The 72,089-nt window shown below is 46.0% G+C and overlaps 1 protein-coding gene and 1 pseudogene across 1 annotated transcript; one reads left to right on the top strand and one right to left on the bottom strand.

The window, feature by feature from the left end:
• Window positions 1–14,763: 14,763 nt before the first annotated feature.
• Window positions 14,764–16,501, top strand: LOC143162757 (cytochrome P450 1B1 pseudogene; annotated as a pseudogene).
• Window positions 16,502–21,517: 5,016 nt separating this feature from the next.
• On the bottom strand, window positions 21,518–66,801 carry RMDN3 (regulator of microtubule dynamics 3). Its single transcript, XM_076343617.1, has 12 exons — window positions 66,624–66,801; window positions 65,115–65,310; window positions 64,312–64,458; window positions 59,834–60,101; window positions 58,147–58,249; window positions 55,473–55,533; window positions 35,739–35,814; window positions 34,839–34,916; window positions 32,450–32,548; window positions 30,443–30,496; window positions 27,953–28,033; window positions 21,518–26,047 (listed from the first exon to the last, which is right to left on the bottom strand). The coding sequence occupies exons 1-12, from the start codon at window positions 66,799–66,801 to the stop codon at window positions 25,994–25,996; spliced, it is 1,395 nt and encodes a 464-aa protein (XP_076199732.1). The 3' UTR covers window positions 21,518–25,993.
• Window positions 66,802–72,089: the final 5,288 nt, after the last annotated feature.

Raw genomic sequence — 72,089 nt, 5'->3', positions numbered from 1 at the left:
GAAGCGTAGAGACCGCAAGGAGCGAAGCGAGGCTCGCAGTTGGAAGGACACGAGCGTAGTGTCATGTTGAGAAATATTCCCATGTTTTCTTTAGAAGAGGACAGCCACATCTCCTAACTCCATGCATCTTGCTCTGCGGGCAGATAGCTGGCTGACTGCGTAGCATTGTGTGTGGTCAGTGAAGTTTTCCCAACTACCCAGCTTTAGAAGCAAATGCTAAATTTTTCCAGATGCAGCCGTGGTGGTGCAAGTGTAAAGTGCTGCTCGGTGGCTCCAGTTCTCCCTTTTTGTTAGCTCTGAAAATACACAAACCCACTGTGTGACAGCAGCGCTTTCCCCGGGATGTGTTTTTAATTACGGGGAGGAATCTTTGTTAAAGGTCACAACCCGGCCCGAAAACAATCGGATCTCTGCGTATGGTTTATGATGTTATCTCAGTTCAACACACCCGGTGCCTCGGTTTCTCCACCGAGACCTGAGGCTGCAGCGTCAGCCTTACAAGGTGACCTCGTACAACCCGTGTTACTCTAGCCAGGGAGGAGAAAAATAACCAAAGGTAGAAGTTCCCAAAGTCTAAGGTAACACTTAGTTATTTTCACTGCATAACTTGAGTTAATTAAACTACGCAAACTTATACTTGAGTTTATCGTTGTGCTGCTGACCTTGGCCGATTGCGTGTGTTAGTCTTGGCGGTGGCAGTTTTCCTCCTAAGATCAATGTGTGTTTATGCTATTGAAATGCAGCTTTAATGCTCCGTCCTTCCTGGCACAGACCTCGCTGCTGGTGGTGAAAAGAACTGCAAGGACAAATTGTCGGCTCCTGCTGTGACTACAACGACCATGCACAATCTACTGTTTCCCTTTCAGATGCTTTCAGCCTTTATTTTCAGGAGAAACTTTGAAATATAAATTGGTTTCTCTGTGCCTTAGAGTTACATCGTTCTTCACTCCGTCTCGCTCAAGTGGGCCGCGTCCTCTTCCAGGAAAGGCAGAAAATACCTGCATAACGCAGCTATGATCTGGGGCTTTAAAAAAACTTCGGAGCACTCAGTATTTGTTTGTCCAATCATTAAATGCAAGATAGAAAGGAGGTTTTAATAACTGCAACCTTGAGGCTTCAAACAAATGAAGAAGAAAAGTAAAATGGAGGGAACACTGCAGCTTAAAGTTACGTCCAGAATATTTAGAATGTCTCACCAGAAACTAACAGCAAAGCCAAAGGCTTCAGCGCCAGCCTGAAAACAAAGGGAATGTTTTTGTCCTTGTGCAGCAGATGACAGCGAGTTGGTGTTTCGGTACACTGGAAGGAGTTTGAGTGTTGAATGGATTTTGGGGAGAAATCGGAGGTGGCGTATCTTCACACCTTTTCAGAAAATAAACTGCAAGACTTCAAATTTCACTTAAAACCATTCATTTTTATTAGACTAGTTGTATTCTACTGCTGCTTAAATTTATCCTGAGGGTTTTTATTTTTCGTTAGCAGAAGCTGTTTGTAAGATAACTTGACTGTACTTGTTTCTTTGTCCATATTTTGTATAAAATATGATCCTTTAATCACTGATGGTCCATCGCATATTTTAAAAACATCCAAATCTCCTGGAAAAAGAGAAAAGTACAATTGTGTGCAAATCTCCACCACCCCCACTACCCCCAGGGAAAGGCTTTGCTAGAGTAAGAACTCGGAAATGAAAGTGAATCTCTGAGCCTGGCTGGTGCGCGTTAATGAGCTCCAGCACTTCTCTAGCTTAAGACCATCACATCCATCCTGTAGCTGTGGGGTCACATTCTGCGTTATGCCTCAGACAGAAAAGTGGAATTTATATTCTTAATATTCGGTTAAACTGATCTTGGGACAGAAAGCACAATAAAAGTCAACTTTATGTACGCTTTGCTCCATGACTTGCTCAAGCAACAGGTTTGGAGGCTTGAGCGTATGAAATAGAGGGAAAAGCACAGCAACCACCGTACAGCAGAGAGCACGTGAGAGGGTTCGGAAGGTGGTCGTGGTGAGCAGAAAATGGTCGTGGTGAGCAGACGACCTGCCTCGTGGAAAGGGGAAGCTGGGAGCTGCCTGTGCGAGAGCACGCTCCTGCGAGAAAGGCCAACCTTGGGGATGTTTAGGGTGAAGCCTGGGGAGCGCAGGGGCTTCCGAGTGGATGCACTAAGCAAAGCGAGGCGGAGAGCAGTTTGTATTTACAGCTGCAAGAAAAACCTGAGTGCTCAACCACTGCCCGAAATGCACGTGTGTGAACTTCTCAGAGCCTGGGCAAAAGGATTATGGATGCTGTAGGTGCTGAAGGACTCTGTAGGTCCAGGGAGGTTGTGCGTCCAGCAAGACTAATGAGCAAACAAAGCTGCCCCCAGAACAAAGCAGGTTTGGGGCATTTTTATTCTACTTCTGACCCTGGTCCCAGGTTTCCTCTCCTGCCTCACGTCTCCTCCAGCCTCGTGTGCGCTCCCCATCCGTCGGTGGGTGGGAACGGGTTAAAGGCGCCTTTCCCAAGGTGGGAGCTGGCTGGAAGAGAGGAGGAAAGCAGTCACGCAAGGAAAACCATGCTGGCTCGAGAGGGGCTGGCTTCTCACGCATTGCCGTGTAACCCTGTCATCTATCTTGTCACGGGCCAGCCCTCCTGTCAGCATTAATCCGCAGCTTAATCTCTTCTCCCTCCCAGGGGCGAGACAGCGGCAGGGGGGAGCTGGTCCCTCGCCAAGCAGCCTGCGCTGCCCTGCCTTGTGCTTGCCCAGAAACAACAGCCAGTTGACGGAGAGCGGTGATTATTTCCCCATGACACATGCCAGAGGGGACTTTCTCATTTCGGCCCCCTTCTTCTCGCTGGCAGGACACTCTCCCTCTCTCTGCCAGCACGCAACCACCCCTTGAATAGCTTTTAATTACAGGAAAAGAAAGGCTGTCAGCCCGTGCGTGGCATCCCTGGGTGCACTGGCATTGTCTTCCCTGAGCAGGACTTTTGGGACTGGTTTATTAAGTGATAGAGAAGCAAACGAATTCCCTTGGAAGCCTACAGCTGCTGGAGGAGAGGGCTGTTGTACCCAGCCTTGCAGGAGATGTGCAGACCCTTTCAGGGCTATTTCAACACCATTTCCAGAGTCCGAACCCAGCTGGTTTGTAAATGTCTGGATCCAAGGGATGAGCTATCTCCAGCCTTTGCACAGTTGCTCTGTTATCACAGCCCTCTTGGGGTCAGGACTAAGCTTCCAGCTCTTCCTAAGACCTGTTTTTCCTCCCAGACAGAGTCCTTGTTTCACCACAACCCAAAAAAACTTTCCTGCTAGAGATGAGGGCGAGAGTCAAGTGATACAGAGGCTTAACCTTCCCGCCTATAAATCCAGCGGTTGCCATTCATACAGCTCCTGTTATCTCTGCCAGCCTGTAAGATTTGAAAGGTTTCTGCCTTCCCCCATTGAGCACCTGCAGAGCCACGCGTATCCCGACGTCGCTCTTGCATCGTGCCGAAGTTCCAGCTGCATAAACCAGGGTGTTTCAGCTCTCCCTGCGTCGAGCACAGGCAGGTTTGCAGATTTATCCGCCAGAATTCAGCATTCGTGCTACTAATGCAGAGAAAACATCCTCAGAATGAATGGGCTGGAGGGTAAGGGTGGATCCCTGACCTGCAGCTGCTGGTCCATGAGATGTCTTCGGCACTGTGTCCCCCCCACCCCATCTTGGGTTGTTTTGGAGGCTGAACACGTGGCAGCAGAAACCCACAGTAACAATTCCCGGACTCAGAAACACGTCTCCCTTTGCTCCGGTTCTTGAGCAGGGCAGATCCCAAGTGAGCTCCCCCCTGCCAGAAGCTTTTCCAGTGCCTCTGAAATCCAGGTCTCCCCATCCTCCAGCCAGCTGCGCTGCTGGCAAGTTGCTCTTTGAAAATGCCATGTTCTCCACCCCAGTTTTTCGGGAAACCATGTACAGTGGGCTAACCCCACAAACTTAAAGCCCTAGGCAGCTCTAAATGCAGCGCAGGCAATGTCATAGCATCTAGCTGGGCTACAAGCTCACAGCTCTTTAGATTGAGTTTGAATAGATTTGAATAATGAGCTCCACAGTGTAATTATCTGGTGCGTGAAAAACTACTTCCCTTTGCTTAGCCCACACCTGCTGCCTGATGCCTTCACGAGCTCGTCTTCTGCAAGCGTGTGACCGTCACACGCTCTTCCCTCGCTCTCAACAACTCGAAGCCCGCTGCTCTCACCAGCAGCAGCTGACGAAGCCTCCCGAGGACCGAATTCATCGTGCCTTCGAGAAGACCTCAAAGGTGCCCAAAAGACACCTCCGAGAAGCTCTAACCAAACCTGTAGGTCCCCAGCACAATCCTCTGCCAGATTGAGACACTGCTCAGGCTTTACGCAACAGCAGCCGGCACCGTGCAAGAGCTGTAGAAATAAACCTCCAGAAGCAGGAGAAGGAAGAACTGAACCAAAAATGCTCTTAATACCCAAACCGCTTGCAGGGGTGATAGGGCCAGAGCAAAGATGTGGCAGGGGAGTCTCGCTAAGGAAGGCTGGGGCTTAAAATAAGGTGCGGCTGCTGCCCTGGGTTCCTATGCGATGCTCATCTGCCATGTCCACAACTTCTGCACTATATATATATCCACTTTGGATGAAATTTTGGCTGCCTCAGGAATAGTGAAAGGGCCTCCCCTTGCCTTTGGAGGGGAAGAAACATCCCGCATTGCTTCCTTAATGGATGTGTCAGGCCACAGTGGCTTGAGTCCAGCGAGAGGGTTACAGACGGCTTTCATTCCTTGCTGCTCCAACTTTGCATGAACCCAAGCTGCCTGGAAATAGCGTGTTGGCTTCTTAACATCCAAGTGCTCCTTCTGGTAAACCTCAGCCAGCGGCAGCCTCCCGGAGGGATGCGGTGCCTTGGCATCAGCTTCCCTCCCTCCACTGCCGTTCCCACGAGAGCAGGGAGACCGAGTTTATCACCAGCACAGACGGGCTGTGTTTAATAGGATGTTCGTTTAGGCCAGCCTCATCTCAAATCAGGATTATTAATCTACGGCTTTGCAGGTTGCAAAAGCCCGATTTCAAAGGGAGCTAAAGCTTAGCCCGGTCCAAACATCAGGGTCCAACAACCGCGGAGGAACAGGTCCTCGCTGTAACTGTCCTTCCCCTGCGAATGCCCTCAGTGCCTTGCACGAGCTCAAGAAAATGCTTCGGACCGTCCCTGAGCCATCAGTGCTCTGGGCTCCTGAAATGTCGGCTGCGTTTTGTGCTGCTGCTGGAGCAGAAAATCCGTACAAGATGGGGCTGGAGGACCTGGGGAGTATTATCCACCCAATTACACAGTTCAGTTGGGATCCTGGCTGGGTGACAGAGCTGGATGCAGTGGGAGAGGGTGGAGAGAGGAGGGGGAAAAAAAACCAAACCAAAAATCAACACAAGAGACTCCAGGCACCGCAGGAACAGGGCTTGGTCGCCCCTTCTGCTACTGCAGCTCCTTTGGGGCTGTTGGCAAAGCCCATGGGGGCCAACCACCTCCCCTCGACTGGGGCAGGAGTCTCGCATGAGCTTTCGGAGGTTAAATCAACCACGTCGCTTTCAGGCGCTTTCCCCTGGGATGTGCTGGTGAGGAAGCACTGCCAACCCACCGCAGGCAGGGCTGCAATCCACCTCTTCAGGGCAGCATGAAGCCACCTTCACCGCAAAATCATCAGCCGCCTTTCTCAGTGACAGCTCTGAAACTGCGAAAGAGGAGGCAGAAATGTGGGGTCAGCCATCCCGCAGACGGCTCTCAGCCACCCTGCGGCGGCCCGTGTCCTCCGTGAGGCGGGATTCAGACAAGAAACGTACCCAGCCTTTGGCTTCATGGCAATTGAACCGAGGAGGCGATTTAGTTCCAAAACGTCCAAGATTTTAAAGCATTGGCCCTGCAACCCCCAAAGAAATCCCATACCCCAAGGAAAACCAGCTGGGCTGGAGCTTTGAATCCTTCCTATAGCCCTCTGATGCTTCAGCTAATAAAGTGTTGGCAGTAACGAGCTCTTACTGTCTCAACCGGTCGCAGGAGGACGGGCAGACACATTTTGCTGGTGTGTTTTACAGCTGACCCCCCCTCCTTAGTGGTGTATAGCTATCTCCCCTCCTTGGGAGCATGAAATTAAAAACCCCGTGGGCTTAGCAGCCAGTGTGAGCGCAGGGGCCATGGCCATGAGCTCCCCTTGAACCCCCTATTAAACATCTCAGAGTGACGCAGACCACGTTTTCCTCTTTACAACGTTCTTTACATCCACAGAGCCACGAACCTCCGTCCCCTTTGGGCAAATCTCACCCCATTTTCAGCCGAATTACCCGGAGGGAAGCAGTGGCGAGAGCTGCATCTTTGCCACCTTCCCAGGAGAGCCCAAATCGGGGCTTTCTTCCCCCTCCAGTGTCTTCTCCAAGTCACCCTCAAAAGCAGGCGAGGGACACACCACTCATTCAAACCCAAATATTAACAGATTTGGTTATTTAAAGCAAGTAATTTCCCGACACCTCCAGGATGGGTTTGAGAATCCCTTTGCTCGAGGCTTTGCTCCCAGCTTCACCGGCTGCTTTCCCCGCTCCCTTGTGCGTAGGTTTAATTATTTCTTAAGTGATTACTGTCATTAAGATTTACAATAAGGAGAACAACATTTGTACCCTCGTTGGGTTAGTAAATCCAATTCACTGCAGAGATTTACGCTGGGGAAGCAGGACGGTGAACGGAGCCTAAGGCTTGCATTTTTGGGGAGTAAATGATGAGAGGGGGAAAAAAAAAAACCACAAACGCCTTTCTGCACTGTTTTACAGCCAGGCTGAGAAACCCCCTTAGGAAGATGACTACTATCAAGCAATGCGCCATTTATTTAGAAATAAATTTGAAAACCATTGGAGAAAGCACGGACGTGGAGGAGAGGCGTGTATTCCCCAGCTGCTTCAGCGTTTAGCGGGGAGGACCGCAGAAAGGGAAAGCTCTAGCGTCGGTATAACCCAGGGAAGGCAAAAATTAGACCAGCAGGAGTTCGGTGAGGAGGGGAGAGAGGAGACCCTGAAAAAAGTGGTTAAAGCCAATTCCTCTGTTTTTGCTTCCCCCCACCCTGAAAAAAATAATCCCAGTTAAAGGGTACTTGAGGAAGCAGCTGGATGCGGCCAGCGCCCAGCGAGGGGCTGTGCCCCGGGGCCCCCCCGAAAGCCGGCCAGGGATGCTCTGCCATCCCGGACCCCGCGATGACGCCGAGGAGAGGCTCTGCCTGCCAAATCAGGTGTATTTTTCCTATTATTTTACGTTGTGCTCAGACCCTGGCAGGCTCTTTATAACCATGCAGGATGAAAAATCCCCTCCGGAGCAGTTTAAAATCAGACCAGATAACATGTAAGCCAATCAAGGAGAGGAAATGAGATGTTACAACAGATTTATTTTTCCAAATGTGTTTTTAATTCAAAGAAGAAACCCTCTCCTCCCATCTGACGCTGTATTTTTTTAGGCATTTAATTCGTGTGCGTTCACTTTTCTGGTCAGGGTTCGTAGGTGGCCATCAGCCCAAGGGGCTTGGTTCAGTTTGGTGTTTGGGTTTGGTTTTTTTTTTTCTTCTTCTTTGATTGATTTCCTAACTGTCTCCTATATCTGTTTTTCTATTTATCTTGTCCTTGATCCAAAGCTCACTGCTGGCAGCGGGAATCTCCAAAGTCTGACCTCAGCCAGCGTCAACTCCGGCTTTTCATAAATCAGGCAGCGCCTGTTTTCTGTGTTTATGAAAAATATTTTTATGAAAATGATGTTTATGAAAGTACCGGTGCGTTCATTTGCAGGCAGGGCACTGCAGGAAGGACGACCGGGAAGGAGAAAGAGGGACCGGGTTTTGCTGCTGCAAAAGCACCAGGTCCCCTTCAGCATCCCCTTGTCTTGGGGGGGGCGACACCAAAAAGTCCACGATTGAGTTGTTAAATTAACGGGAGAACCGTACAGGTGTGCCTGACGCTGAGGCCAGCGGGGGATTCATCGCACCAGCATCAGGCACTTAAGATGGGGAGGCCTGGTCCAGGCTGAGCAGCTAAATCGCATCTATAGGCAGTGGATGTAAAAGGATGTAAAAGTGGGATTAATCTCTCATTGGCGATGCCGAAAGGGAGAACTTCTTTCTTCTTTCTCCTTAAGGAGAACCCTCAATTAGCAAAAGCCGGGGGGGGGGAGCAGTATAGTCTATAAGTGGCCAACATAGTTGAAGAGCACCGTAAAGAGGAGCTAGCCGAGGTGGAAATTGCCCGGGAGGGAGCACAGCATCCCCAAAACCGCGGTGATACAGCCCGCGGCGATGGGAGACATCCCTTCCTTCCCTGGACAAGAAAACGTCTCAGAGCTTCTTGACCAGAAACCAGCACCGTGGTCCGACACGTGTCCTGGGGGGAGACGTGATGTGCTGGAAATCGCAATGCGTCCCCGCGCCCCGTAACTAAGCAGTGGTACCTTAATTGCAACGGCACCTTTAAGCCCCCAAATGACACCCTGTTGGTGGCAGGGGCTGGCCGTGTTTAAGAGGTTTGTCCTCCGACTCTGAGCTCCGGGAGAGGACACGAGGGCCGGGGCTGGAGCCACGGGTGAGTTTTGCTCCTGATTTCTTCTGGACACCTTCAGGCAGGGAAGGATGCGAAATATTTGGGAGCTGGGTGATGCCTGGGCGCGAGAAGCAGTGTGACTTCTGACCGAAGCCCTTCCCAGGAACTTTTCCAAGGAAATTCAGAGGGGGGGGGAAAAGACCCTCACCTTGGAGAAAAGCCCCCAGGACGCCCTGAGAAACTGGAGCAACATCCCAGCGATTTCAGGTTTAAGCCTGAGCTCCCGGCCAGGTCTGCGCTCTGCGGGTGTCCGCAGCCGCGTCCCAGCGCAGACGTCAGCTGCAATTAACAGCAACGACACATTTTTTCACCAACGGGACCAGATCCAACCACCCCAAACACCAGAAGAGGCATTCAAACCCCAGCCCTGCAGCCAAAGGGCTGCCCTGGTACCCGGTCAGGAGATGGGGCTGAGCCCAGCCCTCTCCATCCCCCAGGAGACATCTCGGACGTGTCCTGGACCACGCCGGAGAGCAGACGGGGCACGACGAAGCGCGCCCGGGGATGGGCAAGGAGGGAAAGAGCCACCTTTCGTACCACCAGCGGAGCCGAGGGCCCTCCAGCCCAATCTCTTATTTTTTTGGGCCGGGGCTGATACCAGCACAGCCCCCCGCCCCCACCCGTCCCCTCACCCGCACCCTCACCCCAGGGTGGGGGGGCTCAACACCACCATATTTAACACCCCCCGGGCTTCAGCCCTTCAGCGTATGCCTAATCCTGGGGGTTTTTTCCCCCCTGAAAATAAGGTTTTCAAGCAGCAGGAGCCCAGATTTCGTCTCCTTAAACCCTCACTTGAAGGACTCTGTATGGACTCCCGGGACTGCACGTTGCCCCGGAGCTTTTAGCAGTACCAGTGACGAGTCCTGCCGAAAAAAGGCCGAGGATTTAATGCTTTGGCTTACATTTTTGGTTTTCTTAAAGAGAATTCCCTGGCTACTCTGGAATAAAAATTTCGAATGTATTTAGAGTGATTTGGGACTCTTGGTTACTTGGGCTGAGTTTGTCACTTGGATCCCTTTGGAAAAAATTCATCATCTCTCGTGACCATTGACGATTTTAACCTAAAAAAAAAAAAAATCAATTTTAAAAAAAAAATCAGTAAATAAAGTAAAATAAAATAAAATAAAAACATTTTAAAAATAAAGATGATTGGAGGTCATTATTATTATTATCTGCATTCTCGTATCAATAATTAATGAAATTATTATCCTTATTCTCTCGCTCGTCACCCCACGGGCCATTCCAAGTGAAAACCACTTTGATGCCGTGTCCCTTTCCTTTTCGGTCCCTGTTTTCCTTCTCAGGGTCAGCTTTGCTGGCGCCCAGAGTTCCCTCCCATTCTCCCTCCAGCTTTCCTACACCCGCTCAGGGTCGGGATTTGCTGAAGGTGATAAAAAAATCCCACATCTGAGATATTTTTTTGTATCATTTCAGAGCAAGAAGTTTTAAGGACTAATTGCAGGGGTTCGCCGCCGCCCTGCCCTCCCCCCACCCCCCCGCCGCTCTTAATTCTGCCAGACCCAAAACTGAGGCTTTCGATGCTGCAACAGCGACTCCGGCTCACCCGGATGGCGACGAAAAGAGAAATATTCCCCAGCAAACGGCACAACAGGTTGGTCGCCCCCCCCCGCCCCCCCCCCGAGCAGCAGCACTCGGCGATATTTCTGCCTCCCCCCCATCAAAATTCCCCCAGCACGCTCAGATTTTAATTTATATTTACATGTTTATATATTATATGTTTATATAGTTATGTATTTTGATATTTATATTTTTGTATATATTTCTGTATTTGTATATTTATACATTTATATATTTGTATAGAACGAATTGTGCAGGTGAGCAGAGACGCCGCGCTCAGAGGGGCCGAGGCAGCCCCGAAAGCTCCCCTGGCTGCCGAGCAGGGAAACGGAGCCGCAGTTCTCAAACCAATCTGCGGTGCTGGGCCAGAGATGAAAATATATATATATATATATATATAGTTGTATAGAGTTACACCATAACCATTTTCAGACTAACCGTTGCTCATCTGCACAATGGTTTATCTACCTATATAAATACATTAAAGATACGTATACAAAAATACAGAAATCTGTAACAAAATAAAAGTTTTTCAAATAAAATGGGAGACACTAAGTTGGGCCAGCCCTACAAGAGCCCCCAAAATCCCTTTTTCCTCCCTGTCCCCCCAGGACAGCACCTGCGTTTAACCCTGGGCAGCCCAACCCGCGTCCCGTCGCTTGCCGGCCCCGGGGGAGGGAGGGCAGGGGGGCGACCGGGAGCTGCTCTCCGGCCCCTAAACCCCAAACAGGGGAAAGAAACCACCGCTGCGGGAGAGGGGGTTTTTTTTTTTCCCTTTTCAAACAGCTTAATTATTAGTTGAAGCTGAATTAATTATTAATAGCTAAATTAATTATTAATAGCTTAATTAATGACCAAGAGCTTAATTTCAATAGCTTAGTTATCTATTTCTGATGGTGCAAAGACTAGACCCTTACCAAAAAAAAAAGTTTTCAACCTCGATTCATTTCTCTGAGATTTTAAACTGTTTTAATCCAGCCTGGGAATCCTGCTGGGAAAAGCTTTCCTGCTGCTGCCTCTGAGCTCCCGGAGCTGGAAATTCCCATCTCCTTCTTCGCCTTCCTCTGCCCACCCAAAAAAAGAGGAATGACCCGAAAAAGGGGACTAAGGCGCCAAAACCACCGCGGTTGCGTTAAGGAGCAATTCCCCGTTTTCCTACAGTGTGGGATTCCCCCCCCCCCCCCCCCCCCCCCTTAATTTTCTTTTCTCCATGCCCAGTGATGCTACATCCCCCCCGGGTCCGGGATGCAGGTCAGGACCCCCGAGACGAGGACGGGACTCGAAGGGCAGATCCCATTTCAGCCCCGGCCGCGGAGGCTGAGCCCCCTCACGTCGGCTTGAACCCCCAGAGACACGAACACCCCGATGCCGTCGCTGCCAGCATCCCGCCGCCTTCCCGGCATCTTCGCCTGGGTGGTACCCGGCTGTGCCGCTCCCCTCCAGACCCCAACACGTGCCCTCTGGCAGCAAAACCTCCGCCGCCGCTCGCACGTGCCCTGGCCAAGCACCAGCGTTTGGACCGTGGGACCAGTTGTTTTTTTTTTTCCTCTCGGGGGCTTTTAGGAAAATAAAGCAAAAAAAGCAAAACTTAAAAAAACCCCAAAACTGCTGAATTGCCCTGAAAAAAGGCTGTTTGGGGAGAGATGGCATGGGCTAAAATGACCATTGGGGTGGCAGAGTTAATCTGAAAATGGTTATGGTATCGCTCAATATAACTAATTATTATTATTATTGCTATTATTATTATTATTACTACTAGTCTCTGGCCCAGCACCGCAGATTGGTCTGAAAACCGCGGCTCCGTTTCCCTGCTCGGCAGCCAGGGGAGCTTTCGGGGCTGCCTCGGCCCCTCCGAGCGCGGCATCGCTGCTCACCCGCACAAGCTGCTTTAGGAACCTGTTGGCTGGAGACGATGCCGAAGAGCCAGGTGGGAGCAACGAACGACCCCAAGGCACTAGTTTTTGGGGTGACCAACGTGGGAAATGGATGAGAACCTTTCCCATTTCACCCTATTCATGCAGAATTAATTTTCCTTCACCCAAGCAAATAGGATTCGCTACTTTGCTGTGACCAATGCACCTTTAAAGCGAAGCCTTTGCAGCGCCAGGACCCCTCGACCTTCCCCAGAGCATCCAGCCAGAGCTGCTAAGAAACACCCCCAAAGCCACCACACATGCGCACAGGCAGATCGCAAAAGTGACTAACTTCAGTGTTTTAAATTAAAGGAAATGCTGACGGGAATTACAGGCTAACCTCATGCAACGCTGTATGCTGGAAAACAAGGTTTCATGTTATAGGAGCCCAAAAATTGCAGCTTAATCTAATCAAGCACTTTGGTTTTGCACGCCTATAACCATGAGGAAATAAATGATGTTTTTTTCCCTGGGAAGGTTTTTCCCTTGCAGTCGGTGCTGGGCTCCCTCAGTCCAGCAGAAACCTTAGGTGATGTGAAGTTTAACTCCTGAAAAACGAGACTTGACAACAGACGCGACAACGGCTGTAACGTTACAACGTGTAAAACCACACGTGAGCCCCACGGCTGAGACGTAAATCTCGAGGCTGTAGAAAAGCTGCCGGAGGGAAGGAGGGGGCACGCTCCTCTCCTCGCTCCATCCCCAGCACCGGCACTCGGGATGCTCCGTACCGCCCCGTCTCGCTGCCGGTACGGCCGCTTGGGATGCGCTGCCGTACACCTCGCCCCTGCACTGATGCACTTTAGCTTGCATGCGCCTGAGATCTGATTTCGCGTCGCCGCTCCCTTGGGATCTGCCAGGAAAACGCCTATTCCCCACCACGGAGCTCTCATGCAACCTACAGAAATCCCAATTTTCACAGGGAAACGCGGCAATCACAAAATCCCTCTTGGAACGACAAATGCACTGCTGCATTCTCCTAACGCCGCAATAAATATCTAAAGGCTCCTATCATGAGAAGACCCAGCCATCACCCGCTGGCTTCGCTCGGCGGGGGCAAACACACTTTTTTTATTCTCCGTCCATCTCTGAACACCACAGGGTTGTGGTTTTCGGCTTCACGGGTCCTCTGGGAACACGAGCAGGTAATAATGAGCTATACCTCCGTGGCCACGCTCCAGCTAAACCACATGTGATCTGCGGTGTTCGCTCGCCGCAGGACCTGCTGCATGGGGACTGCGACGGCGACGGCACCCGCCAGGAATCCCTGTTGGCATCAAACCTAAGAAAGCTCCTCTTCAGCCCCACTTTAATTAAGCCGGGGAGCAGCAAGTCTAACCCACCACCAGCCGACCACGTAAATGCTACAGCCATTTTACCAGACCACATACACTCCGCTCTCACTTTTTTTATTCCCACCAATACCAACATCCCTTTTTTTAGAAGAAGTCTGGTTTTTCTTTCGGGGGCATCGCCAGCACCCGGCTTCGCTCCATCCTACGTGCCCCGAGCGGACGTGATGAGAGGCTGTGCCAGCGACACACAGTTGTCTGCCCACCCGCAGACAACCCAGCCAAAGCCAGAGCAGCTTCTGGAGGTGGGAGGCAGGAGACAGACGCTCAGCAGGAAGGCGACGCATCCCGAGTGTGACAGCAAGCACAGAAATCCCTGCAGCACCGTGTTTATTCCCCTGTTTGGCTTGGCGGGACCTTCTTCTTCAGCGTCCCGGGGGACATCACCGAGCAGCGCACGCAAAGGGGGATGCGTGATAAAAACGCCACCTCTGCTGATAAAAATAACCCTCTTTGTCACTTCTCAGGCACTTCTGTCAAGCTGTTTGACAGCAGCAGCCCGGTGTGACTGCTTCACAGGTGGGTGCCAGCAGGAAAGGGGACCGAGAGATTTCGGCCTGCCCAGTAACACAGCAAACCCGAAACGCGGCCGCGCAGCCCCTCATCCCCTCCCGGCCGGTACCCGCAGCCTCACCTCTGACACCCAGGCCCAGGTGATGCTCAGGATGAGGTGACGTTCAGGACCAAGGGCTGGTCAGGATCAGTTGACATCCAGCGCCAGATTCACAAAAACCTGCCCGGAGCCCAAATTCCACTGAAAAGCTGCAGCGTGGGGCCAGGCTCTCGATAACCGCAAGTGCCGAGGGGCCCTCTGCAGTCCTGAGTGGGGAAATGAAAAAGAGGGGAAAGAGCTTGGTGGGGAGATGGGACACTGAGCAGCCCCCGCTCTATTGCCCCGGGCTGGTTTTGGGAGCGTGGCAGGTCTATTTTTTTTTTGAGGGGAATAGGTCATTCTACAAATCCCTCCCGCCCCCCCCTCCCCCGATAAATTTTGGCTGCCGATTACCGTTCCACATTTCCACAGCGGAGCTCGCGGCCAGGCAGAAAGCCCAGCACGCCCCCCCCTCCTCCACACCCCCCACTCCCCCTTTTCTCGCCCCCGCTCCCCCTTCTCGCTCCGCATCCCCCGCGGCTCTGCCCGGCTGCGTGCGCCCCGTCGGGGACCGCTCTCCCCCCCCCCCGCAGCACCGGGCGGGCTCTGCCCGTCCCCCTCGGAGCTGGGGGCGGCCGGGGCCGCTCCGGGGGAGGGGAGAGGCTCGTCCCCCTCGGAGGCGGCTATAAAGCGGCTCCGAGCAGCGGCCCCCGGGCAGAACGGCCGCGGCCATGAGCGCTGCGGGGAGCCCCGACGGGGCGGCCGCGGGGCCGGCGCCGCTGCTGCTCTGTGCCCTCCTGCTGCTCTGCGCCCTCCTGCTGCTGGCCGGGGCCCGCCGCCGCACCGGGGCCAAGCAGGGGCTTTCGGGCAACCGGAGCCCCCCGGGACCCTTCGCTTGGCCGTTGGTGGGCAACGTGCTGCAGCTGGGCCGCCTGCCCCACTTGGCTTTCGGGCGGATGGCGCGCCGCTACGGCGCCGTCTTCCAGCTGCGGCTGGGTCGCCGGCGGGTGGTGGTGCTTAACGGCGAGGCGGTCATCCGGCGGGCGTTGGTGGGCTTGGGCGCCCGTTTCGCCGGCCGCCCCGATTTCCCATCCTTCGAGCTGGTGTCTGGGGGGCATAGTGTGGCTTTCGGGCCCTGCTCGCCCCAATGGAGGGCTCGCCGGCGCCTGGCCCACGCCGCCCTGCGCGCCCGCTCGACAGCAGCCGAGGTGGAGCGGCACGTGGCGGCCGAGGCGGGGGACCTCGTCCGGCTCTTCCTGCGGCGCAGCCGGGGCGGTGCCTACTTCGAGCCCTCCCCACTCTTGGTGGTGGCCAACGCCAATGTCCTCTGTGCTCTCTGCTTCGGCAGCCGCTACAGCCACACCGACAGCGAGTTCACGGCGCTGCTGGGCCGTAACGACCGCTTCGGGCAGACGGTGGGAGCAGGCAGCATGGTGGATGTGCTGCCCTGGCTCCTGCACTTCCCCAACCCCGTGCGCCGCGTCTTCCGTGACTTCCAAGCCCTCAACCGGGAGCTGCACAGCTTCGTGCGTGCCAAGGTGGTGCAGCACCGCCAGACCTTCGACCCGCGCACCCTCCGCGACATCAGCGACATCATGATCGCTGCTGTGGAGCGCGGCGACAGGCCCCCCGAGGGGCTGGGACCCAAGGACGTGGAGGGCGCCATGACTGACATCTTTGGCGCGGGGCAGGACACCACGTCCACAGCGCTCTCGTGGGTCCTCCTGCTGCTGCTGAAGCACCCGCGGCTCCAGCAGGACCTCCAGGCTGAGCTGGACCGGGTGGTGGGACGCTCCCGGTTGCCCACGGCGGAGGACCGGCCCCACCTGCCCCTCCTGGAGGCCTTCATCTACGAGACGCTGCGCTACAGCAGCTTTGTGCCCATCACCATCCCACATGCTACCACGGACGACGTGGAGTTCGAGGGCTTCCACATCCCCAAGGGCACCGTGGTCTTCATCAACCAGTGGTCGGTCAACCACGACAGCAGCAAGTGGCCTGACCCGCAACGCTTCGACCCCGCGCGCTTCTTGGATGCGCAGCAGCACCTGGACCGCGACCGGGCTGGCAGCGTCATGATCTTCTCAGCCGGCCAGCGGCGCTGCATCGGCGACCAGCTCTCCAAGCTCCAGCTCTTCCTTTTTGCCGCCATCCTCCTCCACCAGTGCTCCTTCCACGCCAACCCGGCGGAGCACCTCACCATGGACTGTGTCCACGGGCTGGCGCTGAAGCCGCAGCCCTTCACCGTCACCGTGCGTCAGAGGCACCCCGCGCTCATCCAGCCCTGAGCGTCTGCCAGGGGTGGGTGGTGTGTCCCATCTGTGCTGCACCCCCTTGGTTTGGAGCTGGCAGTGCCGGGGTGTGGGGGACGGATCCTGCTTTGCCCGCAGGCGCATCTTGCCACGGTGCATCCCTGCCCCTGTTTGTAGGGTGAAGGGCAGCAAGTCCCCGCAGCAATAAATGCCTTTGACACGGGACCTGGCTCCGCTTGTTTTCTCCAGGGGGGTGGTGGTTGGAAGCATCATTTGCGCCCAGGCCCCCATCCTGCATCCCCCTGAGCTCTCCCACCCCAAAACAGGTCAAAACCCACCTCCCCACAGGGACCTCCCTTCAAGAACCAGACCCCCCCTTTGCCCCAGGGCGCAGCAAGGACTAGTTTGCTTCATCTATCGTAGCACAAGGCTGGACGAGGATATTTGCCAGGGGGGATGCACTTCCCAACATCAAGGGAAGCCACGCAGGAGCTAAGGGAGGCGGGGGGGGGGGGGGGGGGCAGTCTTGTTGATGGAGTTTAAGAAGCGTTTAAGGACCAGTTGCCAGGGCGTGGGAGGATGGCCCCATCAGTTTGAAGCCATGAGCAAGTCTCCCTGCTCCAGTTTGGGTGTGGAGGGAGGTTCAGGAAGGTTTGGGGGGGGCTTTCTCACCCCCCCTTTCCCTCAGACCCCACTGGTGGCGCATGGGGTGGGGTGGAGGGACACCTCCCTGGGGATAGAGCAACCCAGGGGAAGGTATTTCTCCTCTACGAGCCTCTGCTTGAAGTGGAAAGAGTAGCCTACCCAAAAGTAGGCTCTGACAGCGTGCATTGAGCCGCTTTGCTGAAATGGGACATGGCCCATCTCCAAAAATAACATTTTCCCCCCAAATTCAGCTCCTGAATGACATCTGGCAGCGTGACCTGCAGCTGTAAGGAAATCCTCTTTTCTTGGGCACAAGTCCCTCATGCATGAAGTAAATCGATCCCTGCCAGGTAGCTGTTACCGCCTTGCACGCCACCAACGCTGTCACATGGCCGTACCGCATCACTGAGCTGCTAAAGCAGATAAACCTTAGCAATTTTTTTAAGGTCCGACCAAAGCTAATAGAGTTGGCTTTATAACAGGGTGTCTTCAGCTTCATATGGTCCCCAAAAGGGAGGACAGAAACAGCCACACAAGCTAAAACCGTGCTTATCTCAGTGCCACCAGCCTGTGGCCACCCCAAGGAGCTTCAGAGGAGGGTACAAATCCCCCCTAATGACAATAACTTACCAGTAGCCAGTTTATCTCCTTCAGAGGCTTTACCCATCGGTAAGGCTGGATTTATGGGGGTTTTTTTGGGGGGGAGGTGGCAGAAACAATTTTCCACCTGCCTGTGCTGGTCTTTGCTCTCATCAGGAAAATGCTGGTCCCAAAAAGCACGTTGGGATTTCCCATAATGCCCAAGAGTCAGTTGTTCTGGTCACAGCTGCCTTTCACCTCTTGACTTTGTTTTCATTTGACCCGTTGAAATACTGCCCCGGTAATGTTCTGCACTACGGCGTATTTTAATACCCACTCGCCAGCTCTTCATGTATTACTAACGGTGCAAATGCACGACATAAATCCTCACCCACCACACGAATAGCACGAGTAGGATTTGAAACTCCTTCCAAGTATAGCACAGAAATTAAGCCCTGGTCGTGCCCTGCTGAGCATCGGGGCTGGTGGGTTCCCAATGCCATCGCAGTGTCCCCTGGGTATGCCCTGCCCATGGCTGCCTCTGTGGGCTATTAAAATCACTGAGCATGAACGAGGCACTGGTCAGCAACAGCTCCATGGTACCAAGGTCTGAAAGCAAGTGCAAGTTTTCTCCTCCTCCTTAGACACGTCTGTAAAAACATCCCTTGAGATGTCGTAAGACAGAAACCAGCGGTTATCTCAGCATCATTTACTGCCCGTTCGGAGGTTTGCCACCGACGGTCATCTCCAGCTTTTATGGTCCAGCTGGAGACCCTCTGCCTGACAGCAGCACCCTCTGGAGATGCCGACACCGCAGGCTCCTGTGCTCCTTGACCAGCGGCCAGCCTTCCCACAGGGGACCGCAGGCTGGTTATTTGTTCAACCTTATTTTATGGGTACACTGAAACAGAGGAATGGATATGGGAACAGCCCTGGGGCCTCAGCCCTCCTCTTTCAGCCATCTCAGAGCACGAGGACGCTTTCAAGTCCATCTCGCACCACAGTGCTGCCGGTGGCACCGGTATGACCATGACACCCATGGTCAACAGAAGCAACATGCCTACCATAACCCCATGGGACCCGGCCCGAAGCGAAGGCAGCAGCAGCCATTTGAGTTGAAGCCTCAAGATGAGATTCACAGCCCTAGGGCTCTGTGTAAACCATCTTCACGTTGTGTTTTGCTCCTCCTTCTTGGCCCCCACCCACCAAAAAATAGGTGAGGTCGCTGCTGCTCAACTTGAATACTGTTGGATGCTGCTGAGTATCGCTTGGTTTTTCCTTGTCCTTATATTATTCTCTACATGCCCACAGCTGACACAGAGCCCGACACAGAAACGCCACGTGCAGGCCATCCTCTGTCATTAAAACTAGACATCCCTGTAATTCTTACACAACGAAGGCCAAGGAGGAGGAAAAGGCGCTGGGCTGAACGAAGAGCACCGTGACTCGCGTCCATGCTTCGCCCCGTGCTACGGCAGAGCTCGTGGTGCCGCCTGCCCGGCGTGCAGCACAGTTCCAACTGCCGCCCCGCTCCCCCAGCCGTGCTTCCCCGGCCAGCTTTGCCTCCGTAGCTCCAGTTCCTACCCTACCCATAAGGCATTTAAAGTTGGGGCTCTTCAAGCCCAAATCGTGAAGATTTAGGTGCACGCGTTTGCTATGGCACCGAAATGCTGCCGCGCAGGAGCTCGCGGCAGTGGCGTGCAAAGCATACGACCGCAGCTCTTCTTTCCATGGCAGGGGGTGGAATCTGCTTCCAGCACTTACTTGAATGGTTTTGCAATACTTTGACCACCTCATTTCTCATGTTTAAGGAGAGACGCTGCCAGGAAATATGATTTTTTTTTTTTTTTTTAATACGGAAGCAGGATGCTGGGAAATGCGTTGTGTATTTACAGTCCCCCGTGTCCAAACTCATTCCCGCTCCCCGTCCGCGACGACAGCCGTCTTTGCACGCAGGCAGGTACTGCGCCGCTCCCACTGCAGCTTCTGAGCCACCAAAATGCTGGAATATGCTCTCTATTATTAAGTAAATGACACGCAAGAGACCTGGCTGCAGAACTAAGCCTTTTACTAAGAAGAAAGGCAATCAGTCCATCATTAATTTTGCCTTCAAAACAATTCACTGCAGGTATGTAAGCAACCCAGCACAGGGAGCCGACACAAATCTCAGATCCTCTTCTGCTTTTCATAAGCAGATCAAACCTGATCCAAAAGGCCTTTAACTTCTACATCGCAGTCAAGCTGACATCAGGCCAGTAAATACGGAGCTGATTTTTGTTATGGGATACATTTATAACGATGGGACTCTCCAGAGACAGAGGACAATCCTGTATATTCTTGTCTGCCTTCAGGGTCTTGAGCCCTTCTCAGATTTTTACTTTGGAGAAAGCAAAAATTAAACACATCTTCTGAAGAGAACTAAATCCCTAGCTACTGAAGTTACCGAGATCATGTTTTCATGCCCGACACTGCCGTGGCTGCCTGTATGTGCAAAACCAGAAGCATGGCAGGTCTATAGCAAGCTGTAATTGTGTTCAACCTTATTCCCCCCTCTCTTTCCTCCCCTATTTTAACCTGAAATGTGAAAACATTTCCCTAAGGTCAGTTTTTTCTCTGATTTTACTATGTGCTTTGCATACAATACTCAAATATTAGCCAAGTCAACTTATGTAAATTAAAACAAGACAGCAAGCCTCTTGCTTGCAACCCTCCCACTTCAGGTTGTCTCTCAAACCAAGCAGGGTCTGTGCAGGTCAGATTTTGCCAGGGAATTTCCAAGGAATTACAAGTGTCATTGAACCAGAGAAATCTGGGCTTAGCAGAAATAAGCCGGGGTGGGAGTCGGAATGACTGTCCTGTTCCTAGGAGGAAGCGATGTTGACATTTCTCTCCCAATACTGAGTCAGAAGTTTCCCAGCACATGGGAGAGGTGCTCACAGCTCTGGTATGCTCTTTTTATTGGAAATCAGCTACATAACTGAATTTGTCTGCTTTCAAATCCCTCTTTCTGAACAGGCTACCCTGTCCCAAGCCATAGGGTCAACGCTGACCTCCTCTCTGAGATGTCCAAGTTGCTTAAAGCCATTTCCCCAACCATGCTCCAAGCCACCACTCCCTCGATTGCTAAGTTAACACTCAAGTATTGCAAAATGTCACTTTTAAAAATCTTTCAGAAGCTTCTGATGGTCCAAGGGTCAGAGATTCACACTAAACGACAGGGGACCTTACACATCCATCCCTGACTGTGTCCTCAGTGTGTCACAACTTCGGCTAAGCCAAAGACCTGCCTGTGCCACAGGTCTCATCCTGCACAGCCCCGTTTTCTGCTTCTGGGGCCCTCTTCTCTCCGAAGCAGGAGGCCTTGGCAGGATGCCCCTTGTATCAGCTCCGGCTCCTTTCCTGAGGCAAATCAAAATTCTCCATAAGGTGATCCAGTGCACTAGAGGATGCTACGATTTCATCTTGAGGAAATAAAAGGAAAGAGATTACAGAGAAGTTGCACACTGAAGACAGCCCTAATTCTGCACCAGGGAAAGACAAAGCTGTCTAAGCGATGCTCGGTGGTGCTCAGGCCACCTTCTGAGAGAGGACTTCTTCCACGCTTGCAACTGCTGGCGACTCCCATGTCCTTCTCCCAGGGATGGGGATATTAGGTCTGCAGTGCGCGAATATGCAAGTAATTTAACACAACCAAAATTACTCCTACCTATTCCGTTAGGTAGCCTAAACCTTGTTTCCCACTTTACTTATTCCTTTGTACGACTACTGTATTTCAACTCCTGAACTAAGCGGATTTTGAGGAACACTAAAGCACAGTCGGTGTTATCATTCGCTCTCTCTGCAAAGTAATTTGAAATAAAATGAGCTAAAAATCAGGCGGTCTAAACCACCCAGAACCAACAGTAAACACAGCCTGCAAGCCCCTTGTTCATGGGTTTTGTCCTGGGAAAGCTGAAGACGGCCTTTAGGATCATGAGGGTGGAGCACAGAATACTTGCACCGGGTCACAACTGATTATCCACCTTTATTTAAAAACAACTTCACCTGGAGTACATCGTTTGCCACAAAGTGTGGCTGTATTACTTTGGTGCATCTTAAGAACATAAGCAGTAGTGGTTGTATTGACATACAAAATCAGCTACAGGTGTAACCCAAATTATTATATATATAAACGGTGATATATAAACAATAATGTTGTACCTTACTTTCCCATAATTTCCTATCGCATTTGGCACAGCCACCATGCGTACAAGTACAACGATGTTATGTAGAGGACCTCCACCTGGCTGTCGGGTTTCTTCACCTATATATGTATTGGCATAAAAAGCAAGAGAGCAACACAGGTAACTTTAAGCAGGATCCCCTTCTCCTTATTTATAAATACTGTATTTCAAACAGAACAGCACGGTGAGGAGAAATTAGTTAAACAGCTTCAGTTATTCTTTAGTATCATAATTTAACCACAGGTAGGTAAGTTTTAAAATTAAGACAAGAGTAGCTTCAGGAAATTATTCTCTCTCTCCCTGGGATAAGTCCAGAAGAACTTATCTGGATGGGAACAGGACAGAGTCTCTCTCTACCAAAATTGTACCAGGCAAATTAATTTCTTGTGGTCCTGGAATGTATACAGTGCAGGCGTCTTCAAGAAATTCACATTGTACTCTGGGATTAGTCTGCAAAGGATGTGCAAATTTTAAAAAGGCTCGATTTCCCTGTTGTCTGAAAGCTACTGAAGTGCATCCTCCCCTCGCAAACAGGAGGAACGGCCTCCCCTTCCCAGCACGCGGCACAGCAAGAGCCGAACAGGAGACTGCACATTTTATTGCCGAAGAAAAAAATAAACCCCAAGCACTGTTGATTGGGAAGTGTTCAGTTACACAGCCTTGCCCTATCTCCACATCAACCTGCAAGCTATGCTATTAGAATTAAATTATGTTAATTAGTCACATTCTTCTTATTCACAACAAGCCAGGGAAAGGGAAAACCAGAACGAAAAAGGTTCTTTTGATCGTTATGTCATAACTTCCTGGAGATCAGACTGAAAACGGCAAAATACAGCTTTTATCTGCACTTGAAAGGATCTGTGAGTTCTGTCATCGCCTTTCATCGTCGTCTTAGAGACACATTAATTAGGTTTCAGCAGATACAGCAGACGAGAAAAAAGAGTAACATGCTAGACACAAACCTCCACCCTAGCTCTCCAGGCAGGAGCTGTGCCGCCGGAGGAAATCTTTCCTCTATGAAAACCAGAATAACAGACCTCTCAACTTCAGATCCCCCAAGAAAGGGACAAGACCACACACACAAAGGATACGTGGGGGCGAAATGCCAGACCCTGCTCTTTTAAGCCAAAACTGAGGTCTATTTTTTTAAAAAAAGCACAGAAGTGAAGCAGGCAATCAAATGCACGGAAAGCTTAAAGCATTCACCGAAGGTCCGAAATAGAACAAATGAACGTTGAAAGGTTGCACCCGTATGAAATCATTTGAGACTGAACACCACATGAGAAGAATTACCGCCTTCTCCTCCAGGGAAGCAGGTTATTTTTACTCAAAGACAGAAAAGGTTCTGGTCACAGCCCAATATGCCCCACGCAACTGCACCAAGTGCCTTCTCCCCCCCAGAAGAAAATGACTTCAGCTTCTATCGGTAAGAAAAACAAGATTTTTGGTATCGGTTTCCGAACAGGCTGTTTAGTCTGTAACCCAAAGCTGTGTTTTTACAGCACTCTTTCGTGAGGACTTTTAACAGAGGCTGCTTGTCTGGAGAGGTGCTGCCAACCGATACGGCACCTTGGCAATTAACAAATTAACAAAACGCTTTCCTCGTGCATCCCCCTCTTGAAGACTTAATGAACATAAATGGGATGAAACACTCAAACCTAACCCAGCGCAGAATCCCAAGCAGCAGATGAAAGGAACAGCAAATCGGCATTTTTTTTTCTCAAGCCTACAACCCCTTGTTTTGAAACAGACACCCCCCAAAAAAAATCAAAGGAGAATTTAAAGCTGTGGAAACACAGAGTGAAAATTATCTCCAGAAAATACATAATCCAAAGACTCCTCTAAACAGTTTGTGTTTTGACAAGTTAAACGACAGGTGAAGGCTTGAAGGAGTCTGCAAGTAAGTAAAGCTACGGACTGTTGGTAAATATTTCCTTTTCACACTCTTCCTATTACATACGCTGAAACCATTTACTTTTGGAAGGCAGCAATGTTTAAGCAGCACACAGAACAGCAAACATTACTGATTAGTATCACGCCGGGACTTGCTGGCAGGGAAAGGCAATGCAAGTACAGTTAACTACACGACTGTTTTGAGAGCTATTACCATTTCTCTCCAGAAAAAAACCCTGCAAATCCTCCATGAAAGAATCAAGTTGCTGATCATCTTCTTTTGGATATCACTGTTGAGGGTTTCCCAGCTTGGCTTAAGCAACCAAAACGAAAATAGCTGAACAACTTGTGCAATTATTTAAAGACTGGATGTTTAGAAGAAGAAAATGGTCATCCACTGGGAAACATTCAAAACAAGACAGATTCACACTAAATAAAAAAGGCAACTTCATCGTTCCACTGACGAACTGAAAGAAGAACACACATTAAGTACAAAAATGTCCCACAATTACAGATCAAGTGCCCACTCATCGCGAGGGGAGCTCTGCACAAAAACACAGGGATCAACTTTAGCCTGTCAGGATTCAGTTCTCCATTTATAAGTATCAATTTTTGTCGTTTTAAGCAAATAAAGCTAATTGCACACTTGCCTGGATCTCATGAGATGAGTTCAGCACCAAAATTTTAGAGTTTAATTTGGGGGGAGGAAGCTAAAAAGTGCCAAATCTATAAAATGGGAACTTTTTAAGCTCAAGTTTGCTGCACATTTCCCCTTCAATGTTATTTTCACGAAGTAAAAACCCCATCAGTTTAATACACATGTGCAAGGGACTAAAAAGGTGATTAAGAAATGTCTTACTCTTGCACTTTTTTACTTTACACTTCACAAACACTATACAACATGGCAAGACGTAACAAACATTAAAAAATAAGCATCCGGTTAGCTGCCAGCTGAGCTTTGAACGGGTATCAAGAAAGCCTTGCGAAGTATTTGGGGAAATTTTTGAACGTAGTTTTTGCTTCACCATTTGTGTCAGCGTACAGCACAGTTTACTTTTTCTGTTTGGTACCCAGAAGCTGTCAGAGAAACGTCAGTTGTCAGCTTCACCTTCTCGGTGTCACCTAGTGAGTCAAGAACTGGTAGAAGAACATTACAGGGAAGCATCAGCTTTGCCACAGAACATTCCTGTTCCTGTAACCAGTGTTTCATTGATAAATAACTAGTTTTCAAAATAAGTTATTACATCTAAACCATAGCAGTGTAGTTCAGAGGGACATGAGAAGTCTTCAATCTCACGTGAGTCAAGGGAGTAACATCACTGGGAGGAAGTCCTAAAGTTTAAAATCTTCTTACTCACTTCTCTGACAAAAGCAATGCACCTCTTAAAAATAAAGTTTGTATCGTGAAGGAAATCTCGTCGGTCCCCTGGTAATAACTCACTGTAGCGAGCAGTGCCGGCTTCCCCCCAGTGGAAAGCCAGTAAGGTAGTTTAGGCATAGTTGGAAAGGACCAAACAAGAGTGTGTTTTGGACACCACCATCCATTTTTTTCACAGCAAGGAAGAAAGGGCTGACAACTCGCTTATTTAAAGTCATCGTCGTCGTCTTTTTTTGTAATTGTCTTTTCTTCAGTCACAGTTTCAGTGCCCGTTTGAATCGGCAGGCTGACGGCAGTGAGAACATCCCGCTGCCTCCAGTGCATCACGCTGGTAAAAATCAGCAGCGCACTGACCACCGAGCACAGTGGCTCGAAATTTTATCTCACCTAAACATCTATGAAAGGCATGTGATCAGTTATTTCAACTGATTCAATTAATACGTATTATTAAGGAAAAGAGAAAACAGTTAATCTGAAAAAAATTTTGGCTGAAGACTTCCTCAGGAATCAGTCGAGAGCACTCACCAGCAAGCAGGCCTGAAGTTCAGGCTGTTTGTTAGGCAGAGTTTGTGATATAAAGTATGTATGTGTATACATAAATATGGATATATTTGTGTATATATTTTTATATCACAAAGTATATATCACATATATCTATGTTTTATATATAAATAATCACAAATAGTTTTATACCACAAATTCTACCTATACACCGCCCCCACCACCACCTGTTTTTAGGATTTGACATTTTTTAGGAATTTTCAAATCAAACATATGCAGTGCTGTAAGAAGGAAAATAATACAAAATTTTATCCTATTAAATCCCACCAAGATCTTTTCCTGGATGTGCTGATGCGACTGCTGCGCATTTTTTCCTGTAAACTCTTGTGGCTTATCCATGAAGTGCAATCAAAGTTGTCAGGATCATGAAACCCCTTTAACTGGAATTTTACTGTCTATGCAGTATCAAGTGGAATGAGCCTTTATATATTTATTCTTCGCAGACTGACTGCATCTCTTCAAGTTCTCTCTCGCTTTCTGCATCCTGGAAATGCAATAAAAGAGCAGATAAATATACAGCCTAATTGAAACAATTAAAAAAGAGAATTTCCCTTTTCTTCTCCAACCCCATACCAGGTTTTAAGTATACCCCCAGGCTTACATTTTTCCTCCTAATGCTTTGTTTTTTTCTCCCCTGTACTTCCCTCTCGACGCTACTGTCTTTGAAGTTTTCCAAGTGTCAAAGAGAGTTTCTCTTATGTTTCCTTTTGAGAGACGAGAACTGACAACCTGAACAGCAGAATTCAAACCTCTGCTCCCTCACTGACTTTCACAGTCTGGATAAATGCCTTTGTTTTTCCTTCTCAACATGACGCAAGTTATTTGATTGATGACGAGAATTTGCAAAGACTTAACAAAGCCACTTAAGCATTGGCTTCCTTACTCGACTCCCACTTCTAATTTCAGAGCAGGAGAGAGAATTAACTGTTCATGACTTTTCTGCCTGTAGCGCTCTCCTGGTCTTTCCTGAAAATCTCAATGCTTTTCTGATTAACCTCTTACGCCTCCAACACATGTATTTCTTGTTCTTTTGGAAAAAAAAATCCTCTTTCTATTTATCAGACATACCATTCTAACTCTGCCTAGAGATATTTACAACCAGCGTACGGTGAGGAAGCTCCTGATCAGGCAGAGCTAGGGTATTTCCTTCTGCAAGAAGGGAATAAATTCTGCTCCATGCCCTGGTTTCCCCAGATTTGGCAGCAGCCAGTGGCCAAGTGGTTTATGCAATACTGGACAGTGCCCTGCAGGTGGTAGCACAGGCAAGTCAGCTCCTTGCCAGATGGTTTGCCAAGATCTCTCACAGGCTTGCGGTTTGAATCTCGGCACAATACTTTTGCTACAACAACCTAAACACTGCTTATGGCCTTAAAAAAGAGTGGCATGAAAATGCTGTGTATTTCTATAATTCTGCCTTACACCCAGAACGTTTATTCCATCAGACTAAGGCTGAAGCTGTAAGAGCTGGAGGACCTTGCTTACATTACTTTGCTTGCATTTTTCGTGACAATGCAAAGATCATCAGATCAATATTAAAAGCTGATGTGTTTTTATTCAGTTTCTAACTGGCAGTAATTTAAGGGCACCTTCTATACAGTTTCTGCTTAACAGGAAAAGTGCAAGGGAAAAGGAAAGCGCAAAAGAGCTCCCAGCTGGGGAACACTGCCAGATGGCAGTTTCTAAAACGCAGTACAGTCTGCTCTCCAAAACCCTGTAAAAGTAATAAAAGAGCTGAAATATCCTAGATATTTAAAAAAAAAAAAAAATGCTGGGCAGCACACACAAACTTCTGAATGGCTCAGCACAACCAGCTCCAGCCTGGGGGAGCTTAGGAGCTAACTTGGCACCAAGAGAGTTAAATGTTGGCTGCTCCTCCAAAGCTACACGGGTAATTAGAAGAGGTAATACAGTGCTCCAGCCCCAGGACAACCACTCAGCTTAAGTGGCCCCATCCGAATTGAGCTGGCCAGGCATGATAGCGCCCAAACGAATAAACCTTCCCCAAAAATGGGGTACTGGGAAGTGTTCTGCAGCTGCTCAGCAGTTCTGCAGATATTCCAGTTTATGAGCTGCAGTGCTGAATCCGTGCAGGGCATTCAAATGTGTCTATAACCTAACCCTAGAAGCAGCACAGTATTTGCACGGTGGTGTGCTGGACTTCTAAGCCCGTGTCAGACATACTCTTAACTTCTTAATATTTTTTGTTATTTTGCTGAATTGCTTTAGGCATTCGGATAACAGGTCCCAAGAGAAGAAAAGAGTCCACGCTAAGGAACAAAATACTTTAAAACCTGGGCTTACAAGCTGGAACGTCTTTTAGAAAACAATTTTATCTCTGTAACCATTTTATCTCTGCTCATCATCAATGTGTGCTTATTGAGACTGCTACCTCTTTTGTATTAACTGGCAGCTCTGAAGCAAGATTCATCCAGAGAACAGCTGCAGAGTTGTTCCCCAGGTCCCTGTAACACTGTGAAGAAAAAATGACAATGTGAGAAGAGTTAAATGGGAAAAAATAGGCAGCAAATGTAACTGAGCAATTATGAACCCTGGCAACTGATAAAAAGAGCTATTTCTACCTCTTAACCATTTGCACTGTATAGTTTCAGGCTTCTGACATTTCCTGCAGTATCCTTCATTCACAAAGCATTATAATCACCATCAGATTATGGAATATTAGATTTCCTTTTTTGTTCTTTTTTGTTCGTGTTTGTTTTTGTCTTTGTTTTGGGCAAGGAGATTGGTTTTTTTGTTTGGAGATTTTAAGGCGTCCCTGTGATTGTCACCATTTTCCAAGCTCTATTTTTATTTCTGCTTAGCCACTATTCCTTACACCGCTTTCATCACAAAACCTCTATACTGAGAGCACATTATCTTACAAAGCTTACATTCCCTAGGCTGTTAAAAATGAGGTTCAACTGCAAGCACTGTAACATCTAACATTTACAAGTCTCACAATAGGCGTGAAATATTCTTCATCATGAACTCTTCTTCAACAGCAGAGAAACAGTCATCCCTCTATGTAACAGGAAGGTTTTCAGTGCCTAGAGAATCATGGAGGCATTTGGGGACTAAGAAATAAGCATGGTAAAAGGAAGTGGTTGCTAAAAAAACACAAACAAAAAACCATCAGCAATGCAGTTAATCATTGTTGCAATTGCCACAAAAAGCCAACATTCAGTTAGGCTAAGGGCAACAGTTAAACTCCTGCAGGGCTATTACTTCAGACTCTGAAATGTCACTGCACGGTATATTGTATGTGTGTATTTTGGTGATTTTCCTGCGTCGTGGGATAGTTCTGAAAGAGGACTATCTGTTCTGCTGTGAGCACTGTCAAATTTCTGCATCTAGTGAATTCAAAACAGACGGAGCCATGGACATCCTCGAAGCCTTTAAAAACCCTGTGTCCCTGTATTTCAGTCAAAAATGTCAGAAGATAACTATAAAACACAGTTGTTCTTTTCTTTGAAGTTTGACCTATCAGAGCACTATCTCCTTCAAAATAATTAGATACCAAATGCACTTGTTAAATTTTGTGATTATGGATGTGATCCAAAGTGACAGAGCCTGGGATTAGGAAAAAAAAACCCAAACCCAAAATCAAACAGATACAAGTAGTCCTATTAACCTCTATGCTAATTCGTGTTTGCAGAGTATTTCTGAAGCTCAGTCACATCTGCCAGACACGTGGTGGACTATTAGCCCAATAAAAACGTATCAGCCCATGTAGATTACACACAATAAAACCCAATTTTTTACATCAACTCTGAAAATCTGTTCAGGTTAAGACTTGCAAGGATTTGCTCCTGCAACTTCACTGGAAATAAGTTCTAAGTCTTCCATTCTTTAGTCTATACAAGACATTTAGGGGCAATTCTGAATTTCCATGAATGCTGGTTATATTTACAAGCAGAGAGAGAAGCAATTAAGAGCACATTTGTCATGGTACGTAAGTAGCCAGAAACAAAAGGCTAGCTGATTTATGAACATGTAGCTGATTTTACCTAAATAAACACACACAGTGAGCTGCAATATATCAAAGACAAAGTCCAGCTGGTGTGAAGGCTACTACACCTCTTGCTGGGTTTTCCTCCTCTGCTATCACCTTCATTTTCCTTTAATGAGATGCGTACTATGAAATAAATTCTGCACCTAGGTTCCAGTAATAATGTACTCCAGACCAAGCAGATCCTACGACTTGCACGCTACCCTGATAAAATTCACATTCTTTGGGACATTGGGAATTCAGCAATTTCACAGAGAAGGACTACAGCTACTCTTTGCTACGCCCACTCTGGCTAATACTTCTAAAGCTATTTGGGCTTCAAATATTTCTAGACTCCAGCTGGAGGTTGTAGAAATTAAGCAGCAATTTTAACATTTAAGAGTTCAAAACTAATTATTCCCTCAATGCAAACAAAAAGGTCTTCGGAGCTCCACTCCAAGCACTCGTGGTGTATTTATTCATCGCTCAAGACTCCCATCTGTATTGGTAAAATAGAGACATACTTTATCCTTTACTTTTCCCCATGATTCTTTCTGTATACACCACAGAAATCCATGGTGGTGGTGGGATTAGACCTCCAGCCTGTGGCTTACAAGTTACCAGTACCGCTTTCTACAGAGTTTGATCTGTTAAAAAACAAGAAGGATGCTCCACTGGATGACTGAAAGGCAAAATCCTCCCTGAATTTTAATGCCTCTGCACTAAATGATTTGGCCTTTTTCAGAAATGTTATCATCTTATAAAATCTTGCTTCTGCACGGAGTAATTTACATGTGCTTAGCACTTTACAGCCAAAGATAATTTTTTAATACAAATATTTCTTATCCTAGAAGCGTATGACTGAACTAAAGAAAGCAACAAGTGACTGGTTACCTTGGCAATGTATACTCTTCCTGCTTTGGAAAATCCTGGGCTCAGTTCCTCAACCTACAAAGAACAAAGGGGAGGGTGTGACGGGCAGAGAAAAGCAGACATTAGGATATGCAAAGGACACAGTTAATGCCTATATCAGGCTTGCTGCATCTCTTTAAAAAAAACAAAAAATAAAAAAAAAATAGATGACTAAACCCTGCTTTTGTAAATGCATAGATCAGTGTAAGAATTTTTCATAGGCTTGCCTGGCTGGGTTAGTAAAGTCCTCAGATTCTCATAAAGTGCCTGTGACTCAACGAACAACACCCATACTCTCACCTAATGTAAGTGTCATGGAAGAACGGCGAGGTGGTGAAGTCAAGCACTCAGAAGCTAAGGGAAACCAGAACCAGCTTGATGGCCTCCTCCTGCACATGTGCGTGCACTATTTTTAACCTCCTTGCCCATTCAGTCTCATCCACTTGGGCTCCTCCCGAATATGTTGGTGCCAAACCTCAGCAATCTTCCCCCAGTTTTTATCTTCTCCTTCCTGGCTACTAATTCCCAGTTTCCTAGTTACCCACGTCCCTCTGTTTTCTTCCATTCATCTCAGTTATAGTCACCACTCTCCAAGCAATTTTGTGCCAGTATGTTCCTATTACGAACCCTTGGCTTGACCCATATCCCATCTGCATTCAAACTCCCCAACGTGCTCTACCAAGACGCCTGAGCCCACACCTCAGAGGAAGCACTGAGAGCACAACACACACAACGTTCCTCCTCCTAATTTTGTTGTCTGGCCTTAGACCTAGTTCAGCTTGTGACTAATGCAGAGCTGCAATTTGCCAGATTTCCATTCCCCTGAAGCATGCCAACTGTGGCTGAGAGCTGAAATGGACTCAGCTGAGCGCATGGGAAGTGCACTTGTTCAGGGGATAATTAGCTTCCAGAGGGATGCTTTTGTGTCCTTTTAAAATTCTCTCTGTATTTGACCAAAGCTAAACCTCAGAAAAATGCAAGTTCCTGTTTCAAACCACAGCGCCGCTCTAACGTATCAATAAAAGTGACGAGCTATTTTTCTTTCTAATGAAAAGAATCGAAACACTTTGCCTCAAACTTATCTCTGAAATGATTTTAACCACTACGGCTGAAAAGTATATTGCCTAGGGCAGATACCTATCACAAACTTCCCTCTCAAACAATTACATTTTTGGCAAAATTATAAGAAATTGAAGTAAGTATGATATTCCCTAACACTTTGCAGAACTGCTGGCCCAATCTGAGTTATAAAGTGGTAGGGCAATTTGTTTCTCTAACACTTCATCAGAGGTGCTTAAGAGTAGTTCTCACAGGCACAGCCAAAGGCAGTCTGTTTAACTCATTCATCTTGTGCAGACCCTTGCAACAAGAGCTATATGCTCAAAAACGCGACTCAGGCCAAGTCTTAAATTCATTTTCATTAACAGGACGACAAAAAAAGCCATTCAGAGGGTAGGATTCTTACAACGTAGGAAGTACTCCTAAGAATTTATTTCTAGAAATACATAAGCAATGTGCCCCTGAAACCTTAAAGTAGTCGTCTTCAAAAGTTTGAGATGAAGAAGTTTGACCTAATCAGGCAGCCTTTTAATAAAATATTCTGAGAGAAATTAAAATGACAGAATGTATCTATGCAAGCATTCCCAGGGATGAGCTCAAGCAGATCTTACAGACCCTGAAAGAGGACAGACCGTATGCATTTAGTATCAAGCAATGAATCACTCCACTATGCAGCTTTTAAAAGGAAAACCAAAGCCCTTAAAAACAATTCTGAACATTTTGGGTCCAGTTCTGATGTCTTCAAAATCACGTTCTTCTGTCTGGCTCCAAAATTTTTGCTTTCACCAGCTTTTTTCTTCCACAGGTTCTAGTCAATGGAGATGTATCGTGGAGCACTTGGGGAGTGATGAGTTTAAGCAGAATACAAGTACTCCAGTTGTGATTGCATTTGTCAGGTTAGCGATTCCTTTGCATATCAGATTTCATTACCCGTAAGAAGTTTTGCAGTGCGTCCTGTACAGTGGCTGTAGGAGGGGCTTCAAACAAAGCAGAAGCAGTCTTTTTTTCAAGCCATCCCAGGTGGGAAACCTGCAGAGACAGTAAGATGAAACTGTCAAACCACTAGAGACACAGCACATGCAAAAGTATAGAGACAAGGAATTATCCAGTTTCTTGTAGCTGGCTCGTGCACCTGGGAGAAAGCCAAAGATCTTGGTAGCGTCGGCAGATTTTGGACGAGTGTCCAAGTCGGGCCACAGAATTAAACCTGATTTGCTCTTCCTTGTCCTGAGTTAGCTTTTGCAGTTCCATACATCAGCTGCCATATGCATAATGCTCAAAGTAAGATTTGTCTCTACAACTGAATATTACAGGCATGCAACAGTGTGGGTGGTCCAAAATCCCAAACCGCCTTACTGCAACCACACCAGTTCCCGGCAGTTCCCACCTATGCATCGGAGCAAATGCACATATGGAGCTCTCCCGTCTCCCAGCTTCAATCTTGTACAAGAACGTGTTCTCACCACACAAAGATCCCTCGAGAGAGGCAGACTAAAGCCTTCCCACCAACAGATATTCACATTTTGAGAAATAGGTAGCTATTTCATACTTCATGAATTTCAATTATTTCATGAAATCTTATTCTCCTGCTCCCAGCTCCTCTCTCTCTAATAAGAAACACCCTGAAGTTTCAATGGGGGAAAGGATGCATAGGACTGTAACTTCTGATAATATCTTCTTTGTTTAATACTGTATAATTCTTATAATGCCGAACAGCAGAAGCACTAACATATTTCTATATACATCTATTTTTGCTTCATAGCTTCAGCAGCTCTAAAAGCAGTAAGGCTGAGTAGAAAGTCCACAACAGAATAAAGAGCTAGGAGCTTCCACTAGTTTAGCTCACTGCTCCTCTGTAATTACTGGTGTCAATTATCTCAGCTACAATCTCTGCAATGTGACTGCATTTTTGACAGCAGCAAAGCGCTTTCAAATTGTATAAACTGAAAAGTAGATAGTTACTGCAAACTCTTATTTCTTTTTATAGGCACTAAATCTGATTTATGGTATTTGACTCCAAGCTTTTCCCTGTCAAGAAATATAAAGCAGTCGGCACGCTTCTTCTAATACCTCCAATACTTTGTGTAGCAAGGGCAGAGGAAACACATGCAAAAGATTATACAGACAGACTGTGCGCAGAAGCTCTTGCCAGCCCTGAAATGTCCTTGATCACATCCATATGTGCCTAAAGGACTGAAGGTAGTTTGGTTTTACTAAGTAAAGCACGGGGAACAGTAAGCTAGTTTGCAGCTAGTGCTTTTCCTAATCCATTCTTTGCCATTTCACCTCCCATGCTGCCTGCAGTGACTGAAAAACTAGGTCCGGAGCCCCAAACCCTTCAGAGCTCCAATTCAGAGCAGTTCAGAAATAACACTTTTGGCAAACAGCTTCCCTCTGGGAAAGAGACAAAAAACAGGGGAAAAAACAAAGAGCAGAATAGTGGCAATAAAGAAATGAAACAGCAAAAACCCCAGCAGCTTTTACTCTATTGCACAGAGGTACACCAAGTACTTTTAAAGCCTTTTGTTGATTTGGGGACAGAAGTATTACAATAGCAAGAGCAAATGACATTGCCAATACGAAACTGCACTCTTCATGCTTTTAAAAACTTCAGTGTCTTCAATACCACTAACCTTTCTCTACCTTCTTCTAGCCTCTGATCATTAGCATAGAGCAACGCGCTGGAATGGACTCAGCCAGCATTTGTCCTGATGGCTAACTCTGTGTTTCTGTAGTCCCTCTCTTCCTATGAACTTACATAAACTCTTATTAAAAACCTGCACCATTTAAAATCTAGTGCTTTGAGTGGTAACACCAGTATGAACATTTTAGGTTTAATAGGAGGCAGACAAGAGGGAGATGGACTGCCTAAGACTTCTCGATTACAGTTAACAAAACAACTTAGATGGAAAGCTGAGAGATTCTGAATGACACTGTCCTGGCAGACAATAGTTTCAGTAGTGCTTTTATAAAAGCATTGAGGTGCTACACATACAAGAACATGAGCTTTTACATCGTAAGAGGTTTCTGAATGCAATGCATTTATAGTATTCATCAGTGGAGTGTTTTTCTCAGCACTGTTTCAGGACTGGAATGAAGAGTTCCTAGATCCCACGCAAGTGCAACTTTTGAACTACTTCTTCAAGCAACTAGGGCATTTCCATACCTGTACTTTCTGATACAATATCTGAGTTCAGCAACTAAAGAGTGTCCTCAGTCCTTATGGCTGGTGGTTTGAATCCACCTATCTTTCATTCAAACAGGGAATTAAATTCCAAGGAGGAAGAAAACAGCAGTAAGTAGTAATAAACTATTTTACCTGATAACACCACCTGCCCAAAAGATAGTAAGACTTTGGATCCTCTGGTTTCAGTTCAATCGCTTTATCGATGTGTTCCTATGGAAAATCATCACCAACACACATTACATTTTTATTATAAGCAAATACAATATCCACAAGAGCAGGTGAACAAATGTGGAAAGAGGAAAGGAAGAAGTCCACAATTTAAGTGTCAGTGATCAATAAAATTACAGCTACAAAGAGATTCCAAATTTTCTTAAAATGGTTTCAGTGAACACAGAAAACCAGCATTTCATCAGCCTCAGAGACAAGAATTACTACACACAAAAAAAATGAAGCTGCCCTTCATTTTATTCTACCACCTTTTCAGAGCTTTGACATAACCAACTTACTGGTCATGTCAATAGCTGACGAGGTAATAATTATACGTGGCCTGTTCTGTAGTAAGTGTTCCAGATGCATCCTCTTACCCTGTAACATCCCCGCTGTGCATGAAAGGCAAATAAAGGAATCTGAGGCAGATTAAATCCTCTTTGAAAAATAACTGCTTTGCATTTATGGGAGGGTGCAAGCATGCTCACAGGCAGTTACTGAAGAAGAGTTGGTGCTGTATCTTATTACCACATGGTAATTTCATGTTTCAAGTTCTCAGTCTCATCATATACATACATTTTATTTGCAAGACTTTCCTTCTTCTTTTTTCTGAGATTATAGTGTGCAAAAGTGCAGAGCCAGACCAGTCACCCTCATCACACGTCGCTGGAATCGCCTTCCTCAGCCCAAATCACCCACTCATAGCATCTCTTTGAGACCTATTGCTTCCCTAATAAAAGGTAGAGCCAATTTTCCTAACTTACTACTACAGAAATAAGTATTGTTCAATACTTACACAAAAACCAGCATGTCTGTTCTACTCACCTTAAAAACATATCCAGTTTGAATACGCTTCTGAATACTCTCATGTTCCGATAACTGCCCACAAAGAATAGCGTACCTACACAGAGGAGACATTTGCATGAAATCAGTCAGTTTTAAATATACATTTACATTCTGTTGATATCTTCAGAAGGAAGATTATAAGTGCATTAAAGCTTCACAACTTACTGGGGAAAACAAGGAATGCTGTACATCTTTTACAGGGAAGAGACATATGCAGTAAAAATTTAGTGCACAAGAAGGCATTAGCCTGAAGGATGCCGGCAAGTCAACTGGAGTGGTTTGACGTGACACAAAAAGTCATTGCACTGATGGCTGGTCAGCCTTCCTTCTACATAAAACAGGAGCAGCACACTTCTACACCCTAAATTTCTTCACTCAGCAACGAAACTGTGTCAAAACACAGAGCAATGAAGAGTGAATGCTACTGCAGCGAGAGCCAGAACTACGAAAAGCTCTAATTAACTAAGGTGCGCAGCGATCTTCCATACGCAACACCCAATCTATAGCACAGCGGTTGTCTACTTCAAGGGAAAATATTGTGAAAACCTACCTATATCCTGCAGCCCAACACGGCCACCAAACTTGGGAAACAAAACAACACGTTTTCAGTGTTGCAAGTGCAAAGCCATTTAGTTTTGTCCAGTAAGAGATTGTAAATTTTGACCCTGAGAAGTACAGCACCTAGCAAAATTAGTTATTTCGTGAGCTGTCAAAGTTAAGGAAGGTTAATTACCCATGGATTTGCACCCTCCCATCTCACCTCCCTGCACCACAGTGGTTCAAACCCCCTCCCCTCCCTGCACTGCTTCCCAAGAAACAACAAATCGCAGAGGCTTGCAAGGGCACCGCTGCTAAACAGAACATGCGAATTGAAGTTTCAGCTGCACCGATTCGGTCTTTGACCTCTGCCATCCCGCTTAGGTGAGAGCTGTGGGAATGGAAGAGGCTTCCCCCCTTTTCTCTGAGTTTGGCTCAAAAAATATTAGGTGGAACGGATGGACAAATGAATAACACAAGTCTCATTCTTTCAAAAAATAAAGCTGAAAAGAGGAAAGATGCAAGTAAACCTCCCTTGAGATTTCTTTTACTACATCCCCATCCAGCGTTGCTGGATACCCTGTCTCATCTCACCACACGATATCCCAAAGTATCCCTGGTGACGGTTAACCACAACAGATGTTCCTGCAGGAATTTGTCAGAAGACTTTTGAATCCCCAAGTACACTTTCTTCAGCGTCACGAAAAAACCCACAAAACATTTCACACCTCATTGCTCTTGCCTGAACTAAATTTTCAATGTGTAAGTTACAATACAAAGAAGTTGCGTCTCCTGAATATTTACAATTTTGTCATTAAATCTTATTCCTTTAAGATGTTAATTTTCTTGTGAAAAAACTCTGCTTCAGTTCTAAAATTCTTATTTTTCATGATAATGGGAAAGATTACCAGACCAATGTCTTAATTGGGTAAAATCCTTTCCCCCCCGTTGAAAAAGTTCACAGCTGCACTGCCATAATCTGTCACTTGCAGACGATGAAGTAAGTGTTTGTATGATCTTCTCCAGTTTGTTTCACAACAAACATCAGCCTGTGCTAAATATCCCTAACCACAACATGACTAGGGTTTAGAAATACAAGCCAATAAACGGCTTATTCTCTAAGATCGCAAGATAGAATATTCCTATACAATAAATCATGTAGTCTGTAACTCTGTCTAATGTATAGGAACTTGCCAGAACATAGCTCCTATAACCATGTTGTTTAGGCTCCCGAATACGTGGGCAGGCATTAAATACAATTAGGTCAAGTTTAAAGTTTTGCAACAAAACAGGCAAACACTGTGCCTTTTTAAAATGGAAGCTAAAATGCTGCATAACTTCCCTTTATACCACCCTGCCCTTCCCCAGGGAAAGCCTAACGAGCCCCTTCAGAGCAGCAATAAATCCGATGGGACACTAAGCTAGTTCAGTCTGATCCCTCTACCAACAATCATATAAACATCAAGTGGTGTGATATGCAGCTGTCAAGAAATATAAATACCAGATATTTTTTAACAGCCTGGTGAAATGTTACATAAAATAAGCAGTAAATAGCAGTCCTATCTTTGTGTCATGAAATAAGCTAAAAAAAAAAAATTTAAAAAAAAAAAAAAAAAGGTAAGAGATGCCTGAACTGGTTTTTCACTGCAGTCCCAGGAAAAGGCGACTCTACCCGACCCCACTTTGCTGGTCTCAGCCCTTTGCTTGAACCTTCCTTTTCAACTTGTGCCTCGAGGTCCAGGGCCACCAGCCTGTTGGTGATTTTCATATGCAAGACTTTGCAGTTCTGAGATTTTAGGCTCTGGAGGTCTTCAGATCCCGACTTCCCTTCCTCACTTGGCAGCGCCAAGATGGTTTTCCGCTCTTCTCTCTCCTGCTTGTTTAGCTTGGCTTGTTGGAGCTATTTATTCTAGTTCATTTTGTGAAATGCCTTGGGATGAATGTCACAAGAGGCACTATTGAGTTGCAGGAGGACTGACTAGCAGTAATAGGATAGATTAAAAATAATGAGTTAGGGAAGGGGATTTTCATTTTCTGTAAACAATATGTAACCTCTGAAGCACTGTTCAGATCGATGTCTCAGCAGTTACCGAAACCTTATATTATGGTATCGCTCAACTAATTATTAACCAGAACTACTCATTAAGCTGCTGACGCTGGTCAAACTGCAAGTCCCCATAGGAATCTCAGTTCCGTAAGGACTTCCCCATTTATTAGAAAATAAACTCTGTGGAAGCAGATACTACCAGATGAGAGACCGTCTGTTCTTCCAGCTTAAATCCCCAAGCTCAGAACACGCAGCTTTGAAGAAACTTCATTTTCAATGCTGCACTCTGGCTGACTTTTGGCCTCTGAACACAAAATGCACAGCTCTGCGCAGCCCAGCACCGCCAGCTCCAATGGCCAGGGTGCTTTGCCAACCCAAATACATCTCTTATCTCTTTTAACTGTTTCAAAGACTCGCTAGCTGAGTGTGCCGCAGCTCCTTTCTGCGCAAGACAATCAGTAAACTAAAAAGAAATGGTGAGACAAAGGGGAATAAAAGGAGAAGGGGAAAGAAGTGGGGAGAAGCAGCTGTTTTGCAGCCAACTGATAAAAGTGAAATAGAGCGTGTTTCATATTGCCGAAGATGAGTCAAACATGAAAGTCTGACCACTGACAACAGCATGAAGACATGGAAGTTCTTTCCCTTTATTGACATCAAAATTTGCTTCATACATATTTAACTAATTTTTCATGGCAACACCCAACAAATTAATGAGCTAGAATATCTTCCTATTCAATCAGCACTAGCTGTGAACTGGATACATCAAGGCTAGCCTGTAAAAATTGTTCAGTGCCATTCAAGCAGCACTGCTAGTAAATCAAGAGAGGTTTTATCACACACAGACAAGGAGATAAAAATCCTTGTCGGAGCTCAACTTTCAGTTACCAGAGTCAGATGAAAGCTAGAAGAATAAAACCCCTTCTAACCAAGTAAATAATTCAGAGAAACAGAGCTCCAAAATATACATCTTGATAAAGAAGTTAGAAGTTTTCCCAATATTTTATGAGTATTACCAGTTTTTCACCTTCCTGTGCACTGAGTAGGTATGTGTTAGTCTCTTCACTTGAGTAAGGGAAGGAGACAGATAATTAGCACGCAGGTATTTAGACTGCAATGAAACACACCAAAAATGAAAATAATCATTAATTTAGGAATTAGTACCTTGGGAGAGACAGCAGAATTCCCATTGACTTAACCAAAATTAATGACCGGCTAGTCATAAAGAGCTTGGAAAAGAAAGCTTTGGCTTTTCTAAGGGTAGACAAGATCGAAGGAAAAAACGAGGAAGGCAGAAGCACTCATCCAGCCTTGTCTGCACAGAGCTCAGCGAGGAGGTCGGGGTGTAAATTCACAAAGCATCAGTTAAGCTGAAATAATTCCCCATTTGGATATACGTAGCAGCACCGCACTCCAGCTGCACAACCAGAAGATGCCCCTTCCTTACAGGCCATGAACATCCATATGGGAGAGTTTCTATATTGTCTATGTACAACCAAGTTTCGGCATTAACTTTCCAGCGCACGCGAGCCCCAAGTCTAAGTTTGGCTTTGCCCTACCAGCAGCAGAATTCTACGGCTGTGTGCCAGTTGAGTACTAATAAATGCTGGTTTACTTTGTAGAAAGCCACGTCACTGCTGTGTTCACTGCTGGTCATACGTCTTCCCAGAGAAGGGTAAGAATTCATCAAGAGCCTTGCTGGCTTGACATGGGAAATAAAAAGCCCAGTTTGAGGCCTAAAAAAGCCAAGATTTATGCAGAGACAGCAAATCTATATGTGCGGACTAGTTGAAAAGGGTACTTGACGATGATGGCATGTAGGCTAGAAATTTAAGCACAATAAATCATGGTCTGGATTAAGGCAACACTAATTTTCTACTGTCACTGTCTCAATTTTCCATGAGGATTAAAATTTTATACATGTATTTTCACACTAAGGGATCACATCAAAAAGCGAAGTGATGAACATTGGCTTCATCCCTCTTCTGACTCACAAAAATACTTACAGCTACTCTTAAATTGTAAAAAAAAAACCAAACCACCAAGTATGTATACAGGAACACTTTTCAGGATGCTTTCCACCACCCCTTTAATAACATTTCATTTAATAAATTCTGAAAATTGGCCACTGCCCAAAGAGTTTTGAGACATCAAATGTTTTAGCCTTTGAATGATCCACACAGGTCACCAGATGCATGTTATTCACAACTTTTTGCATAGTTAATAGGTAAAGATGAAGTCCTCTTTGCATGCACATGTAATTATATAGCTTTGCTGTCCAGGGTTTGCTCCATCCACCCAGGGTTTGCTTTGGCTCTGTGTTTCAGAAGCCTGACAACGTTTCCTTACAGAAGGAAATTCTTCTTTGCACATCTATGTCCCAAACCTTCAAGTACTGTGAGTTTCTGTGGGCATGGCAAGCTCCTTTTACATAAACACCTAAGCTCCCCACTCTAGAACAGGCGGCTAGCAATAGCAACCTTGATTTTGCGGGCGGGCATTCGCAGCCTCATACTTGATGAGCCACGCTAGATTTTTCTTGATATATCAAACGCTACCTGCAATGTTGCTAGAGCCGCAGCCTAAACCACTATCCTAAGAGCACAGATCTTCTTGGGTAAGTCATTTTAAGACTCTATCCTTAAAATTAAAAACCAAGACCCACAAAAGAAAATAGTGTGTGAAAGACTTTGCAGCAGTTCCTCCTCTGAAGTTTGGCTGAGGACGGTATCCTTTCAGGAAAAGATTGGCTTCGGCTTCCTACAGAGCAGGAGTAGACTTGGTCTTGCATTATAATTAAAGCTTCGACACATCACAAGCCATCTGAGCTACAGGTATTACATGGAAAATTTGTCAACAGAAATATTCTAGAAGGCAGCTCTTGCTTTTGCCTGGCATCACTCCAGCCGAGGTCACTGAACATCAAATCCGCACAGCTTGTTTGAACTGCCCATTATTGAGATGATGAGTTATCCTAAAGAAAAGAAACCTGCAATACTTACTAAAATATTATTTTTCCTGGCACACCATTTGATGAAGCCTGAAAGTATTTTGTCACGTCAGAGCAGCTGGATCAAACCAGAGGTCACCCTGACCCACTATCCTACTTCTGTGTGCACTACTGGAAACAGCTTAAAATCAGGAAAGGTACAGAGCCATTGTCTGCTGAAAGCTGGGAGAACAACCAGCTTTTATCAAGGCTTTAATGAGGAACCTGAAGTTCAGTTCACTTTCTTCTGAGCTGAAAAATCCCAGTCTATTTAATTGCTCCTCTAAGCTTTCTTTTATACCGTTAAGCATTCTTATCACCTTCTTGGTACTTTCTCTACCTCCTTATCTATTCTAAAAAAGAAACTGCCATGTAGATATACTATAGATGCCTACTGTGAATTAAGATGCTTTCTTGGTTCTCCTCTTTCAACCTATATTTTGCCTTTTGACTCCTGGGAGTGAGCTTTCAAATAACTGCTTAATTAAGACACAATCTCTCTTGTTTTAAAAGACCATCATTGTACATGCATAATTAGGAATGTTTTTTACCTGTGATTATTACTTTGCCTCTGTTGACAACATCTGCCATTTCTGCACAGTTATTTGATGCAATGACATCCTTCTGCAACTTCCTAAAGTCGGTTTTAGCTCACATTGCTCTATTTATGAATGTGCTTAACAGTACACGCCCCGGCACAGACTCGGTAACCTCCCCCAGCTCTGAAAACTGAACACATCTTCCCTTGCTTCCCATTTTTTAGCCTGTTATTAAGCCAACGCTGTTTACTCGTGCTAGCTTAGTTTCATTCACAGACCTGCACGAGGGAATTTGTCCGGGACTTCTGAAACTCCAAGTACACAATATCAGTGGGCTAGCACCCTCACCCACACTGTGAGGCATTTCTGTACAAGAGTTGCATTTTCTCATGGAGGTGGCATATCCTATTAGTCTCCAACTTATATTTAAAATAGCTTTAAGTGACAGGGCAGGGAGGGAATTTGGATAAGTTGCTAGTTTCCTGGCTCCTCTCATTACCCTTTAAAAACCAGCATTACATTTGCCACCTTTCACTGCTCTCAGAGTGATGGCAAATTTAAGCCATTAATTATGTATCACAGCTAATATTTCTCAATTTCTGGTAATAGTTCTGGTTTTAATGCCTCTGAAACATTTTAGTAGTGCTTTTAATTTAACTTGCTAGAGTTTCCTCCCTGTTCTACATTCCTCTGCTGTACAGGACATTGAATGATGTCTTCTTGTAGTTCTAACAGTCTCCTCTGCTGTTTAAAGGAAATAAAAAATACCATGATTAAAGGCTTCTTTTATTTTTATTAATGAGTCACTTATTATTCACCCCAAACCTCTAAAACACTGCCTTTAAACAAGCTTTGAATTATCTGCAAGCACTTTACTCCTATGGCTCTTCCTGTACTCAAGCTTCCTCATAGCCATTTTGTTTTCTTTTGCAGTTATCATTACTTGCTGAAATCTTTCCCATGCTCCTACAAGGATGTTCAATCTCAGTACTTTATGGTAATGACTATAAAGTGGGTTTGCTGTCATAACACCTTGAACCAGACACTATTCATTGCTCAATGCCAAATCAAGACTTGTTTCTCTGCTTTTAATGCTCCAGGACATTGTCATTGTCTTATATCATTTATGATGCTTATTAAAAAAAAAAAAACCCACAACAAAAACAATTGCTACATTATGTTCCAACATGACACTTACCGAGTCTTGGAGGAGAGCAAGAAGAGAAATGGTCTTCTCGCATTATTGTGGATTCTGCCCTAAAAGATATTCTGAGCTCTGTAATTTTCTTTAGCTTGTGTGTCACTATATGAGCCAACTAGTGTTATGCATTTTCTATTTCAACATGGAATTTACATTCATAGGGATTCTCTGTTATCTGTTGATAAGTTTAACTTATTTAATTTATGGGTTTTTTAACATGCAACACATCCCCCAGCACAACAGTTCTGTAATAGAATTTGCATTCTGGTATTAAAACAAACATAGTAGGTATCTGGGTTTTACCACCTAAATGAGGTCATTTCTTAGTCCTGTTCCTCACTATTTCCTGTATGAGTTTGTCTAGTTCTACCTTTTTAGTTTAAAAAAAGTTATAATTTCAGGTATATCAAATAATCCAAAATCCCACAGATCCCACAGATTTTTGCTGCACAGTCTGTTCTTGGGCAGGGGGGAACCTTTCTTATCTGCAACTGCTATGAACTTGTTTAAGTCTGATTTTTTTTCTTCTTAAGAATTTTTACCTTGGTTATAGCAGTAGTGCATATTGCTACTTCTTACCCACAGCCGCATAAGCTATTCCCTCCCTCCCAGCATCTTAGCAAATTTTCAACTTTCACAACAGCCAGTTGCTCTTAGTTCCACAGCTCCATATTTTCCTGGAGATTTACTATACTACTGTATCCTCACCAAGTAAAATTTTCCCCCAAGTTTTTAACTGTATGTATTAATCTCCACCTACTGCTCTAAAACTGTAAATAATGGTGCTGTAAATGGCTATAGCTCTTGCATTTCATGTCAGACTGTCATCTATCAATGGCTAGTTCAAGGAGACCTATGTATCTTTTATCTAACCCAAGGGAGCAGGACCTCTCAGATTTAACTAGCATACACGATTATTTGGAAGTGCAATTATTATTATTTTAAAATGATTATTCCTCCTTTCACCCCTGACACTTCCTAGACAGATTGGTTTGGGAATACTGTGGAGGCAAGCTGTATATAAGAAAAGCAAACACAATACAATCTGCACAACTTGGGCTTGAGCCACACGTATTCCCTTAACAGGAAAAGAAAACAAGACCCAGCAAAAAAGCAAACCACGCAGCAGCGCAGGTCTTTGAGGATGAAGACTGGTAGGATGGGAGAATACAAAGCTCAGAATTCAGTAGGGAAGGCCACGGTCTAGAGGAGAATCCATCACACTCCAGATGATGACAGTGTCAAGACTAATTACATGAGAACTGAAAATCACCATCTAGTATAACACTTGCAGGGACTGTCTTACAAATGTGCCTTGGAAATCAGTAGACCTTTTAATAAACAGGCTTTCAGCTGTTCCCATTCACCCTGAAGCCAAGCATCAGCAAGGAAAGTAAACCTCCAGAGATGTTTTGTTACTCGGCATGACCAACTGTAAATCCTGAAACACTTGAGATAGCGCTTTCAGTTCCTGGGACTGGTTACACAAAACATTTAAACAGCTAGTAATTCATGGGGACGTTTGCAGTTGGATCTAGTTAAGAGAATATTCTTTCTTTCCTTCTCTAGCTGTTTTACTGGCCAGGTAAAACAAGGCTGAGAATAGGAACAGCGCCAAGTCAGTGGGAGTTCACATGCTCCTCTAAGCACCTGGGGGGCTTGCTAAAGGCAGGGAAACAAATCAGCCAAAGCGTGGGGTGAGAAACGGGATCCAGAAAAACTTACCCCTCAGGTCCACAACTCCTCCTTCTTGCAAACAAGAGGTTTTAAGAGACGTTATCTATTTGTTCTGCCTGCCTCCTGCTGCCAGAGAAAGACTCCACAGTTGTATCAGAAGATGATGGCTGTAGGGAATGACAGTTCACATCCTGCAGCCAGCGTGCTGATGTAAAGGATCATACTCAGTCTTGAACTGGGAAGTTATTAATGAATGTCAGATTTCTTGGGCCTGTTTGCAAACATTGCACCCAGAAGCAACATGGCTGAACCTTACTCCATATATTGGGCTTCCTCCCGAACCTATACATTTGATGTCTGCAGATTTCCTGTTCCAGGAAAATACGGAGCATAAACTACAAAGACATAAGGAGGCATAAACTACAGACTATAAAGACTCCACCTGCATGGAATAGTTGATAAAGTTAAAACGAACTATGAAGAAACGTGATTTAAAATGGAAAAAAAAAGTAAGATAACACTGAAGCATTTTTTTAACTTTTACATGCTGACAATTATTCCCTTCCGTTAAATGCTGTGAGATTAACTGAGGATAATGGTGGCAAAAAGACAACAGATTTTGAACAAGACACTGACCTGTGGTCATTAGGATGTCACGTTTCTGCAAAAGTAAAGGTGTTGACAGTGGCAAACAGGCCGAACAAACTCCATTTATTTTCTCCCGAAGTAAAAAAATGGCAGGTGCATAGATAAGAATGCAAGAAAGGACAAACACGTAACGCCACTTCCTCTGAATATTGTTCCGGCCTCCATTTGGTCAGGTATTGTCTGAATTTTTCTTTCCATGTCCACTTGCTTTTTGAAGCCACGTAAGCTTTCAGTAGCCACCACGGCCTGGGGCAAGGCATTCTGCAGCTTAACCATATGCATCATATAAAACATTTCTTCTGGTTTGAGCCTGATGCTTAGCAACTTTGTTTGATGCCGTCTAGTTCTTGCTTTGGAAGAAACTGTTCCCACTTCACCCTCTCCATGCCACTTGATGTACAGACAAGTTCTGTTCCTCTCAGTTACCTTTCTTCCAGCCTGACAAGTCTCAAATCTATTAACTAATTGCATTTACAAAAGCTGTTCTGTGCTTTTGATCTTCCTTGTCACACACCTCTGATAATGCTCCCGTTGTACAATACCTTTTTAGAGAAGGCGAGGATAGATTTGCATAGTTTTTAGAGATATGCTCATCATATTCCCGTTTCACACAAGTATAACTCCCCTGCTTTCAAGTGAAAATTATTCATCACAGTCCACCCTAAGCTGCAGGTACAAAGATTTGTAAGACTAAATAGTCCACAGATACTTACCTGAACAAGTTTTTAATCACTTGAACATGATGCTGAGACTACTTAAGCACTTACTGTTTTAGTCACAGACCATCAGCTCTGGTGAAACAACTAATCTGACAGCTTTCTGCATGCGAATTCCCCTTACCAAGTTTTAAAACTGCATAATGCTAAGTAAGTTGACTAGTATATGGCTTTAAAAAAAAAAAAAAAAAAAGACATAAGCACACAGACTTGCCTAAGCCACAGACTTGTTTGTGCATGTTTTTTTTTTCCACTAGTATAATTATTTTACTTGCACATGTGAACTTTTTTCCTCAATACACCATAATTAAACTGTGTATCTCTTAATCTAGAGACTGGTATATTGATTTTAACTGCATCAAAGTATATCTATGTATAACCTAAGTGTATCTACTATATAACTAAACGTTTATTTTAATTACATAAACTATATAATGAAACTAAACATTTATTTTAATGTAAATGCACTCGGCAGAAAGCAAAACAGGATATTCTATGGCATACAAATAAGCAGAACGGTTTAAGTGATTTCCTAAGTCCTACAGTAGTATTTTGTTCATAGACAAAGCGTGTATGTATGTATGTACACATGTATGTATAGTGGGACAGTGAAAAAACCCCTCATTTCCTATATTCCCATAGACCCGCTCCAAACCTTTTAACTTTAAGTAGCTGTCCTCCACCACATGCTTGCACAACTTGGTGGAAAAAGTAACAGAATACATAGTTCTAGCTGAAGATATGGCAACTGGGAGCAAAACGATGCAAAAAGGTCTCTGTAGGCTTCTCGTGACTGCTCTGGGTAATAGTTTGGGAGTGACTTCAGCATCACTTACACAACTGCAGGAGACCTCATATGAGTTTGACTCATTAGTAGAATCCACAAGAGCCATGGTCATAGCAGTACGAACATTATCCCACTGCCAAGCCATAAAATTCCCCAATGCCCAGATACTTGTATGAAGGTCTTCACTATTTTATATGAAAACAACTTTAATTTTTTTAAATTGAGACACTACTGTATTTTTTTATTTTTATTTTTGTTACTTATTGCACAGTCAAGGCAGATTATGGCTCATGTCTGCCAAGTAACAAACGTCTCAGCTTTGCTCTAGTGGAACCAACAAGAACACACAACAATGGAAGCAATTCACGATGACTCTCGTCCCTCTGCAAAAGCAGCCAAAGCCTGCTACACAAGCAAAGCCTCACCCTTTCCGAGGGCCACCAGCTGCACAAAGACTATTTTATTTGACCAGGATACACTAAGAAGAAAGCAAGAGCCCAACATACACAAATGAGGAACTCCTATACCACCTTAAGGGTTGAGGCAGAATATCAAAATAGTGTCACTCTCAACTTGGAAGACAGAAAAGTGCAACCCTGGGAATCTCAGGATGAATTCAGATGATCGCTCAAAACCGCTTCCAGGTACAGACAGAAAATCTACTCAGAAGCTTGGGGTTGTCTTTCATTTCTGTGCTTCGCACCAGCCACTATCAACGAATTCTTCCTGGTTAATGCAGTTGCAATGTCTTAGCAACAAGCTCTCAACCCCCCTCCCAAAACAGCAAAACCTCAGCCTTATTATATACGGGATGCAGAAGTTTTCTAGCAACTTGAATTCCCGGTCTTGCCAATAAGAGAGACAAGAATAAAATGTCAAAGTGATCTAAATCTCCTGCTTTTAGAGAAATGCACGAGGACGAAAAAAGACAGACTGAGGTATATTAAGTTTTAGGATCGCTAGCATCCTTTTTGTGAAATTCCTGTAAGCAAACAAAGGGAACATGGTATAGCTGTAACTGGTATAAAGCTGATTTGCAGTTCACTGAAGGGTGAACGTGGGAGGTTCATCACTGGAGGTCTGTCTAATCTGTTTTGACATCCATCAGAAAGAACATGACTTTATTTTGGAGTGAAAAAATTACCCAAGTCTCCTTTACCCTAATTTTTCCACGATTAACTGTTCTCCGAAAATTACTGTGAACGAACGGACATTGAATGGAGTGGCAAAAAAAATCCCCTGACAACAACACTGATGCTATTAAATAACTCCATTAAGTTGGGTAATATAGTAGAGATTAAATTTAAATAGGCTGCAGACTAGCATATGCTAGAAAATTCATCATTTAATGGGGGGGTGGCTGCAGAGAATCAAATTTAAAGGTTACAGTAGATCATAAGCAGCCCAAGGCAATAACATGATGCTGTGCTAGCAAGCCTCAGCTAAAGTACTATATACAATTTTTGAGTAATGAATTAAAAAGAAAAAAAAAAAAAAGGACGAGCTGGATAGAGTCCATAAGACAACAATGAGAACAGGAGGTCTGCAGAACCCCACCACACTAAAAGGTTGTGACAAGTAGGTCTGCTTTCTTTCAAAACATTGGATGAATACAACAACTATTGTATTCTCTTACAAATAGTTCCTCATGTTAATCTTTTTTCCCATGTCTAGAGAGGGTAGAAGTAAAAACAAAGCTTAGGTTGATATCGGGAAAAATCCATATAGTTATATATATTACATATATATAATTTTTTATATATATATATATAAAAAAATCCATATAATTAAATACACTACTTGATAAAACAGGAGAAAGGGGAATAGAAGGGGACAGGACAAGCCCCATCACTAGAAGTTTTTAGGGATCAGGGACAGTTTCAGCATACCTGGCATGCACCACTGCAAGAAGATGAGCGAGATGACTTTCTGGAGGTCCCTCCCAACACTGTGTTCTTGATTCCTTAAACACTAGAAACCAAACACTCTTCTGGATCAGTGCTCTGTTTCATACTTAATTCACATTCCTATGAACATATTCAGGTTCCAAGGAGACCTGGCAAATTACGTTAAGTTACATGTTAGCTAGTAAGGAGTTTACTCAGGCACATAGCTAAAACCAAAGTTAATTTTCATTAGTGATTTAAGTCAAAATTCAAATGACTGCCACAGAAAAGAAAGGCTGAAATATCCCCTTCTCTACTGGCACTGAAATCTGTCTTTCCTTGATCCTAAAGAAGTTAAAATCTTCATTAGCTACCTCAGCTGGGACACAAAATGTGTCTTCAATTTTGTTCAATTTCTGCATTGGTTTTATCTGCTGAAGATCTCTAGTCTGCCTCCGGAGGTGATAGGAAAGGACCATATGCGTTCTCTTCGTAGAACAAAAGGTATTCATCCACAGTGAAGTCTGAAGATACAAATGGTATTTATTGTGTAGAACATACCATTTTTATGGAGTGACCTCATGCTTATTTAAACCTCTCTTATTTAAACTTACTCAGAAGACTTGCAGTTTCAGCTGTCCTCCCAAGAGCTACCAGCAAAGAGCCTGGACATACCTGGGCAAGATATTCAAACTATAAAAAAAAGAAGACTGCAGGAACCACTAGTGCTTTCAGGGAAGGTGTCACCTGCATCAACGCTGATGAGAAGAGCTGCAAAATGAAGCTTTTTGTAGTGCACGAGTTGTTTTCCACATCTGCAGCATTATCAACTGTGCTATGAGAACTTTCTACTGACATACTCATACTCTTAAGATCTCAGTTCTCAGAACTTCTGGTTGTTTTTATGCCTAACAAATAAAAAGCAACGCACAGACTGTAAATGTCAAGTTACTTCACTATTTCCAAGAGAAGGAGGGAATATTGATCCCTGCTGAGATTTCTTTTGTCCCTGCTCATACTTTTCAGTACTTTCTCTTCCTTGGCTCCTCTCCGGTGTTCCCACTCTCAGAGTCTCCGTGGCTCGGGACTGGAGATATTTCAGGGTACCGACACCCCTGATGAAGGCAGGGACGCTCCTGGGTCAGGGGGATGCTATCGGGTGGCTCTAGCTGCATGCTATTTTTCCTCCTCTAAGTTCTGGAATATCTTCTAACGCCTATTCCTATTTGCTATAGTTGCTTCTGCCCCTAATCTATATTGTCAGTAACTTCCCTGTTTAACCCACCTGGGGAACAGGAAAAGCTCAGCTCATAAATCCAGACATGGCTCAAAACTGGCGAGATCTGGGCAGTAATCCATGAAGAGTTAAATCCTGAAATACTGCCAGCTGTTAAAATTAAAGCTATCTTCAAGTCACATCCAGAATGCTGTCACTTTTCAAAAAACTGCTATCTACCCACGGACAGCCAGATGTACCAACAGAATCTAAAAGGGCTGGTACACAATTCAGTGGCTATCAAGTGTGCAAGATGCTCCACCAAAGCGACAGACTCTTTACAAGAGAGGGCACATTTCTGAGGCTCAGCCAACCCAAGAATGCATCCTCCTCCCGCTTCTCTGTAACATATATAATATCTCCAAGAGGGCCAAAGCTTATTACTTCTTCTGCAATGACAGCTTTCAGCAGTCAGCAAATAGCATTTAATTTCCAATGTGAAATATTCAACTCAAACAAAAGCCGCTAATACAGCACCTGCAAAATTTTTCCCAGATGGACCTCTGAAATCCCTCGCTGCTCTGGTTGTACTTCCAATATTTCTTTTAACAACAGGAGTGGAAGCCAAGGCAAACACACAGCTCGCTATCCGTTCCTGATCCCTAAAGCTGCTGTTACGTGCTTGCAGTTGCGCTGCGAACAGCACAGCCACACCGAAACGTACAGGGGATTCTAACAAGGTCACAGTCGTTTCTCTCACTTCATTTGTGAGGATGTCACATATTCATGTCTAAGCAGCAGAACGTACAGGTTTGTGCAATGATCGATGCCTCTTCCACCCATCCCTAAAAGCAAGCAAGAACAGACTTACGAACTTGCTCTGTCCTATTCACAAGCTGAAATCAGCTAAGGGCGTAATCAGTTTCGTTGGACATAATATCTATCTGTTCAGAGATCTTTTACAATTAAAGCACAGAATGACTTTGATGTCTGTATCAAAACTAAGAATCAGGTAATTATAAGGCAGGAGTATATGGGCATTAAGAATACTTGGTATAATATCCATCAGCCTACAATACACAAATCTATTCTAAATGTACTAAATACATCAAACGCCCAACACAACTCTCACTCATTTCTATATTCCTAAACGGTGCCTACAAGGAAAGCGCAGCCAGAGATCAGTCCCACTGCACAAAGGCTGACTTGTCTGTGTAGCCCTGATCAAATCTCAGTTCTGTTTTGACCAGCTCTGCGGAGATGGCTCTCTTGGGACCAGCTGACTTCCAAGAGCAAGCGCCTACAATAACAGCTTTGTACCAAATCTAGTGTCAAGAAGACCCAAGAGATCCATGAAAGGACTCTCCTTCATATTTGGGCAGATCCCAAAGCTAGTCCAGACATAGTCCCAGACACTTACTGCTTTCTCTATCATTCTTGAGAAACCACTTGCTATCATGCTGCCAAAGCCTTCAAACCATCCAGCCACAAAACGCTCCGAAGCTGCAGACAGTCACGCTCCACTCAGCGCTGCCTTCGCCAGCACTCAGAAATCCCTTCTCGTTCACAAAGCTATTTTCTTTGTTTGTTGCTTTAAAATGTCAGTCGTTACTGCAATAACTATGAGGCACTGAGAGAGGGGAAAAAAAAGTTTTACTTGCAACGATGATCGCATGCAAAGTATCTTCTGTCTTGCTTGACAAGCATCACACCTTAAAGCCAATAAAACAGGGAAAGATTTGCGCAACAGAAGCAAATAATACAGCGTAGAGAACAATGAATAAGCACCGAAAACCAGCACAACTGCATCTTAAGGAATCCGTAAGCATTAAGTGGCAATTGATAAAATAGAAAATTATCGTCAACTTGAAATAACACACAGAAAAAAATGCAGCCCTAACGATACCTACACAATCACAGGCTTCACACAGCCTGTATCACACAGAAGAGACATTAAAATCACTGGGAATATTTCTATGAAAATGTCCATTTGGTATGTTGTAGAAAAGAGAAAGACAATGTTGACTACTGTATATGGAAGTAAGAATGAAAAGGATCATCACATTAGTGTTACACAAACCCATGCTGCTCCCACAACTTGTGTTCTGCAGTGAATTCCCGTACTTTTGTCTGAAAAAAGATATGGTAGAAAGAGAACAATATGGGAAAGACAACACAGGCGATGAGAGATAATAAAATTATTCCCTATGAAAAGAGACAATAAAAGATTAGGATTCTTCAGCAAGGGAAACAGATACTAAAGAAAGGAATACGACAGAATAAAACTGTAGTTTTATAATCATTCTCTGTTCACTTCTCCATAAACCAAGAGCTACGGCACCAAATCAAAACCAAAAAAGCTTTAAAACCTCTACTGACAATTTCAAACAGAGTAAGCAGGTTTTTTCTACACAGAGCATGTTAAATTATGGGATCTGTACCAGAGGATGGTACGGAAACGGAAGGAACCAAGTGGCTAAAACAAGATGACACAACCTCACGGAGGATAGCTCATCATGGGCTATGAACTCACCTCTGCACTTCTCCCTGCCGGAGGTAAGGATGGCACACTGAAGGAAAGTGATCGTTGTATTCTTTCATTTCTTTTTTTATATTTTCCTAAACATTGCTACCACAGACAGCGTGGTGAACTAAATGTAATTCTGAGCAATGTGCCCATTACTTGACTAAAGGGAAAACAACCTAAAATGTCTTTTGGAACTATGTTTTACCCTACATTTTTCATATATATGTATCTTTTCATGTATTAAGCATCATTTCATGAGCAATAATTTTTTTTTCTCAGGGTAAATTCAATTAGCATAAAAAGAGCTGCAATTAAAACAGCTTGCGACCATCCCATGACCCATTCAGAGCTGGAAAGGGAATAATTTCCTGTTCTAGTCATGGTAGAAAATAATTATTTCTGTGACTGATAAAGGTAGTTACATATTCATTTCCAATAAATCCCATGCCTCCCACATGCTGCTCTGCTATTTCCTTTCTCCAGCTGCCCTTTCTGCAGCTGCTCTCTAGAATTAAAAGCAAGATGTAGATGTGCAGAAGCCTTACCCCTGTTTGGAAAAGAGACAGGTCTAATAGGACAAGAATTGTGCACTCTTTCACCAAAACCGCTGTGGGAAGAGGTGGGCGCAGGTTGTAACAGAGGCACTGAGAACATCTCAGCTCAAAAGGCTTGAGATTTTCTACTGGAGACACATGACTAAACATCACATTACAGCCATTACTTCTGCACGCTATAAACTCTGAATTACAAAGCTAAGCTATCAATATTATACCCTGAAGTAGAACCTTAGTTTGTTAAATACCAAACGATCAAGTATCGAAGCGGCTTACAAACTTTAAGACTCAACCTGGCAACTAAAACCCCATTCCTTCAAGATGTTAAGCCAGCAGACAAAGCCGAACACCATAATCTGCTAGGGATTAGTCACATTGTCTGTCCCAGTATTCTTCCTTTATATCAAAGCTTTAATTGAGAACAGCAATTCATTACTAAGAGCTAAAATACACAGTCTTTCCAAGACAATAAAGGCATTTATTTAGATGCCAGTAGTCCAAACCGATCCTCCAAATAGATTTACTCATCTCAGAAGAGCACAGATCTTGTTTGGTAAAGATATTCAGCATCCTGTTTTCTCAATAATTTCCATTAAAAAAAAAAATTTCTCTTTTATTCTATTTTACAGGTTGTCATTCCTTCACAGTAACTGCTGATAAACACCGTTCATCAAGGAATTCACCAGAATACCAGAAAAGCATATTCCCTTACCTCTACAAATACCTGTACCACTCTACAAACTCTCTTTTGGTGTATTTTTAAAATAAATAAAAGGAGAATTTAAAATTCTAAAATCTCCTTTAAAGTTTAAAAGGAGAGCATCCTTTCCATCCCATACATGAGTTGGAACCAAAGCCTGTTCATTCAGGCTGCTGAAGAGAGCAAGGTACCTTCCCTCTTGCCTATCTCCTTACTGAAATCCTAACCAGCTGCAGCATTTATACAAACATAGAACAGCTTGCTTGGCTAAACTGCAGATCATTTCATCTTTTATCATGAAAAAAAAAAGAAGAGCCATATGCTGCTGTCTGAATTAATTTCAAAGCCAGAGTGCTTTGCAGAGTGACAAGCAGCATCCGTGAGCAGAATACAGCAGTGCCAGGCCAGAAGACACTCTTCAAAAGACTGTAAAAGGCTGTCTGATAAGAATGATGTTTCTCCTTACTCCAGAATTAAGATGAATATAAGAACATTGGCACAGCAATAAGCCCACGCTCACAGGCCTAGCTGATTGAGGCAAATATATCACCTCTTGACATAAAGCAAGCATCCCTGCGCAGAGCATTATCGAAATGTCAGTAGCAGAATAAAAACCAACAATTAACCCAAGAATGTTGGAAGAACACAAAGGAAAAACCTCATTCATATTTAATATTTAACTCTTAAGACTTTGCCCCCACAGCTGTGCAGCTGGCGGTGAGCTTGGCTTTGAAGGATATACACATCACTCTATAGCGGGCTGAAAAGGGGCCAAAGGAAACAGAGGACTCGTGAAAGAAAATAGAGCCGCACCATACTGAGCTCTCACACTCAGGAACTAGCTTTCTGCAAGTTATCCGCAGGAAACATATTCTTTGGCAGCCCATCTACACCCAGCACAGAACAGGGCGCTCCAATATGCATTTTCCCAGGGTCTGCACAGTCAAAAGCGATGCCGACGGAGTTCAGCTCCTTTCTGTGCCAAGACGCTTGCAGCATCCCGCCCAGGCACACACATGGGCCCAAAAGCCAGCTGCTGAGCAAATTATTGTCTTCCACTTCCTAGAAGGGAAATTGCACAATTCCCAGGAAAGCTTCTAAACAAACTTTCCTTCACCTTTTCAAAATATATACGCTTAAGCTACGAGCAGCCCAAAGAATATGCAGTCCGCTAAATTCAGCCTGGTGAACACCAAATGGGGCTCATTGTACTTACTCATCTCAAACTCATTTTGTTAATAGCTTGCTTCTCCAAGCCTCATCTGGAAGTTCATCCTTCACTACCACCACCAAAGTTCACCAACTTGTTAGGTGCAGACTCACAAAAGCCTTGATACAATCTGTTCTTAGTGTCCAGAGAAGTTCATTATTCTATTTGGGAGCTTTTGCTCAAGACCTCTTCTGGCCATCTCGCCTCAGAGAGAAATGCATAATTAAATTGGCGTAAGCAAAGCAAAGTTTATTCCTATAATCACAACCAAACCTACCTTCTGTCAAGCCATTACTTATGCCAATTAACCAAAGCTGTTAAAAATGGCTTTTTAAGGAAAATAGCATTAGTGTAGTATACTCCAAGAGCAAATAAGTTTTGGTTTTTTTTTTTTTTAAAGTTTTTAAATGCAGCTCAGCTCACAGCAATCTCCAAGTCCTTTTCCTATGCTGCTTAACAGCAAGAAGTAAAAAGTTACATACCATTGATGGCACTCAGCACTTTGATCCCATTTCTGTAAGGCAATTTCTATTTCTTCTTTCCCTGCAAAAAAGTGGTCAGAGGTAAGAAATTCAGCCGCTTTCTCTCTTAACTTCTTTCTCTGAGGCTGAGTACAATAGTAGAACGGCATAGAAGTCATATTTTTCAATTTTATAATACGTTTGGCTTGAAAATGTCCCGTAAATAATTTCATACTCTTGCAGTGATATGGAACATCCCAGACCACTCAAAGAGATCACGCAAATTTGTAGTACAGTAGCAAACTGTGCTGACCTGTCAACGTGGTTTCACCTCATTTGGAAGTACATTTATCTATAATGAAAACATCTTCCACACCACATTAAGAAAAGTTAATTAGAGCTTTCAGTGGTTTTGTTCTGATGCATTTCACAGCCTCAGATCTAGGACCCACCCCACTTCCCCCTCTCTCCTCCAAGAACCTGCAGTCTCAAAAAGTTGAAAACTAAGCGCCTATTGAAGGCTAAAAGGACTATCAAAATAAAACCTAAAATTTCATGTTTTAAATGGCTACACTGATTTCCAGAAAATAATAATTAATTATGGTATTAACTGACATTATTTAGTTATGTGCATAATAAACAGGACAGAAATTATTTAGAATAGTATCTTTTGTCGCACATCTTAACTGTAACAAAGATGACTTTTTTGTGTTATTCTGACCCACCTACAAGCCTGCAAACAAACCACATTCGAGATAGTGAAAAAGAATGAGGGAATAAAACTAAACTGTTTCCTCTAAGTAAACACACATAATAGCAAGACCAGTTGCTCTCCGGGTACCGAGCCCCCTGAGCTGGAAGACAGATGGGGAGCAGAATGAAGACCCCATAATCCAAGGGGAAATGGTTAGCGACCTGCTACACCACTTCGACACACGCAAGCCTACGGGGCCAGATGGGATCCACCTGAGGGTGCTGAGGGAGCTGGTGGAAGTGCTCACCAAGCCACTTTCCATCCTTTATCAGCAGCCCTGGCTAACCGGAGAGGTCCCGGTTGACTGGAGGTTAGCAAATGTGACGCCCATCTACAAGAAGGGCCAGAAGGAAGATCCGGGGAACTACAGGCCTGTCAACCTTCTCCGGCACTGAGGTCAGACTACGGAGCAGATCATCTTGAGTGCCCTCACGCAGCACGTACAGGACAACCAGGTGATCAGGCCCAGCCAGCACGGGTTTATGAAAGGCAGGTCCTGCTTGACTAACCTGATCTCCTTCTATGACAAGGTGACCTGCTTAGTGGATGAGGGAAAGGCTGTAGGTGTCGTCTGCCTAGGCCTTGGTAAAGCCTTTGACACCGTTTCCCACAGCATTCTCCTGGAGAAACTGGCTGCTCATGGCTTGGACGAGCATGCTCTTTGCTGGGTAAAAAACTGGCTGGACGGCCGGGCCCAGAGAGTTGTGGTGAATGGAGTTACATCCAGTTGGTGGCCGGTCACGAGCGGTGTTCCCCAGGGCTCAGTTTTGGGGCCGGTCTTGTTCAATATCTTTATCGATGATCTGGATGAGGGGATCGAATGCACCCTCAGTCAGTTTGCAGACGACACCAAGTTGGGTGGGAGTGTTGATCTGCTCGAGGGTAGGAAGGCTCTACAGAGGGATCTGGACAGGCTGGATCGACAGGATGAGGCCAATTGTATGAGGTTCAACAAAGCTCAGTGCAGGGTCCTGCACTTGGGTCACAACAACCCCATGCAGCGCTACAGGCTTGGGGAAGAGTGGCTGGAAAGCTGCCCGGTAGAAAAGGACCTGGGGATGTTGGTCAACAGCCGGCTGAACATGCGCCGGCAGTGTGCCCAGGCGGCCAAGAAGGCCAACGGCATCCTGGCCTGTATCAGAAATAGTGTGGCCAGCAGGAGTAGGGAAGTGATCGTCCCCCTGTACTCGGCACTGGTGAGGCCGCACCTTGAACACTGTGTTCAGTTTTGGTCCCCTCACTACAAGAAGGACGTCGAGGTGCCGGAGCGTGTCCAGAGAAGGGCAACGAAGCTGGTGAGGGGTCTGGAGAACAAGTCTGATGAGGAGCGGCTGAGGGAACTGGGGTTGTTTAGCCTGGAGAAAAGGAGGCTGAGGGGAGACCCCATCGCTCTCTACAACTACTTGAAAGGAGGTTGTAGCGAGGTGGGGTCGGTCTCTTCTCCCAAGTAACTAGCGATAGGACAAGAGGAAACAGCCTCAAGTTGCACCAGGGGAGGTTTAGATCGGATATTAGGAAAAATTTCTTCACCGAAAGGCTTGTCAAGCATTGGAACAGGCTGCCCAGGGAAGTGGTTGAGTCACCATCCCTGGAGGTATTGAAAAGACCTGTAGACGTGGTGCTTAGGGACATGGTTTAGTGGTGGACTTGTCAATGCTACGTTAATGGTTGGACTTGATGATCTTCAAGGTCTTTTCCAACCTAAGCGATTCTATTTTACACCTTTAACTAGCCCTTGCTCTACTTATACTATCTTTCAGAAAGCAAAAGTTTTAAACACATACCACCACAGTACTGCTAGCTACTCACCTGAAAAAAAAAAAGATTACAATGAAAAAAAAAATCCACCACATTGTTTGCAAGTGTAGGGTTTATAAATCTGAAGTGTAATGTTAGCTTTGAACATCCCCTTTCCTTTGCCTCAAACACACAACTCCTTACCATCAGATGCATACGATCTCTTCTCATCTGCGTCTTCTGTGATTTCGCACATATCACTATGTGCTCGGGCCAGGCGCCAAAGAAAGTCTTTCTGGTCTGCATACTGCAGTAAAAACATAGATGTTACATATCAAGACCCATTCTCCTATTGACAAAAAGAGCATGAGAAAGAAAAATCAAGTGGGGGCACATACTAGAAGTCACACAGACAGTTTTTGAAACCTTAAAAGGCCCCAACTCTATAAGAACTGAAGCAGAACCACAAAAGAGCAAACTGGATGGCCAAATTTGTAATTAAGCTTACAATGCTACACTACTGGTACGGGTCTAATTGTTGCTGCCTTCTAACAAGGAACCCCTCCACTTCAAAGGGCATACTGGGGTCAGTAGTTCAGCAGCCTCCACTAACCTCAGAACACTGGGAAAAAAAAATCACCCTAAACCTCACCACTTCATTAAAATTCACAAACTGAATTTTACTTTTTTCATGCTTCAGTCCGCATTCAAACAGCTTCACATCCTGCCTCGTTCTTAAACCCGGGACAGTACTGTAGGTGTACTGCTAAATTTGAAGCGGGTACATTCTGGCAAACTCAAACTTACTTGAAAAAAAAACAGAAGTAGAAAGTTAAAACACAACGACCTAACAGTCTGGTTTCTTTTGTGATAGTATTGTAAATAAAAGAAAGTGGAGAATCACCAGAAAGAAGCATGCAAGAGAATTTCAGAAGCTTCTTCCTGGTGGGAAGGGGAAAAAAAAAAAAAAATCTACTTGAAATTAGAACTGATCAAGTTATCTGTTATTTCTTTCCTTCTATTCCTCCTGGAAATACATGAGCCAAAAAGGTTTTGCTCTTTAAAAGGCTGGTAACCCAAAACGTTTTCTTCGCTGGCTATGCCATACTTAGGTAAACACCAACAGAGGCTGACAGTGCAAGTGCAGCAGGCACAGGCATGCCTGCACCGGCTGCTGTAGGTCACAACAGCCGCAGCAAGACATGTTCCAATGCCGGGTGCATCCGCTGCGTGTGGCCAGAGGTATAAGCTAGCCATCTGCAACAGCTGGAGTAAAACTATCACTGCCCCGTGCTATGTTCCTACACCTCAACAGCAGTGCCAACGTTCACTGAATCAGGGGATCAATTCACCCTGCCTGTATGATATAAAAAGATACATTCTTTAAGGCGGCAAAACACCTGCACCAGCCAGGTTTTTAATCTCATTAACTAATATACATATAAGTGTTGCCTAACCCTTCTGTTTGAACATGCAACTTATTTATTTCATGAACCACCACACACCCAAAGAGGAAGACCAAGTTTCCTGAATACAGATCGAACCATTGCATATGCAACGAGGTAAACGTTCTCAAAACGTTTGCCGAGTTTACCTTACATACACAGTACTGTTATTTTACACATGTACAGTGTGTTCACTCAGGGAAAGTGATGACATGATGAGACACAGAGTTCCAAGACAGAAAGCGACTGGGAATTGGCTGCTGCTGTAGCCCAAACAATTTTGGCCTTCAGCCCGCTCCCAAGCTGCTCCTGAGGAAGGGGGCCACTGGAAGCTGGCCCAGTTGTTGTGTAGGACCTGGACCCTGCTAAGATACGCAATTTCCTCTTTTCCAGCTATTTAGCTGAAAATAAATCACTGCTGGAAAAAATAAGAAGGCAACCTTTACCGCCAGTTTGTTATTCAGCAGCAGCTGGAATCCCTCTCTCTTCTCCTGCTCATCTCCGTTGTGCAAGCTGTCAGCCTGCTGCAGTAGCTGACCCAGTCCTTCCTCTAGCGAGGAATCTAAGACTAAATGCGTTTCATCCTCGTTGACGAGATCCAGGGAATCCCGTCGCGCAGTTCTCACTGTTTCACAGCTCACTTCATCTTCCCCTTCTTCGCTCTCTCTCTCGGACTCCCGGTCGTAATCAGACTCAGCGTTGGCTGTGGTGTACCTTTGAGAAAAAAAAAATGCAACGCAAAATTAATTTGAGGAGATGTTGTGCAGCCTATGACAGTTTTATACATATGGTACAGAAAAAACAACTCTTCCTAATAGAGGAAGAGGAGTATCTTAGTTTATCCTGGAGAACACTGCACAATCCAAGTGTCTCAAATAACACTCCAATTATTATTTCTCATGTAATATACACAACCTCAAAAAGCTGAAGAAGGCGGCCCCCCAAAAGTTAAGTAGAACTCAGTCACAAGTGTCCACATCTCACCTGCACACCGTAACAGCTTCTCTCAGGCCTTCTAACTTCAATGTAAGAGAATTAAACAACTAAGAACAGAGCCAGGACAATTCAGTTAAATGTATGGATTATAAAAGAGAATTTCAACAAAAAATCTGACACACTCATCCATGTGGAAAATATAACCTGAGGTTTTTAGCCTGTTCCAGGAAATTTCAGACACAATAGCTGTTTTGGCAATATCTAGTACCTCCATCATCTTGTCTGAGTGCTAAATATGAAACAGCTTGTTCACACTGATGTGTGAAAAGGTGCAAAACAGCAGGAGAGTGATCAAAACTATTTCACGTGAGCAAGAAGTCCAGCAAGGAGACAGCAGATGAGCCACAAAAAGACACCACACGTACAAAAACCCAGGCAACGATTAGCTGCTAAATCAGTCAAATGAACCAGGATAAAGCTCAGATCAAAGTTTCTGAAAATGGCTAAAATTAAGCTCCCCCACATCATATACAGGCACCTAAGCTGGAAATTTAAAACAGCATTATATATTGACTGATACCATTGCAGTGGGGTATCTACTTACAGAACTAACTTCTTTTTAAAGACGACTCTCTATTTGTCCCCTTCGCACTTATCTGCAAGCTCTTAACTGAAGAATAAGAGCAAGTCAGCCAGTAATTTAAGAACGTGCACTTTTATATTCAGATTTTGTTGGTTTATCTGAATAGAAAGCTCTCTTCCTGAAGCAAGCTACTTCAAATCATAAAAACGCTTAATTCTAGGGAACATTTGTAATTGTTACCCAATTAAACTGTGCCCAAGCCACGTGTTGAACTTTACAGGTTCTGCTAGAACTAAAAGTCATTGCATTCTGGGGGCATTTGGTAACTACAGCTGTACTCCCTTTTGTCCTGGCTGAATTTCCCCTCCGAGGGAGGGCCTAGTGCTCTGTGTGTGAAGTTGCCTTTGTCTGGAGACAAAGATACGTGACCAAAGTCTGTATCTGAAGAAAGCAGTTACAGTAATTCGGCACACATAGATAACAAGACACATTTGGCTATCGAAGCTTCAATTTTCTGAGAACCATCAATAATGCTCAAGCATTTCCCTCTCTGGTAGAGGGTAAACAAATACCCTCACTCACGACAGCCTCCAACTCTCATCCATAAATTTAAAAACGCACCACTTCGTACTGAAACGTTTTAAGACAAGACATAAAGTAACAGTCAGCCTTATCACTGCAAAGCCAGGAAAGCAAGCACTACAAGAAGACATGCTGGAGATTACGTAGGCAGCACTAAATTAATGGATAACGTAGCAACACGGTGGTAAGGTGACGCTGGCATGGCTCCATTTCAGACTGAGTTAAAAGCTTCATTTCTTGATATTTTCTTAAGATTAATGATATTATTAGTTCTCTAGACTACCTCGGTTTTGGTACTTAAACACAAACTCCTCAAATTCTCTTCTTTCCCATCCTAACCTACTATGCAGCACAGCTGTGGGCTATGCAGCTGTGATACTGTCTCACTACATTTTACTGGCAGCTGCAAAGATTTCAGTACTTCAGCTGAAAAACACTTTCCACATTGAAGGCTCCTGAAACACAATATGGTCTTTAAAAACAGGCAGCAACGGATGACTCCTATACACTTTTTTTTCTCCACCACAAAAATGAGTTTTCTCCAAGGCAGCTCATACAAGATGCTGCCAGTTTAAAAAGACAAGTAATACCATATATAACTTCATAAACTCAGTTTTCAGAAAGATTAAGGGATTTAGATGTTATCAGCCTGTTTTCTCGAGTTTACGATGATGGAAAGTTCTTAAATGCTTTAGTATGTTGAGGCCTCTGGCTAGCACACATCCTGAACGAAAATGAAAACATACTATCTGGAACAAAAAAGCACATGAAAGAGGAGGCAAAGAAGCCCAAAAGGCCAACGCAGTGCCAAAGCAATATAGAGAAATTAAGCAGCCCAAGACCTCTGGGCTCCTGAAAGCTCATGGTGATTTTTGTGAATTGTATATGAAATCAGAGAAGATGCTTATGTCCATGTGGTTTACAAAATAAAGCTGAAACGCGAATTCTTCTTTCTGAATTTCATTAAAAGAATACAATTGCCAGAAACGAATACCCAGCTGAAATTCATCTGTTGAGAATAGTCTCATTCTTCCTCCCAGTGGCTGTGAAAAAGCTTAAATAGTCTTTTCTAAAATTTACATTTCCTACCCTGATTTTCTACTAGAAAATTTTAGTATTTACATCTCTAAAAGAAAATACTGTGTACTAAAGGCAGCTGGTCCTCAACAGACTAATATTATACCTATTTGTAGAGGACAAATACCAGAGTGAGAAATTATATACTATTCGAATTTTTTTTAAATCAGATGAGAGCTGCTTATCCACTAATTCTCCACACTGGTCATTAAACCTAATTACAGACTTTAAATAAAATATAAGAACTCCTCCAACCATCACTAGGTTCCCAATAAAGTAACGAGGTTTTGCAGTAAACTATAGCCCTTGCTCCACAGTTCACCTGAGGTCCCCTAAGGAGGATGTCTTCTCTGAACCTTAGAATTGTTGTCGGCCTCTGTCGTGACTTAAAATCTTCTAATGATCAGATGGCAGTTAGGGCTGGTGTCTGTTGAAAAAGCCCATCCTTCTCAGCATGCTTTACAAAATACGTTGGCACCCTGACGACTCAATGCATCTGTTGTTATCTAGGGAGCAAGGTCTTGTCTGCAGAACCAACTACATAGTTTTAAAGTTTGTTATGCAGCCTTGTTACCTATTAGACCATTGTGAATCACTTACTGCCTAATTTTGCTTTCATAGGAACACCCCCTTCAGATGAATGAAGCAGTTCTATAACCCGAACGAGATCACATCAGCTCTTTCCCTGGTTCACCAACCCCAGCTACTGAAGACAAAATACTAAAACGGCACGGTTTCACGGCAGTCACAAAGCCTGCTTTCCTGCAGATCCGTGTCCTTTGTTCTCGGGGGCTGCTGAAGTAACGGCTGCTTTGTCCCCTGGTTACAAACCCGTGCTACCAAGTGTCAGTTCGCACCAGCTGACTGGCCATTTAGCTGCTACCGAACAGCATGTCACGTCCCAATTCTGCCTGCCTTGCTCTCAGTGCTACAATTAACTTAGAATCATAGAATCATTTAGGTTGGACAAGACCTTTAAGATCGTCGAGTCCAAACTTCTCTCTTTAAATTACGTTTCATTCCAGCTTCCCCTGGAAAATGTATACAGCCAGCGCTGCGTGTTTTAGAACACACTTACATACCTCAAAAGCCATAGAATTCATCTGCTTAAGGCACAGAATAGAAGCGTTTCATCAGAAAGGCGGCAGTCACGTACAGGTATGCAGTAGACCTCTTATTTTCTATCTAATATCACAATACTTGCACAATATATTGTCATTTTTACTGTTGTTCTTAAACTATAAGGTAGTTTTCACCCATTTTTAAGAATTGAAGCAACACAACTGATCAGTGTGCTACACTAGAGAAAAATCCATAAGAAATACCCTAGCCAAAGACATCTTAGTTAATTGGAATATATTTTTAATTTTCTCAAGCTTTCCAGACATTCTAAAATATATTATTGTATGGAAATTTTATTTATAAACTCTCTTACTCAAGTCCCAGGCTGGACTTCTACTTCCCTTCTTCCTGCGAGGTTCCCTAATCAAATTACTGCTTGAGAACACCCCTCAAAAACTGGATGGTTTTTTTCTTTCCCTCCTTTCTCTAAAAATCAGAATCGTTGCACTTCTCTCAATCTGGCCCTGGCAGTAGTCGACTTACTGCAATAAAAGCAAATAAAAACAGGATGGTGGACACCTAGTGGGGAAAAAACTCCCTTCCTTTATGTTATAAACTGCTCAGACGTGAGTAATTGGGCAGCAAAGCCTGTAAAAGCTGCTTCTAACCTGGTGCTCTGCTTACCCTCCTTCACTTTCTCCATCGTCCGTATTGGCTGTTGCTGAGCTGGCTGTGAAATAAATTGAACTGGAGCCTGTGGAATCACTTCTTTCTCTAGGAAACGGAAACCGCCTCCGGCGAGTTACTTTCTGGGTTTCTTCCAGATGGGACCTTTGAGGAAGGGAAAAAGAAACAAATAAACGTCTGATAGCAAAATGCCTGCTATTTCACTTCCCTCCTCCTCTCCAGCGCATTCTATCCAATTCGCTCCGTACCCGAAGAATTCACAAGGTGACTTGCTCTTGCTTATACAAACACCCCGCTACCATACAGCAAACATCATATTCTACAGTTAAAGCAAGTCTGACCACAGACCTGGTCCATATACAATCCATATATGCAATCCACGTACAAAGGGGTAATCACATCACATGCATTCCTCTGATTTCCTCCATGAACAAAGACCAAGGAAACCTGAAACGTCTTGCAGAATATAGTACCTTTTATTCTATATCAGAAGTTACCTACAGCTGGCAGCAATCAGAGAGAAAACAGCAGTAACAAGAGACAAACATTTACAGAACAAATTACCTTCCCAGTCTAGAATATGAAGCAAGCGTCACTCCTTAATACTCCATAAGAGAAAAAAACAACCCTGGCTAAACATTAATTTTACATTAATCTCACCGGAGGCCAAGACGTAATGCCAGTGGAAACTAGAGAGACGCTTTTTCCACTTTTGGATTTTAAATTTAACATACTCAATCATGGCTATGGAGTAAATACGTGCAACAGCAGGAAAACACGCAAAGGGGCAGGGTCGATACCTGACTTCACCAATGATTTCTGCGGCTAAGTGCTGCAGGCTGTTTCGTAGCTCCTCCACTTCTTTCCTTAGCTCTGAAATGTTTCTTAACACAAAGTCAAGGCGCTCAAGCACATCCACCTGCTCGCCGTGTGTTAGGAGGGCTGTGTACGTCGCACCATCTCCCGCCTCGACAGGAACCGGCACTCTGGGCACGACTTAAAGAAAACAAGAGGAGAAAAAGTTCATTAGACGTAAATGGGAAAGGATTTCACATGGAAAATCTTAGTACAATTTTGTTTTCAGAAGATGGAGGATATGAGGCCCTACTCTTCTTTTGCTTCTCAGAAATTAGGCTGTTTGCTTTGCTGTCTTCTCAGGAAGGGGCTGCACAGAATCTCAGTGTGGTGTTTGCAAGCACCTGCCCTACTCTAGCAGCATTCGCCGCTGCTCCCGTTACCATGTCAGCGGAGGCAGACGCTCCTTTTTTCCCTAGTCCCGCTCAGGACCTGCTGTTTCAGGGTGAAGTCCCGTGAAACCGGATGAACCGATTCCCTCTGAGGTATATGGTCAGCAACCAGGGGCAGACATTCGCTGCAGCAATAGTCACCAGCCTATCAAAGTCATACGGGCACATCTGCCCTCCTGTTACCGCTACCGCGCTCACACGGTACAGCTACCAGCAGCGCAGCAGGGAAATATTAAGGTGCGAGTATCTAAAACCTGGTTCTGCAACTTCGCAGATTAAAACGCTGTTCACAAACGGCTCCCGCCCCAACACGGTAGCGGAGACAAGCCTTCAGGTACCCCACGAAGACATTCAAGTAAAAGTTCTTCCCCGTAAGTAGTTTTATTTTTTAAATCCAGCCCACTGAACTATACGTATGGCTAACGGGAAAGGCCCGGCACTTGAACTCGCCCAGCCCTCTGTGCCGCCGGTCTCGTTTTAACACCCGGGCAACCGCTATGAACGAACGCAGTTTCGCTTTCCGTTCCCGGAGTTTTGCACGGACTTGGGCACACAAAAGCAAGCTCAGGTTTCTGCATCAGCATTTTCAACAGTTCAACACTTCAGCCCCGCCGGAGGTCGGCAGCGAGCAGGAGAAGGTCAGAGCTCTAAAACAGCTCTTAGAAACGCACCGCGAGGGCAAGTCTCGAACAGAACAAGCGTCACTAGACTTTGCCAGCTGCGGGCAGCCTTTTTAAAATCAGTTTTAACAGAAACGTGTAGGAACGCGGGCGGGGCTTGTTTTCCCGGACAGGCGGGAGGTGCCCAAGGCCCACGCCCGGCCGGGAGGGCCTGCGGGGCCCCCTTCCCCGCCCCGGCTGTCCCCCCGCCTTGGGCAGAGCGGTGACAGGCAGCCCGGCACTGGGGAGGGGAGGGGAGGGGAGGGGAGGGGAGGGGAGGGGAGGGGAGGGGAGGGGAGGGGAGGGAAGGGAAGGGAAGGGAAGGGAAGGGAAGGGAAGGGAAGGACGGGGCGCAGCGCCCACCGCCCCAGCGGCCCGGCCCGGCCCCGCCGTGCCCTCCTACCCTGGCTCCGGCGCCCCGGGGCCTCCGCCTGCCGCCCGCCGCCCCGCCGCCAGGGCCGCCCGCCGCCGCCCCGCCGCCGCCGCAGCACCCAAAGCAGGCCCAGGCCGGCGCCCGCCGCCGCCGCGCCCAGCGCCAGCCCCAGCCCCAGCGCCAGCCGGCCGGGCCCGGGCCGCGCCATGGCCGCCCCGAGGGGAACCCCGCGCGGCCACCGTCCGCCTGCCGCTCCGGGCGGCGCGGGGCGTGACGCGGAGAGAGAGGCGCCCTATGGCGCGGAGCCGCGTCATCGCCGCGCGACGGAGGGCCGGGCCCGGCGCCGGGGCGGGCCCCCTGTGACGTCAGCGGGACCGCCAACGAGACACCTGCACCTACACCTGCACCCGCACCTACACCTGCACCTGCACCTACCCCTACCCCTACACCTACACCTGCACCTGCACCTACACCTGCACCCGCACCTACACCTGCACCTGCACCTACACCTGCACCGGCACCTGCACCTACCCCTACCCCTACACCTACACCTACACCTACACCTACACCCACACCCGCACCTACACCCGCACCTGCACCTACACCTGCACCTACACCTGCACCCGCACCTACACCCACACCTACACCTACACCCGCACCTGCACCTACACCCGCACCTGCACCTACACCTACACCTACACCCGCACCCGCACCTACACCCGCACCCGCACCTACACCCGCACCTGCACCTACACCTACACCGGCACCTGCACCTACACCTGCACCTGCACCTACACCTACACCTGCACCTGCACCCGCACCTACACCCGCACCTACACCCGCACCTGCACCTACACCTACACCTACACCTGCACCGGCACCCGCACCTACACCTGCACCTACACCTGCACTTACACCTACACCTGCACCTACACCTGCACTTACACCTACACCTGCACCTGCACTGGCACCTGCACCTACACCGGCACCTGCACCCGCACCTACACCTATACCTTCACCTGGACCTTCACCTGGACCTACACTTGCACCTACCCCACACCATCCCAGTCCCTACAGCTCCACCCCCAGCACCCCAACACAACCCCTAGCTGAACCATGGCCTCCCTAACAACCCCTGCATCACCAACACCCCACGAAACCGCTACAGCCCCCACCGCACCGCCGCAGCGGCTGTCACTCCCGGCGCCCCGTGGTTCCGCCTTGTGCCCAGACTGTGGGGCGTTGCCCTTTAGTTCTGGCGGTATCGGGAGAAACACCGCAACTGCCGCTGGCTCTTCACCCACCCTCCCCTTGTGACCCGTCCCCGTCCTTTCCGACTGACGAGCGACAGCCGCAGGGACACGGCTGCGGTGACAAAGCCTTGGTGTGGGCGCGGAGGGAGCAGGCTGAATTTCTTCGCGCGGTTACGACGTACAGCCCTACCGCTCCGGGCAGCGCGAACTCCTGCTCCCGCGGATATTAAAGATGGTATCTGAGTGACACCACGCCCGGCCCTGTTGTTCTTCCCCGTGGCGCTTTAATGAAAGTAATAAAAACAAGCTTTTTGAAAGAAATAATTGCCGGAAAGAAGAGGTGCTTTGCTCTTTCCCTTTAACCCCTTCACACCAGCAGAAAACAACCGCACGCTGGCGGGTAGGTGGATCCGGGATCCCCGTTGGATCTGACGCTCAGTTATTACCTCTTTGCCCCCAAACGTGCCAGCCCCGCCAACGAACCCCCAAATCGCGCTGGCGGCTTTGCCGTTGTCATCAAACTGTTCTGCGGCGGCAGCAGGGGTTGCCGCTGGGGGTAACGCGGCGACAACGTCCCTTCCCCTTTCCTCACGGATCTGCTCTGCTGGGGTTGCAGGCGGGGGGTAAACCACGGACCGTTGATGAAATCGCTGGCTGGGGAAGGACGGGGCTGGTCAGCGGCTGCGAACAGCACCAGTTCTGGTCCGAAACCCCGATACGTGCCAGGGCACCCGCCATCAGACCCACCTTGCGCAGCGCTGGAACGTGGCGGGGCTCCGCGTAAAATGAACACGCGCGTAGGCCCACTTAAGATATTTTCTTTTCTCTAAATGCTTCACTTTCCCTAAAAAGCCCCTTGTGATCCGGTTTACAAAGACACCTCGGGCCTGTTTGCTGCTGCAGAGGTGCCGGGCGAGATGCTGAGACCAGCGTCGCGTGGCCTCGCGTCTGATGCACGAACCAAAGCTCCTCAAGAAGCAAAAGGGAGTTGCGGAGTTGTTTTTATCTGCAGCTCTGTGGGGGAAAGTCTTTATTTCTCCCATGCGGCATCAAAATGGGGTACGAAAATCGCTGCTTCCTCGTAAAAACGAGTCCACGACTTCATCCCCCGGAGCGGGACCAGGGCCAACAGGTTGCAAAGACCCAATGCTGCGGATCAGCGACTTCCTCAGTAACTGGGGACACTATTGGGAGGAAAGGCGGTGACTTTCATACGCACCAAGTTGCCATGAAGCGCGACGCTCTTGGAGTATCAACCCTTTCAATGCGGGAGGGCTGCTCATCCCCCGAGCGGAGGTGCTGGCAGGCGGCTCGGCCCGTCACCCGGCGAGCTCTGGGGCTGGAAACGTGCCCCGAAGGACGCTGCCCTGCTCCGGGAGCAGCGGCAGGACCGCAGTAAAACGGGGAATGTCCCAAACCTCCCTCTTGGCGGGCTGGGGGCTTGAGAGCTTCCGGGAGAAAGGGACACGTATGAAAAAATGGCACTCAGGAAAGCCCAAAGCTGCCGAGTGACGTAGCGGGGGGGGGGGGAGATGGTTATTTTAGCGAGCGAACCATTCGTAGGACTTGTCGTGGTACAGGGGATGTAAAGAGCCGCCGGTTCTTGGGTCAAGATGGCAGTATTTTAGGTGGCAACGCACTCTGTGTAAGGCGAGGAAGAGAGGAACGGGCAAATAATCAGCCCGAGCCTTTGGGGTTTGGATTTCTCCGTTCTACAGTAAATGCAGTGAACGCGTGGGCCAGTTACATTTCTGGTGGGACCCCCCAAACCTGTGCTTTGTAAGGAATTGCTTCTACCAGGATTATCGAAACTAGAAATGTCTTTTTCCGGAACAGCCAAAGGAAAACTAGTGGTTCCTTTAACACCCTCTGCAACGTATTCATCACTAGCTAAAAAGGTGGATTAAACACGTTCTTTTATTAGTGTCCCAAGTACCGAGCTTCTCAGCAGCAGCCTCCGATAACGAGCAATACCATTTAATCAGCTTTGTAATACAACCTCTCGGGGCTTTCTCCTTGCAATCAGGCACAGGGATCAGCACTTGGCTCGTCTTCCGCCGTGCGATTCGCCTTCAAGAAGCGAACCGGCACCTCAGGCTCGGGGGATGCTTGTCCTAAGGCGCTGCCCTCCACCCAGCTGGTAACATTCCAGGCAGGAAATTTAACTGGGTGCTGCAGAAAGAAGAGGGTGTTAATTCGAAAAAGCCGCTGCTGTCAGAAGAGGAAAAATAAAGCTCTTCATATGCCACTTGCCTCTCGTAAGCATGGGTAACGGGGCGATGATTTCTGGCAGAGCCAAACAACCTTTTGCCTTCTTTTATCTGAATTACTGGGAGAGATTCAAAGCCGGCAGCTCCCGCTGGCCCCCGTCGCTCTCCACGTCCGACAAGGGCTGTGAGCAGACTGGTCGGAGCCAGTGCCAAAGGGTAATAAGTTGCTTTCGGATGATGAATGGTACCGCTGAGATATATTGCACTGTATTTTATAGCTCGCTCTCACACCGCTGCAGGGCTGAGCGCTCGAGCTGTCTCCCAGATTTCGGTATCTCATCAGGAAATTCAATACCGAAATATTGTGTGCAGGCTCTGTTTTCATTCTCCTCTCTTATCCCCCCCCCGGTCCCTGGGCCCCAAGAAAGAGCGGTGTATGAGCCAGACCGACTAGCGAGAGCGAGAGCTGGGCAGGCTGCCATGCAGCGAGAACCCTGGCTATTTTTTTTCTTTAATTTGTGGATTGACCGAAGGGTCTGGATTTCCTATCTGTATTATTTTCTGCGGCCGGCGGGACGGTAACTGTGGGACCCCGCCCGCAGCGAGACTGCCCGGTCGAGGTCCAAAGGGGTTACGGATTTTGGGACTCCTGTCGAAATCAAACACGACGCAGGTGAGACGTGCAGGAGGCAGCATTTCCTTCTCATTAATTGGGCAACAGAGGCAATAACCCGTTAATTTGTCGCAGTAGAAGCCAAACGCAGGTTTACGCTGGAACATAAGAGTTATGAGAAAACATTCGGACTGTTCTGGCAGCAGGGATTTTGGGAAGACCCTCCTTAGGATGGAGGTGATCTAAATGAGCTGATGTTTAACCCGTGGAGCGAGGTATCCCACATACAGCTTGAAATGAATATATTGGGATATTTGGGGCACATTTTAGGAAGATGGTACCATCAACCTCTGTTGGTTATTTTCTTTTATCATGCCAAACCCAACAACCACGTTAATGGTAACAAACACGTTAATAATTACAATGTTAATAACAATGGTTCGCAAGGTCTGGCTTTGTCGGAGCGTTTCCTTTAGCCCAGAGAGCAGAAATGTTAATTTTCTCCCTTGCTCCCTGTTGGAGTTAATCAGTAGCTCAGGGCAGTGCAGAGAAACCGGCCCCAGGTCACGCGGGAAGGACGCAGCATAGCGCAGCCCAGGCTCTTCGGCGTGGGAACAGCCTCCTCCTGCTTTCTCCTGCAGTCATTTATTTCTGAAGAGTGTTAGCAAAATTAGGAATTGATTACGGCTTGTTAATAGTTTCTGGCGAGCTGCATGGAGAGGTTTCTGTTCAAGTTTTGAGGCTAGGGAACTATTACTTGCTACTTATGGAAATATTATTTGCTTTATATATAGTTTTCAAACTGCTAGGGTGGGTGCTGAGGGGGAAATTACTCCATCGGCACCTGCAGAGGAAGCACCTCTGTCTGCCCCAGTCTCAGGAAATGAGCTTCTCCTCAAATTTTGAAGGGATTTAAACCCCCATGTTTCCAGATGAAAGCTCAACAGCCCGTAGAAAAAGGGACTTTCCCCCCAATATGCTGGTTATGCCAAACACCCTGCTTCAGGGGAATGTTTGGGAAGGGCCCCAGGGTGGTGCCTGGGACGGCCTGCAGGGTCCAGAGCCCTCCACCTGCCTGGCTCCTGGTCCACTGTCTCCCAGTCTTCATCTCCCCATCCACCGTTTCCCGGTCCTTCATCTCCCTGTCCATCATCTCCCGGTCCTTCGTCTCCCTGTCCATTGTCTCCCAGTCCTTCATCTCCCTGCCCATCATTTCCCTGTTCGCCGTCTCCTGGTCCTTCGTCTCCCTGTCCACCATCTATCTCCCTGTCCATCACCTCCTTGTTCATTGCCTCACTGTCCATCGCCTCCCGTCCGTCATCTCCCGCTCCATCGCCTCCCGTCCGTCACCTCCTGTCCTCCGTCTCCCTGTCCATCACCTCTCCGCCCGCCATCGCCTCCTGGCCGCCCACCCTTGCCG

Source organism: Aptenodytes patagonicus, chromosome 7 (assembly GCF_965638725.1).
Source record: "Aptenodytes patagonicus chromosome 7, bAptPat1.pri.cur, whole genome shotgun sequence".
Taxonomy (NCBI): Eukaryota; Metazoa; Chordata; class Aves; order Sphenisciformes; family Spheniscidae; genus Aptenodytes; species Aptenodytes patagonicus.
This window is presented reverse-complemented; position numbering and strand designations above follow the sequence as displayed.

Coding starts and splice junctions, on each gene's coding strand:
- RMDN3 (XM_076343617.1), bottom strand. CDS start 66,801: ATGGCGCGGCCCGGGCCCGGCCGGCTGGCGCTGGGGCTGGGGCTGGCG. Junction 60,102..64,311: donor GATGGAGAAAGTGAAGGAGG/GTAAGCAGAGCA, acceptor TTTTTCTCAAAG/GTACACCACAGCCAACGCTG. Junction 30,497..32,449: donor CACTGCAAAACTTCTTACGG/GTAATGAAATCT, acceptor TGTTCTTTGTAG/GTTGAGGAACTGAGCCCAGG.